This window comes from Arachis hypogaea, chromosome 16 (assembly GCF_003086295.3).
Source record: "Arachis hypogaea cultivar Tifrunner chromosome 16, arahy.Tifrunner.gnm2.J5K5, whole genome shotgun sequence".
NCBI lineage: Eukaryota > Viridiplantae > Streptophyta > Magnoliopsida > Fabales > Fabaceae > Arachis > Arachis hypogaea.
Window position 1 is genome coordinate 76,446,916 of NC_092051.1, and position 72,089 is coordinate 76,519,004.

At 37.0% G+C, this 72,089-nt stretch overlaps 1 protein-coding gene and 2 non-coding genes across 3 annotated transcripts; 2 read left to right on the plus strand and 1 right to left on the minus strand.

Annotated features, from left to right (window-relative positions):
• Positions 1 to 22,217: 22,217 nt before the first annotated feature.
• Positions 22,218 to 22,325, minus strand: LOC112761370 (small nucleolar RNA R71). The gene has a single exon (XR_003181768.1). It is a non-coding gene; the product is annotated as a small nucleolar RNA R71 (small nucleolar RNA).
• Positions 22,326 to 46,168: 23,843 nt separating this feature from the next.
• LOC112754366 (cytochrome P450 76A2) lies at positions 46,169 to 59,025 on the plus strand. The gene is made up of 2 exons (XM_025801990.3): positions 46,169 to 47,154; positions 58,100 to 59,025. Exons 1-2 carry the CDS (start codon positions 46,192 to 46,194, stop codon positions 58,724 to 58,726), a joined length of 1,590 nt encoding a protein of 529 aa, XP_025657775.1. The 5' UTR covers positions 46,169 to 46,191; the 3' UTR covers positions 58,727 to 59,025.
• A 10,578-nt stretch (positions 59,026 to 69,603) lies between these two features.
• Positions 69,604 to 69,707, plus strand: LOC112760096 (small nucleolar RNA R71). The gene has a single exon (XR_003180550.1). It is a non-coding gene; the product is annotated as a small nucleolar RNA R71 (small nucleolar RNA).
• The last annotated feature ends 2,382 nt before the right edge of the window (positions 69,708 to 72,089 follow it).

The window sequence follows — 72,089 nt, forward strand, 5'->3', positions numbered from 1 at the left end:
GATGTTTTGTGAGAGATTCGTTTCTCATCAAAATATCTCATCAAGTTTTTGGCGCCGTTGCCGGGGATTGAATAGATTGACAATGATTAAGTGAGGTGGTGATCTAGATCAAGCACTTTTTCTTTATTTTTCTTTAATTTTTGACTAACCCACTAACTGTTTGAAGTTTTGTCTCAACCGGCTACATCCAATTTTCAAGAAAATCACTGTGTTTTCTATTGATTGATTTATATGTCACAAGGAAGGAGGAGTCTCTGAGAAAGAAGAACATCACAACATGAAGCCACAACTCATTACACTAATAGAGAACAATTGTTCCTATGGTGGAAATCCCTTGGAGGACTCTAAACAGCACCTATCCATTTTTCTGAAAACATGTGGGGCTGTCAATCTCAATGGTGTAGACCATGATACCATTAAGCTCATGTTATTTCCCTTCTCACTGAAGGATGAAGCAGCACAATGGCTTGAAACCTTTCCTCAAGGAAGTATAACTAGTTGGGATGAATTGGTTGCCAAGTTTCTAGCCAAATTTTCCTCACCCCAACAACATATCAAGATGAAAGAAGGAGTACATCCATTCATACAAAGAGAGGAAGAACCACTGTTCAAAGCATGGGAGAGATACAAGAAAACAAATGACAAGGTGGATTTCCGAGCGTTTTATGAAGGATTAACCTCCGAAACAAGAAAAGCAGTAGATTACTTCTCAGATGGCCTACTCAAGGCAACAGCAACCATCCAAGGAACTGCGGAGTTCAGTAACAAAGGAGCCAATAACCAACACTCATTTGAGACGCCACAGAATGCAATTTCAGAAAGGGAAGCAATGAATCTTGAAGGGGTGAGAGCAATCATGGATCAAAACAAGCAGCTACACCAGCAAACTCAACAGCAATTGGAATCAATAGCTAGACAAATTGATTCTCTACATTCTGCCACATTGAATGCACAATTTCCACCATGGAAACCACATTCTTATTTAAGAATGAGGGAATTTCAGCATCAGGAACAAAGGGACTTCAACTATAATAACCCCAACTTCCCAAACCTGCAAAAACATCACCATACCAACAAAAATCACTACACACCACCCCAATATACACACCTCCAACCTTATCCTACCCCACCACCTGCCCAAAATGACTTCCATCAATCACCACAATTTACACAGTCACAACCAATCCTAAACTTTCAAAAACTCTATGTTCTAGAAATGATGATGGAAAGGTTTATGAAAATCCAAGAAATAACATTAATAGAGCAGGAAGACATAAGGAAAAACCAAGAGGCATATCTCAAGAGAATTGAAAGGTACATGGAACAAATGGTTCAAAACCCTGCTAAATTGGGTGAGAGAGAGGGAAATATATCCCTAAGAGCCACTGAAGATGACTCGAAGAACAATGAAAAAGCTGCTGAGTTGAAAGGGAAGACAGTTATGGAAAACAAGGAGAAGCCTACGGTAAGAGGAGGAAACCAAAGGCAACTGAGACTTCAACTTCCATGATCAGAGGATGAAGAATGTCAAGCTAGTGACAATAAAAGAGCACTTGTTGGGAGGCAACCCAACCTGAGGTAGTTTTCTTTCCATAGTTATTTTAATAAAAAGGTTAATTAACTTCATCTATAATGCAAGAAGCTAAGTTTGGTGTTGCACACCAACACAATCTAAGGGAGAATGAAGGATTCTAAGTTTGGTGTTCCACCAAAATCTTACTTAAAAGCACATTCTCACTTTCTGCATAATATAGGCTTCAAGCATACTGGATGAACTAGTTAGCCATTTTACTGCATTTCTTAGTTTCCAGTTCTATCACTTGTGAAAGAGAAAAAGAAATTATCACACATGGTTAACCATGGGCAAGGTACTAAGTTTGGTGTTCCCACACCAAAGTAAGTTCAAAAAGCCCGAAAATAAATCATGAAAATTAACCATTGTTTCCAAGTGCTTGGGGAACAAGCAACTTTCAATATCATTGCAGAGGCCCATACAAGCTGTTAGAAGGATTAAGCATCATCAACCAAAGAGACAAAAGATGAACTTAAAGGCCAGCAATGATGATGATGAGAAGAAGGAAATCAAGCAAACTTCAACAGGTTGTATTGTTAAGTCATTGTTTTGCATCAAATATTGCTGTGATTGAAAGTTGGATTGTATCCTGATCTATCCTGCCTATCTGCATAGCATAGTTTTTTTTATTTACCCCTGCCTGCCTGCATAACATAGTCTTTCTTTATAAGTCAATAAGCAAGGTGTCTGATCATTCACAACATTCTTATCTTCAAAACTTGTTTGCACTCAATTTTCAAGAAATGCATCACATGAAAGTTCTTTGAAAAGAAGGATTAAGGAATTAAACAATTTTGAGGCAAGCAAAAGATTAGGAGAAGTGGTGGTTCTGGTTATATGATTTTGTACTGAGGTTGCATGCTTGTGAAAACTTGCATGGGAGCTCATAGGCAGGACATGAAGTTCAAAGAAGTATTGTGGAGATTCTCAAAAATCTATTGATCCAAGAAGCAGCAAACAAAACAAAAGAAAGAAAAGAAAATACAAAAACAAAAAGAACATGGTCCAAGGCTCTGAGCATCAATTACTAGGCAGAAAAGAAAGAAGAAACAATGACTCAAAGAGTTGTTAGCCTAGTAAAATGCTTGTGGTTGAAGTGTGTCAAGGAAAGAGGCTTGAGCAAGTAAATCCTTAGGGGTGTTTTAACACCTAATACCTTAAAACCAACTGGTTTAGGAGTATTGATTGAAAGCTTATCTAAAGAGCCGCTTTGAGACATGATACTTAGAGTCGAGACCAAGGCACAGAAACTATAAGCTGCTTCAAGGTGATTACACATAAAGAGATCTCCATGGTACCATTTGAATGAAAATCCTAAGACCTACGACTCCCAATATGTAAGGACTAGTGAGCACTGAAGCCCTTGCATGAGCATATGATTTAGAGTTCACCCCACTGATACTTGATCACTTCACTCACTGCACTTTACAAGTGTTCCTCAATCCATCTTAATTGAAAGAACTTTGGAGCATAAATCTATTTCTTGCTTGGGGACAAGCAAGCTTTAAGTTTGGTGTTGTGATGACAAGTCATCTTAGCCCATTTTAGCTAGTCTTTTTCTTTAGTTTACATTAGAATTATGCACTTTCTTGAGCTACAAGCAAGCTAATTGAGTAGATTTTCATATTTCCCTTGATTGAACCAACCATATGTGAATTCATGCCATTTCATGAGGTTTTGAGCTATATTTGTTGCATATTGTGGAAGATTGAATACCTCATGATTTTGAGCAAAGCTTTGATTAGTTTGGTTGATCAATGATAGGTGAAGAAGGCTTGGAGAAAGGTTGAAGCAAAGAGGAATGGCTAGAAGTGAAGAGAGGACAATGGAATAAGTGAGAATTGAACCGGGTTGCATGAAGTTAGCCCCAACGTTAGCCCCCTAACTTGGAGGCTAACGTTGGGCATGTAAATCGCTCCCTGGAAGTGGCCAACGTTAGCTCCAACGTTAGCCCCCTAACTTGGAGGCTAACGTTGGAACTTGAGAATTTCTCCCCTGGGCACCAACGTTTGCGCCAACGTTAGCCCCCTAACTTGGAGGCTAACGTTGGCACATGAACCACAAAGGGGGAGTAGGCCAACGTTTGCGCCAACGTTAGCCCCCTAACTTGGAGGCTAACGTTGGCGCCACTAATATCAAGCATTGCCAACGTTAGGGTCAAAGTTAGACCCCTAACGTTGGCACCAACGTCCAAACCAGGGAATTTAGCTTGCTGATATGAAAAGTTAGGGTCAAAGTTAGACCCCTAACTTTGACCCTAACGTTGAGATCATCTTTGGCCAACTTCAAAAACCGGTTCAATTGGTTCACTTCGGTTCTTCTTCAATCTTCAAAGAGCAATCAACCAAGGCCTCTTTCAACCCAATTCCACCAAGAACAAAGGCCCAACTCAAGGCTTGAAGATCATTTTGGAAAGTGTATAAATAGGATAGAATTCAAGTTATTAGAGAGCTTTCCTTTTAGAATTTTCAATATAGTTTTCGGAGAGCTTTTGAACTTGAGTGAACTTTAATTTCTTGTTTTCATTGCTTTCAATTTTCATTTTACATTTGTCTTGGATCTTGGATTGGAGAATTGAAGAAATTCTGTTTCAATCTCAATCTTGGATCTCTCTGTTTTCTTTACTTTACTGTTAATTGAATTTCATTTACGGTTCATTGTTCTTCATCTCTTTTCCTTGCAATTTACAATTTCCTTGCTATTGTTCTTGTTTGATCTAGGAAGGCATTGAGATCTAGACTTAGTTTTCTAGTCTCTGGGTCCTGAGATCTGAATTTCTCATTTCAATTCCCTGTTTATTGCTTTTTCTGTTCATTTACTTTACTGCTTCAAGATCCGGTTCAATCCCAATTCCCTTTCCCTCTTCTGTTTGATGCAATTTAGTTTTTCCTTGTTTAAATTCTGCAAATCCATTCCCCAATTCCCTTTATATTTCAAGCAATTTATATTTCTTGCACTTTAAGATTCCGCAATTTACATTTCTTGCACTTTAAGTTTCTGCCATTTAATTTCTTGTTCTTTAAGTTTCAGCAATTTACTTTCCCGCTCTCTTTAATTTCATGCAATTTACATTCTGCAATTCATAAATCACCCAACCAACACTTGATTCGCTTGACTAAATCAACCACTAAACTAAAATTGCTCAATCCTTCAATCCCTGTGGGATCGACCTCACTCCCGTGAGTTTTTATTACTTGATACGACCCGGTACACTTGCCGGTTAGTTGTGTGATGTTTTGTGAGAGATTCGTTTCTCATCAAAATATCTCACCAATGGTCAAGGCAGGAGTCAAATGAATCCCCAAAGATGAAGAAGTCATCTATGAACACTTCAAGGAATTTCTCCACCATATCAGAGAAAATGGAGAGCATACACCTCTGAAAGATTGCAGGTGCATTGCACAGGCCAAATGACATCCACCTATAAGCAAACACACTATATGGGCATGTAAATGCTATTTTTTCTTGGTCCTGAGGATTCATTGCAATTTGATTATAGCATGAATAGCCATCCAAAAAGTAGTAGAATGCATGACCCACCAGTCTCTCTAGCATTTGATCTATAAATGGCAAAGGAAAATGATCCTTTCTGGTGGCGTTATTGAGTCTCCTATAGTCAATACACATACGCCACCCTGTAACTGTTCTTGTGGGAATCAGTTCATTCTTTTTATTATGAACCACTGTCATGCCTTTCTTTTTGGGAACAACTTGGACAGGGCTCACCCAGGGCTGTCTGAGATAGGATAAATAATCCCAGCCTCCCATAATTTTGACTTCCTTTTGCACCACTTCCTTCATGGCTGGATTCAGTCGCCTTTGTGGTTGCACCATTGGTTTGGCATCATCTTCCAGCAGGATCTTGTGCATGCATCGGATTGGGCTATTGCCCTTAAGGTCACTGTTAGTCCACCCAAGAGCTGTCTTGTGTGTCTTTAGCACTTGGATTAGTACTTTTTCTTCCTGTGGTTCTAAGGCAGAGTTATGATCACAGGATAAGTATCCCCATCTCCTAGAGATGCATATTTCAAGGATGATGGTAATGGCTTGAGCTCGAGTTTAGGAGGCTTATCTTCTTCCTTAGGAGTTCTCAAAGGCTCCTTCATTTCTTCTGGCTCCTCCAAATCAGGCTGAGCATCACAAAAGATGTTGTTCAGCTCATCTTCGAGTCTCTCAACCATGTTCATTTCTTCCACCAGGGAATCAATGATATCAATACTCATGCACTCCTCTGGGGTGTCTGGATACTGCATAGCTTTGACAGCATTCAGCACGAACTCATCCTCATTGACTCTCAGGGTTACTTCCCCTTTTTAATCGTCAATGAGGGTTTTTCCTGTAGTTAAGAAGGGTCTTCTTAGAATGATGGGTGCACTCTTGTGCTCGTCTATTTCCAGTACCACAAAATCCGTGGGGAAAGCAAAGGGTCCAACCCTAACAATCATGTCCTCAATCACGCCTGATGGAAGCTTAACAGAGCCAACAGCAAGTTGAAGACATATGCGGGTCGGTTTAACTTCTTGAGTCAAACAGAGCCTCTTTATTAATGATGCAGGTATTAGGTTAATACTTGCTCCAAGATCACATAGGGCTGTCCTTGTGCAGACATCCCCTAGGGTGCATGGTATCATAAAACTCCCAGGGTCTTTTAGTTTCTCCAGTAAGCTCTTTTTGATCAATGCACTGCATTCTTCAGTGAGAAAGACTGTTTCTGCCTCTCTCCAATCCTTCTTATAACTTAGGATGTCTTTCATGAACTTAGCATAAGAAGGTATCTACTCAAGAGCCTCTGCAAAAGAGATCTTGATCTCAAGTGTCTTGAGATAATTCGCAAAGTGGGCAAACTGTTTATCTTTTTCCACTTGACAGAGTCTCTGAGGAAATGGCATCTTGGCCCTATACTTATCAACCTTAGTTTATGTAGGTTAGATGCCTATAGAAACGGAAGGGGGGTCTTATCAACACTTACATGTGTCTGACCATCCCTGTTTGGGTGTTCAACGCCCTTGTTGAACCTTTCCTGGCGTTCAATGCCAGGAATACTATCCCTTTTTGGGCGTTCAACGCCAGGACTGCTGCCCCTTCTTGGCGTTGAACGCTAATGACATTCCTCTCTGGGCGTTCAACGCCCTCAGAGGTGTCTTGGACTGTAGTCTGGTCATCCTCTGTCAGCTTTTCTTCTCTTGGTTTCCTGTTGTTCTGAGGTTAGGTGTTTAATGTTTTTGCACTCCTCAGTTGAATAGCCTGACACTATTCTTTTATCTGTTTAGATAATTGCTGCCTAGTTTGACTCATCTGTGCTTCTACATTCCTGTTGGAGGTCTGAGTTTCTCGCAAAGCCTCTTGTAATTCCAACAACTGCTGTGCAAGGGCGTGTAGCTGCTGAATCAATGGGCCATTCTATTCTAGAGGGTTAGACTCATTAGACACTGCTTTAACCTCTCCTTTTATGCAAGTCTCAACAACCGAGTACAGATGCTGGTTCGTGGCAACTGTCTCAATAAGTTCATGAGCCTCTTCAATTGTTTTCCTCATAAGTATAGAACCACCAGCAGAGTTGTCTAGAGACATTCTAGCCATGTCTGTTAGGCCGTAATAGAAAATGTCTAATTGCACCTATTCTAAAAACATTTCTGTGGGGCATTTTCGTAGCATTCTTCCATACCTCCCCCTGGCATCATAAAGAGATTCATTATTCTCTTGCTTGAAGCCTTGGATGTCCAGGCTTAACTAGGTTAACTTCCTTGGGGGAAAGTATTGATTCAAAAACTTGTCTACTAGTTGCTTCCATGTTTTCAAGCTGGATTAGGGTTGGTTATCTAACCCCCTCTTCGCTTGGTCTCTTATAGCAAAGGGAAAGAGTAGCAGTCTGTAGACATCCTGATCCACCCCTTCAGTGTGTACTGTGTCAGCAATTTGTAAGAAATTTTCCGGAAACTCAGTAGGCTCTTCCTGTGAAAGTCTAGAGTATTGGCAGTTTTGCTGTACCAGAGTAATGAGCTGAGGGGGTTTAGCTCAAAATTACTTGCTCTAATGGGGGTATACTGATACTTCTTCCATAGAAGTCAGGAGTGGGGGCCGTATAGGACCCCAGAGTTCTTCTGAACTGTTAATTCCTAATTGGGTCCATGATGAAGGATGGTAGGAGAATTAGAAATAAAATTGGAAATTAGAATTAAAATATTTTTGTTTTTATTTAATTCGAAAAACAAGAAGGAAATTAAAAGGTAAAATTAGAAACTATAGTTGTCTTAGCTTTTAATTAATTAGAAAGAATTGAAAATTAATTTTGATTTTTAAAAATGGTTTTCTAAAATAGAAAAGAGAGGAATTAGTTAGGAAGCTTTCGAAAGGAAAGGAAAGAGAAAGGAAAGTATTAAAGAGATATCCAACTTTTAAAATTAAAATAAGATAAAACAAGTAACTAATTAAGAAAGATTTAAAAATTAGATAAGATAGTAGATTTGAAAAATATTTGATTTTAAAAATTTTGAAATTTAAAATTGGAAAGAAAAAGTCAACAAGATAAAATAAGAATTGAAAAGATTTGAAAAAGATTTGATGTTGAATTTCGAAATTGAAGCAAGATAAGATAAAGTTTTGAAAAAAAGTTTAAAAGATAAGAAATGGTGAAGATCTGAAAAAGATTTGAAAATATAAGATTTAAAATTTAAAATTTAAACTTTACTAACAAGAAAACACTAAATTTAAAATTTTTAAATCAAGATAAGTAAAAAGGAACAAGATTTTTGAAAATTTAACTAAAGATAGAAAAGATAAAATTTTTTTTGAATTAATGAAGAAAGAGAAAAACAACCAAAAGACACCAAACTTAAAACTTTTAGATCAAAACAAGAAAAGAAACAAGAACAACTTGAATACCAAGATGAACACTCAAGAACAAATTCGAAAATTTAAAGAAAATAAAGAACAGACAAAGGACACCAAACTTAGAAATTGGTACTAGACGCAAACAAAAGACAAAGAAAATATTGATTTTGAAAAAGTTTTTGAAAAAGAAAACAAAAGACACAGTTAAAGAGTTACTAAACCTTAAAGTACCTAATCTAACTAACAAGATAGTCGGTAGTTTGTCAAACTCGAACAATCCCCGACAACGATGCCAAAAACATGGTGCACGATCTCACGGAGATTGTTGGTTTGAACAAGAAATGGCTACCTTGTATATCTTAGTCAGGCGGATAGAAAATATAGTTGTTGTGGAAAAACGCATAAAAATAGAATAAATAAAGTGTTACTGGATTGGTGTGAAATTAGTGATGAGAGAACGGTTGAGGCTTCGGAGATGCTTCCTCCTTCTGGATCAACTTTCTCACTGTCTAATTCAACTTTTGATGATTCATTCCATGGTAGGCTGTAAGTGATTAACGCTAGGTCAGTGGTCATTAATCTTCTCTGCTTCAAGTTAAACGCCAGGTCTGTGGTCATCTAATTTGAACGGGGGTGAAGCTCTAGCAGTCCATTCCCTTGGTGATCCTATTCAAAATGCCACAGACAAGGTCGGATCTTCCAGATCAAAGAATGCTGCTTCACGATTCTAGCCTATACCACAAAGGCCCTAATCGCCCTGTACCTCGGCTGAACTGATGTCTCCAAGTCCCCAACGAAGTTATGGATTAGCTGTCTAAGAGATGTATAATCAAGCTTGTGGTTCAGTACTGTCCCGTCAAGGACTCGCATGAACCCATGTAGAATAGGGATGACAGTCAAGTTACACTCCCAATTCATTAGGATGAATAACGAAGATACATCTTACAATGAAATCAAGCATAGATTGAAATAGAATAGTGATATTATTAATCCATAAGAATCAGCAGAGCTCCTAACCTTAACCTAGGAGGTTAGTGACTCATAGCTTACAGAAAAGTAATGAAAGGTTCGAATGAGCAAAAATGAGGTAGAAGATCCTAAACATGGTTGATCTTCTACTATATATACTAAACTAATAACTAAGAAGTACAAAAATATGATAAACTAGGTTGATAGTGCGAAAATCCACTTCTGGGGCCCACTTGGTGAGTGTTTGGGCTGAGCTAGGGGTGACTCAACGAGCTAGTATCCTTCTTGGGCATTGAACGCCAGCTTTGGAATCCTTTTTGGGTGTTGGACGCCAGCTGCTCCCTTTTGGTTGTCCAATGCCAGGAAGAGGGTGAAGTGCTGGCATTGAATGCTAGCTTTGGACATTTATTTCCAGAGCATAGTATGGACTATTATATATTGCTGAAAATCCCTGGATGTTAGCTTTTCGATTCTATTGAGAGCATGCCATTTAGATTTTGGTATCTCCAAAAATGCTCCTTCGAGTACACAGAGGTCAGAATCCGACAGCATTTGCAGTCCTTTCTCTGTCTTTGACTAAGACTCCTCCAAAACTCCTTAATTTCAGCCAGAAATTACCTGAAATCATCATAAAACACACAAACTCAAAGTAGAATCTGAAAATGTGAATTTTGCACTAAAACCTACGAAAACATAATAACACTTAAACAAAACATAATAAAAACTATATGAAAATGATGCCGAGAAATGTATAAAATATCCGCTCATCACTTTCTCTCTCTAAACTTTGTCTCTCTCTCTCTCTCTCTCTCTCTCTTTCTCTCTCTCTCTCTCTCTCTTTCTGCATCTCTCCCCCCCAAAATACCTCCGGCAACCCCCACTGCAACAGCCTCCAAAGACTGCTTGGACTCTATGCTTTGTGTTGGTCGTTCTGTCGCCGATGTTTTCGTCACTCATGCCACTGTTATCGCCGCTGCTGCCATTACTCCCTGTGTCGCTGGAGCTCCCTCATTCTTCCCTCGATGTAGTTTGTCCTCCTCCCTCTCCCTATAATTTTTTTTTTGCAATTTATTTTAAAAAACCCTAATGCAGCCTACTGGTTGGTCACCACCACTACTACTACGTCGTTCACGCTGTCACTACGCCAGAAAAGTCCTCTGTGCCACCACTATCTCCAGGTAACTCATTCACTAGTTAGTTTAGATTAGTTAAACTCCACCCTAATTTATTGTGTATGCCTCTGTTTTTGTTTTATTTTGATTTTGTTCTATTTTTATTGGATTTTAGGGTTTGTTCTAATTTTGTAATTTTTTTATTTATTCTGATTTGGATTTTAGGATTTATTCTGGGTACATTATTTTATTTTAATTTTGAAATTTCTGATTTTTGAATTTATTATTTTTTTATTTCCATTCTAGTTAGTTCTTAATTTTTTCTATTCCTGATATTTGTTCCTGTTTTAATTTGTTCTTGATTCTTAGAGAGTTTTTTAAGTTTTCCATTGTTATTCAATTATTACTTGTTGTTCTTAGTTCTTAATTTTAGTTATACTTTGTCATTGTTAGAGTTCTCTGTTATAATTTTAAAAGATTGTGATGCGTGAGCATCTTAAACCCGTTTTCTAGTTATTTTTATATTGTTTTGAGTTAGATTTTATTTACTTTTACTTAATTTTAGTGTAAAAATCACCTTTGGATGCTACTTTGAGTTTTTATTATATTTTTATAATTTTAGGTGAAATTCGGAGTAGTTTAGAGAAGCCTGGAGCAAGAAAGGAAAATGCTAGCAACACCTTCCCTAGGCGATGAACACCCTCCTAGCTTTTGGCGCCAGCAGGGGGGTACAGGCTAGCAATGTTAGACTTCTCCCCTTGGCGTTCAATGCCCACTCCTAAAGAACGCCAGCAGCAGCCCGTTTAACACCTCCAAGTGGATTCAGCACTTCTTAGTTTTATTTTATTTTCTTTTTATAATTTTTATTTACAAATAATATCTTTTAGGTTTAGCATTTATTATTAGGATAGTATTTAAAGGAAAATATCAATTAAGTTTAGGATCTTCTTCCTTCCGCACTTTTCAGAACCTTATTTTCTCTGTAAGTTTTGAGCAACTAAAGCTTCTGGTTAAGGCTAGGAGCTCTATTTATTTCTATGGATTAAGATTATTATTCTTCTATTTTAATATATGTTTGATTCAATTCTAAAGTGTTGTTTTCATTCTTAATCTTATGAAATTGGGTGGAACGGGAGTATGACCCTTTTTCTACATGAGTTCTTGTGATTTTCGGGAGAGTTATCTCGCTTGAACTACAGCTTGAGAATACACCTCCTAGACGGCTAATCACACAACCTGATGGGGATAAGCAACATCTATTCAGACGGGATTGGGGTAATTAGGGCCTTTGTGGTGTAAACTATCCTTCTAAACTTCACCCTCCAATCCGAATTGAATGACCACGGAAGTGGCATTTGATAAAGATTAGAGGGGATTAAATCACCAAGGGATTAAGGTTTAATCACTTACAGTTTGCCATAGAATAATGAATCATTCATTGTTAAAATAGTAAGTAAGAAGTTTTAATCCGGAAAGATAAATATCTCCAAAACCTTAACTGTTTATACCTAATTCAAGTTGCTTTCTTTATTATCTTTATTTATGTGTTTTCAACAAGAATCCCTTTTACTGTTTGCCTGACTAAGTTCAACAGGATAAGCATTGCTTGCTCAGTCCGACAATCCTTGTGAGATCGACCCTCACTCACCTAAGATATTACTTAAATGACCTAGTGCACTTATCGATTAAGTTATACGAGTTCTAATTTCGCGCACTAGATTGCAAATTGAAATGGTAGTAATGATAGGGGATCAAATAAAAGAAGCTAATGGCACATCTGGTTCCAAAAATATAGCTAAAGAATTGCCCGAAATCAAAATTAGATATGAGAAAGGCAAAACCAACAATGAGAAGATATTTAATTATTAATTATTAATTAATTATCATTCAATAGTTTTTTTCTATATAACACTACTATGTAAAATTTCTAGCTCTTTTATTCGTTGCAAAGTAAGCACATAATACTTATTAAACAAGCTATATTATATTTTTGAAAAGGAATAATAATAATAATAATAATAATAATAATAATAATAATAATAATAATAATAATAATTGAGGTGGTTGCATGTAGGATATGGAAGCAACAATAGTGAATGGTAATGGAACCAAAACTGGTCAAATAATCACTATTGCTGTTACTGATCGCGATGGACAACCAAAACAGGTGATGCCTTCTTAATATTTTAGGTTTTATTTAATTTTCTGAGATTTTTATTGTCTACAATTATTTTTTATTTAATTAGTTAATTGTTGTTAATTTTATGAGTTAATTTTAATTTGTTAATTTTTTTAGTTAATTATTATTTTATTATATTGATTGTTGTTTGTTTTTTGAATTTGTTGTTGTTTGAATTAATTATTGAATTTAAATATTTTTGAGTTAATTATTGTATTTAAAATTATATATTGAATTTTTAAACAAATTTTATAAAAAATTTAAAATATAAGTTTGTTAAATCTGTCGGTAGTTATTACTTTAATTATTAATTAATAATATATTATCATCGGATTTACCGAGAGAATAATCCAACGGTAAAAATAATTGATAGAAATTTTTTTATGGGAATTAGCGGCGGACAAAAAAATTTGCCAAAAAATAATTATCAATGAGATTTATACCGTCGAAATTATTCCAATACTAAATCCGACAATAAACATATTACTGGTGGATTTTTTTGGTATATCTAACGGTATTCGACAAATTTTTTGTAGTGTTAAGATAAGGGAAGCACATAATCAAACATATATGAAACCAATAATATGGTATAAGAAATTATAAGGAAGGAAATAAATATTTGATGAGTATGAGAACTAGCTAATGTGAATTTCTTTCAAAATCACGACTCGGCAAGTACATCAAATATGGGAGTGGGTTATCGTTCCCACGAGGATTAACAGATTGAGAACACAAGAGTTAATAGATTATTCTAACTAGATAATTGCAAAGTAGGGTTTTATTAATATCAATTAGCAAAAACAGAAGATTAAATGAAGGCAATTTATAAACTGTTGAAAAAATAGTATGAATGGAATGCTAAGGTTTCGGAGATGTTTAAAACTTCAAAAAAATGCTTTTCACTATCTACCTTGATCATACAATGATGTATCTTATGGCAAAGCCTAATTAACTAAACTCCAGTCCCTTGGTAATCTGGTTTTGCTTAACTTAACAAATCGTCAATTCCTTGATCAATCAATTATGAAAAGAGATACAGCACACATACGGATTCTTAAGCCATACAATTTTTAAGATTTAAACCTAATTGATTCAATTTCACTTATCAAGCTAAATTCAAAACATTCAGAATTGAGAAAAGAGGTTTTCAAGCTTAATTATATCAAATAGTATTTTTTAAGATGCATATAGAATTCAATTTAAATTTAGTCTATTTTCCAATAAACTTAAACTCTTGTGATGAAGAATGAAAACCAAATTCTTAACAAAACATCAATGTATAAATCAAGAATAGTAAAATAAAAATATTAATCCATGGTAATAAACAGAGCTCCTAATCTTAACAAGAAGAGATTAGTTGCCCAGGATCAAAGAAAACCTAAAATTAAAATTTTAAAATTGCTGGAAGGAGAAGCTCATGTATTTGGCTCCTTTCCTTTTTATATGTTAATCTAAAGCCTAAAATTCAAAATTCAAAACTAAATTAAATTAAAATCAAATCAAATCTAACTAATTAATGTCTTTCTTCTCAAGTTAAGTTTTAGATCCTCTCCTCATAATCTTTAATCAGTGTTAGATAACATGGACTTTGTGCCTAATCCCCTCATTCAAGCTTAGAAGCTTAGTGAAGAAAGTTAAGAGGCCCTGGAAGTTAGCTGGCCCATGTGTTGGAAGCATTCGTTGAATGCATGAAGAGGAGGCTAGCTAGTGCGTTAGACGTGCTGGCAGGCATGTTGGACACAAGCTTGGAGCTGAGCCCCTGGAGGGGATTTAGGTCGCACGTTGAACGTGCCGCTCTTCACGTTGGACATAAGCTTGGATGAAATTTCCTAAGAGCTCCACCATTGGCACATTGGATGTGCCTCTCCTTAGGTTGAATGTGAGGAACTTCTTTAGAGGCATGTTGGACGTGCTTCTCCTTGGATTAGATGTGAGACAGCTTCTTTACCTTGGATTGAACGTGAGGCTTGGAGTTGGCTAATGAAAGGGGACTTGAATGGCATGTTAAATGTGCAAGGGTTCATGTTGAACGTGAGTTTAATGACAAGTCTCTGGGAGTGCTTTAAATTAGTACATTGGATGTACCATGAGGCACGTTGGACATAGCAAGGGATTGTCATCTCTGGGAGCTTCTTTTGCACTACAAAAAAAAGGGTCTATGGTCACGGTAACAAAAAAAACCGTGACCATAGCTAGTGAAAAGGGTGACCATAGATCTATGGTCACGGTTTTGGACCTATGGTCACGGTTTTTTTACCTATGGTCACGGTTTCTATGGTCACGGTTACAATTTTCAAATTCTGACACTTTAGGCCACGGTTTTTAACCATGACCATAGGGCAATCTATGGTCACGCATAAAAACCGTGACCATAGCCATATCTAGGGTCACGATTTTGGCTGTGACCATAGCCTCTATGATCATCCTTCCTTAAAACCGTGACTATAGCCTTATCATTGGTCACAGTTTTGGCCGTGACCATAGAGCCTATGGTCACCCCTCCTTAAAACCGTGACCATAGCCATATCTATGGTCACGGTTTTGGCCGTGACCATAGCCTCTATGGTCACCCTTCCTTAAAACCGTGACCATAGCCTTATCTATGGTCACAGTTTTAGCCGTGACCATAGAGTATGGTCACCCCTCCTCAAAACCGTAACCATCACGGTTTTGGCCGTGTCCATAGAGGCTATGGTCACCCCTCCTTAAAACCGTGACCATAGCCTTATCTATGGTCATAGTTTTTACCGTCACCATAGCTTATCTGTCGTCACCCTATTTTAAAAACTGTGACCATAGCCTACTCTATTTTATGAGATCTATTTTTTTAGAGCATAATCGCATCCCGAATTTATGATAATCACAAAATAAGTTTAAAAATGAGAAATTCAAAAAAATTAGATCTTAAAATTTATATTATAAGCTAGATATGTTTTAATTCATTATATGTAATACCGGGTAAAGTCTATTTATAAAAAATACATAACACATCAAAATATTACATTTAAATAACTAAATTATGTATATATATTGCTATAGAAAATATTTTCTTCATATCATCCCCACTGTGTTCAACACATCTCTCAATTAGCCTCAAAACAAAATTTAGCATCCCCACTGTGTTCAGCATATCCAATGCTTTCCGATGAGCACTCTGCAGTAATTATTTAGTGTTAACATTGCTAGAAACAAAATCTAAAGCAACATTTTAAATTTAGCTTTTCACCAAAGAAGAGATAGAAGCTACACTTGTTCAAAACCAACTTATTAGTCACAAATGAAATCTGCAAGAAAATGAACCATTTCTTCAAGAAGTGCTATGTAAACAAGAATTTTGACAACTATATATAACTATAAAAAAAGTAAATGAGAAGTCTATTTCAAACTTGTTATGTCATTTCATTAAACATCTTTCAAAATACCTTCAAGCATTCCCTTTGCCCTTGTATTGATGAAAGGATGGTTTGCCCAACCGCAGTAGAATTCTCCAGCTCAAGCCTTGAGTTTCGAACCAATTGCATAGCTTGTGCCCCCTTGTCAAAGATCCTCAAAACTTGGCTGGAATCCCTATTCTACCACATCAAATTAACAAAAATCAAATCAATCATACATGCATCAAAATCAAGCAAGAACATAAAAACAGTAATAGAGAGAGTCACCAAAACCAAAGCATGATGAAGGTTTTGTTGGGAAGGAGCAGCAAAACGGTATGTTAGCAGAGAAAGAAACCAAATTCCAATAGATCCAGATGGACTCAAATTGTCTTTTGGTACTATGCTGTAACAAGACTTGTTATCAATTATGATGATCATAGTCCTAAAGTACAAACATTTTTTATGTTACTTCTTAAAATTTTTGACTCCAGCAAAAGAAGATGGAGAAAGCAAAGACACAACAACGATAGTTTCAACCTCTGAAGAAGGCCGAGACCAAAAGAATTGAAAGCTGAGTTGTAAGAGCTATAATTAAGTTCATTATTAATGTTCAACTGATGAAGAGATAGATAAACAAAAGAGGTTATTATTGTAAGAGTAAAATTTTTCATTCACAATGCTAAGTTGGAATTAACTCATATTTGTAAGTATCTCACGATGTATTATTATGCCTTTGGTGAATCAAAGAAACCGCTATTGCACTAATTTGGGAAAAGAAGATGATTTAATTTGACCAATTACAAAATTAATTGAGCAAAAGAAATGTAAGCATAATTGAACAAACTACTTTTATATAAGGTATGTGAAATATATTTTACCAGGCTATGGCTGAGAGCTTCTCCCACTTCAATACCAGTCTCCTCCCATGTTTCTCTTCTCACAGCTTCCTCCAAGCTTTCTCCTACCTAAATGCAACAAGTGGATACATGCAAATTAAACTTCTACATGTGTGTACAACTGATTAAAACTATAAAAATTAGGAAATGATCCATGCAAACTTAGGAAAATTAAACATAGACTTTTTCCCTCTGAATTGCATCCATTTATTGATTGTAATTACCAACTTAATCAAGAAGAAGAAAAGAAGCAAAAAAAGTTTCAGCTAACAACTTAACACAACATGCTAACAATTAAACTCGTATATTACATTAATGCTTACTTTTTAATCTATGAACATTCCTTTTGATGGAGAGTTCTGCACCCCCACTCAATGCCTTTATGAAATCCTCTCTAAACCCTGAACAAATCAAACATGTTACTCATTATTAACATACACACATTCATTGATTTTATTCTTTTTCACCTTGCACAGCATCTGGTTGATCAGATGTGCAATTGCTTATGTCATCCCTGCAGTTTTGCCAGCTGCCATGTGGCTCTGCTATGCCCAGTATCAAAATGTTTTTAATTTAAGTCAACATCACACAGATAATGCTGAGATCATTCAAATAAATCTTCTTACTATGATCAGCAATGTAACAGAATAATATAATACTCAAACACTTAGAGATAAAATGACAAATACCTAAAGACTAGAGTTATCAAAATTTAGGATCTGGTTGTTACAGATTATTCCATTAACCATTATATAAAACTATAGATATCACTTTCATAAAATTGACAGCAATAAGAAATTGAATACTAGGTAAAAACAAATCAGATGGTGACTAAATTTCAGATGTTCATTCAGAAAAGGAAGTAACGGCATGCCTCATAAGATTGTCTAAATGGGAGCAAGACTTATAAAATTGCATGATCTAGTTATCCACAATACAGAAGAATATATCACTAGCACAAAATATAGTGTGTAAGAGATTCTTTTTCATTATTGTTATTTATATATTTTAAAAGGAAAGTGAAAAACGAATACCTGAAAAATCAAGAAACTAAGAAGTAAGAAGTTCCCCACCGAATACAAGAAGGATGGTGATGTTGGGGTGGAATTTGCAGCAGAAACCCCCAAAGGAAAAGAGGCGGAATTTGAGGAGTAGCAGTAGCGCTGGTGGCCCTGGCAGCAAGGACGTGACACCGATTCACCTCCAGGGACGGCGAGCTCCACCGGTGGCGATTGGGTGCGGTGGCGGTGACGAAAATCGGCTCCCCTTCTCTCACGCGCTTCGCTGGCTTCCGTAAATCTCTCTCAGTGTCACTCTCCCTTTCTCCTCAGTTCGCGATTCCAACAACGGTGGCGGTCTCCATAGTTATGACAACAAGGCGTGATAGTGATGGCGTGAGACAGCGCCCTGATGAGCGGATAATTTATACGCTTTTTGCATTATTTTTACATAGTTTTCAGTATGATTTTGTTAGTTTTTTAGTATATTTTTATTAGTTTTTAATTAAAAATCACATTTCTGGACTTTACTATGAGTTTGTGTGTTTTTTTGTGATTTCAGGTATTTTCTGGCTAAAATTGAGGGACCTGAGCAAAAATTAGATTCAGAGGTTGAAGAACGACTGCAGATGCTGTTAGATTCTGACCTCCCTGCACTCAAAGTGGATTTTCTGGAGCTACAGAACTCCAAATGGCGCGCTTCCAATTGCGTTGGAAGGTAGACATCCAGGGCTTTCCAGAAATATATAATAGTCCATACTTTTTCCGAGTTTAGATGACGCAAATTGGCGTTGAACTCCAGTTCCATGTTGCAGTCAGGCGTTCAGCGCCAGAAACAAGTTGCAAAGTGGAGTTCAACGCTAGAAACACGTTACAAACTGGCCTTCAACTCCAAAAATGACCTCTCCACGTGTAAACTTCATGCTCAGTCCAAGCACACACCAAGTGGGCCCGGAAGTGGATTTCTTCAATTACTTATTTCTGTAAACCCTAGTAAATAGTTTAGTATAAATAGGACTTTTTACTATTGTATTTACATCTTCGGATCATCTTTGATTAGTTTTATGCTATCTTAGACTTTCATGGGGGCTGGCCATTCGGCCATGCCTGAACCTTATCACTTATGTATTTTCAACGGTAGAGTTTCTATACTCCATAGATTAAGGTGTGGAGCTCTGCTATTCCTCATGAATTAATACAAAGTACTACTGTTTTTCTATTCAATTCAACTTATTTCGCTTCTCAGATATCCATTTGCACCCAAGAACATGATGAATGTGATGATTATGTGACGCTCATCATCATTCTCACCTATGAACGTGTGCCTGACAAACACTTCCGTTCTACATGCAAACAAGCTAGAATGAATATGTCTTAGATATCTAATACAGAGGACCGAGTCCGAGATATTAGAGTCTTCGTGGTATAAGTTAGAACCAATGGATGGCCATTCCTGAGATCCGGAAAGTCTAAACCTTTTCTGTGGTATTCCGAGTAGGATCCGGGAAGGGATGGCTGTGACGAACTTCAAACTCGCGAGTACTGGGCGTAGTGACAGACGCAAAAGGAGGGTGAATCCTATTCCAGTATGATCGAGAACCTCCAGATGATTAGCCATGCAGTGACAGCGCATCGGACCATTTTCACAGAGAGGATGGGAAGTAGCCATTGACAACGGTGATGCCCTGCATACAACTTACCATGGAAAGGAGTAGGAAGGATTGGATGAAGACAGCAGGAAAGCAGAGGTTCAGAGGGACGAAAGCATCTCTATACCCTTATCTGAAATTCTCACCAATGAATTACATAAGTACCACTATCCTATTTTATATTTTATTTATTTTCATCCACTATAATTTTTTAATACAATTTAATCCGCCTGACTGAGATTTACAAGGTAACCATAGCTTGCTTCAAGCCGACAATCTCCGCGGGATCGACCCTTACTCACGTAAGGTTTATTACTTGGACGACCCAGTGCACTTGCTGGTTAGTTGTACCAAGTTGTGAAATAGATATAAGATCATGAACGTGCGTATTGAGTTTTTAGCGCCGTTACCAAGGAATGGAATGATCACGATTTCGCACACCAAGTTTTTGGCGCCGTTGCCGGGGAACAATCAATTTCAAACAACAATTTCACAATTGTTTCCAGACCACAATGGTGCCAAGTTTTTAATCCGGCAACAACACCAAGTTTTTGGCGCCGTTGCCGGGGATTGTTCGAGTTTGGACAACTGACGGTTCATCTTGTTGCTCAGATTAGGTAACTTTATTTTAATTTTAACCTTTTTGATTTTATTATTCTTATTTTCGAAAAAAATCAAAAAAATATTTTTTTCGTTTTTCCCAATTAATTCTCAAAAAATACAAAAAAATTTACAAAATCATAAAATCAAAAATATTTTTTTTGTTTCTTGTTTGAGTCTTGAGTCAAGTTTTAAGGTTGGTGTCAATTGCATCTTTTTAATTTTCTAAAAATTATTTTCGAAAATTTCATGCATTGCATTCTTCATGATCTTCAAGTTGTTATTGGCCAGTCTTCTTGTTTGATCTTCATATTTTCTTGTTTTGTGTCTTTTCTTGTTTTTCATATGCATTCTTGAATTCTTAGTGTCTAAAAATTAAAAGTTTTTAAGTTTGGTGTCTGGCATGTTTTCTTTTCTTTAAAATTTTTCAAGAATAAGTTTTTGGTGTTCATCTTGATATTCAAAGTGTTCTTGGTGTTCATCTTGACATTCATAGTGTTCTTGCATGCATCACATGTTTTAATCCAAAATTTTCATGCATTGAGTCAATTTTGTGTTTTTCTCTTTCATCATTAAAAATTCAAAAATAAAAAAAATATCTTTCCCTTTTTCACTCATAAATTTTCGAAAATTTGAGTTGACTTTTTCAAAACTATTTAAAATTTAGTTGCTTCTTATGAGTCAAATCAAATTTTCAATTTAAAAATCTTATCTTTTTCAAAAATTTTTTCGTTTTTCTTATTTATTTTCGAAAATTTTAAAAATATTTTCCAAAAATCTTTTTCTTAATTTTCTCTCATAATTTTCGAAAATATTATCAACAATTAATGTTTTGATTCAAAAATTTCAAGCTTGTTACTTTCTTGTTAAGAAAGATTCAAACTTTAAGTTCTAAGAATCATATCTTATGATTACTTGTGAGTCAAGTCATTAATTTTGATTTTAAAATTTAAATCTTTTTCAAAACTAATTTTAATCATATCTTTCTATCATATCTTTTTAAATCATGTTTTTTCAAAAAATTTGATTTTAAAATATCTTCTCTAACTTCTTATCTTCTTATCTTTTCAAAATTGATTTTCAAATCTTTCTCAACTAACTAATTGACTTTTTGTTTATTTCTTATCTTTTTCAAAATCACCTAACTACTCTTCCCTCTCTAATTTTCGAAAATACCTCCCTCTTTTTCAAACATTCTTTTTAATTAATTAATTGTTTTAAATTTTAATTTTAATTTTATTTCTCCTTTAATTTTTGAAAATCATCAACCCCTTTTCAAAAATTATTTTTGAAAACTCCTCCCTCTCATCTTCTTCTATTTATTTAATTACTCACTAACACTTCTTTTCATCTCATATCTCTGCTCCTATCCTTACCCTTGTGTTTGGATTATCCATTCTTCTTCACTCTTATTCCCTTTCTTCTTCTACTAACAATAAGGAACCTCTTTACTGTAACATAGAGGATTCCTCTTCTTTTCTTGTTCTCTTCTCTTTTATATGAGCAGGAACAAGAAAAAGGGCATTCTTGTTGAAGCTGATCCAGAACCTGAAAGGACTCTGAAGAGAAAACTAAGAGAAGCTAAATTACAGCAATTCAGAGACAACCTTACTGAAATTTTCGAACAAGAAAAGGAGATGGTAGACGCACCTAACAACAATAATGCAAGGAGGATGCTTGGTGATTATACTACACCTACTTCCAAGTTTGATGGAAGAAGCATCTCAATCCCTACCATTGGAGCAAAAAATTTTGAGCTGAAACCTCAATTAGTTGCTCTAATGCAACAGAACTGCAATTTCCATGGACTTCCATCAGAAGATCCCTATCAGTTTTTAACTGAGTTCCTGCAGATCTGTGAGACTATTAAGACTAATAGAGTAGATCCTGAAGTCTACAGGCTCATGCTTTTCCCTTTTGCTGTAAGAGACAGAGCTAGAACATGGTTGGACTCACAACCTAAAGATAGCCTGAACTCTTGGGATAAGCTGGTCACGGCCTTCTTGGCTAAGTTTTTTCCTCCTCAAAAGCTGAGCAAGCTTAGAGTGGATGTTCAGACCTTCAAGCAAAAAGATGGTGAATCCCTCTATGAAGCTTGGGAAAGATACAAGTAGATGACCAAAAGGTATCCTCCTGACATGCTTTCAGAATGGACCATTCTGGATATATTCTATTATGGTCTGTCTGAGTTCTCCAAGATGTCACTGGACCATTCTGCAGGTGGATCCATTCACCTAAAGAAAACGCCTGCAGAAGCTCAAGAACTTATTGACATGGTTGCAAATAATCAATTCATGTATACTTCTGAGAGAAATTTCGTGAATAATGGGATGCCTCAGAAGAAGGGAGTTCTTGAAATTGATACTCTGAATGCCATATTAGCTCAGAACAAAATGTTGACTCAGCAAGTCAACATGATTTCCCAGAGTCTGAATGGAATGCAAGCTGCATCCAACAGTACTCAAGAGGCATCTTCTGAAGAAGAAGCTTATGATCCTGATAACCCAGCAATAGCAGAGGTAAATTACATGGGTGAACCTTATGGAAACACCTATAATTCATCATGGAGAAATCATCCAAATTTCTCATGGAAGGATCAACAAAAGCCTCAACAAGGCTTTAATAATGGTGGAAGAAACAGGTTTAGCAATAGCAAGCCTTTTCCATCATCTTCTTAGCAATAGACAGAGAACTCTGAACAAAATACCTCTAATTTAGCAAACTTAGTCTCTGATCTATCCAAGGACACTCTAAGTTTCATGAGTGAAACAAGGTCCTCCATTAGAAATTTGGAGGCACAAGTGGGCCAGCTAAGTAAGAAAATCACTGAAACACCTCCTAGTACTCTCCCAAGCAATACAGAAGAGAATCCAAAGAGAGAGTGCAAGGCCAGTGATATATCAATTATGGCCGAACCCACAAGGGAGGGAGAGGACGTGAATTCTAGTGAGGAAGACCTCCTGGGACGTCCAGTGATCAATAAGGAGTTTCCCTCTGAGGAACCAAAGGAATCTGAGGCTTATCTAGAGACCATAGAGATTCCATTAAACCTCCTTATGCCCTTCATGAGCTATGATGAGTATTCTCCTTCTGAAGAGAATAAGGATGTTACTGAAGAGCAAGTTGCCAAGTACCTTGGTGCAATCATGAAGCTGAATGCCAAATTATTTGGCAATGAGACTTGGGAAGATGAACCTCCCTTGCTCATCAATGAACTGAGTGATCTGGATCAACTGACATTGCCTCAGAAGAAACAGGATCCTGGAAAGTTCTTAATACCTTGTACCATAGGCACCATGACCTTTGAGAAGGCTCTGTGTGACCTTGGGTCAGGGATAAACCTTATGCTACTCTCTGTAATGGAGAAATTGGGAATCTTTGAGGTACAGGCTGCCCAATTCTCATTAGAGATGACAGACAAATCCATGAAATAGGCTTATGGACAAGTAGAGGACGTGTTAGTAAAGGTTGAAGGCCTTTACATCCCTGCTGATTTCGTAATCCTAGACACTGGAAAGGATGAGGATGAATGCATCATCCTTAGAAGACCTTTCCTAGCCACAGCAAGAGCTGTGATTGATGTGGACAGATGAGAGTTGGTCCTTCAACTGAATGAGGACAACTTTGTGTTTAAAACTCAAGGATCTCTTTCTGTAACAATGGAGAGGAAGTATGAAAAGCTTCTCTCAGTACAGAGTCAACTAAAGCCCCCACAGTCAAACTCTAAGTTTGGTGTAGGGAGGCCTCAGCCAAACTCTAAGTTTGGTGTTGAACTCCCATATCCAAACTCTAAGTTTGGAGTTGGGAGTCTATAAAATTGACCTGATCACCTGTGTGGCTCCATGAGAGCCCACTGTCAAGCTATTGACATTAAAGAAGCGCTTGTTGGGAGGCAACCCAATTTTTATTTATCTAATTTTATTTTTATTTTCATTGTTCTTTCATGTTTTATTAGGTTCATGATCATGTGGAGTCATAAAATAAATACAAAAATTAAAAACAGAATCAAAAATAGCAGAAGAAAAATCACACCCTGGAGGAAGGACTTACTGGCGTTTAAACTCCAGTAAGGAGCATCTGGCTGGCGTTCAACGCCAGAACAGAGCATGGATCTGGCGTTGAACGCCAGAAACAAGCAACATTTTGGCGTTCAAACGCCAGGAATGCACCCTGAGAAGAGCTGGCGCTGAACGCCAGAAACATGCTGCATCTGGGTGTTGAACGCCCAGAACAAGCATCAACTCAGCGTTTAAACGCCAGAATTGCATGCAAAGGCATTTTACATGCCTAATTGGTGCAGGGATGCAAATCCTTGACACCTCAGGATCTGTGGGCCCCACAGGATCATCTCAGCATCTGTGGACCCCACAGGATCCCCACCTACCTCCACTCATACTCTTCCCTCTTCTCATTCATCCTCTCTTCCCAATAAACACCCTTCCCCAAAACCCTTCACCAATCACCTCAATCTCTCTTCCCTATTACCACCTACCACCACTCATATCCTTCCACTCTTCCCCATAAACCCCACCTACCTTCAAAATTCAAAATCACTTTCCCACACAAATCCACCCAAAATGGCCGAACCTACCCCCTCTCCCCTCACTATATAAACCCCTCCATCCCTCCTTCACTTCCACACAATACAACCCTCTCTTCTATACCTTGGCCGAATACACCCCCCTCACTCTCCTCCATATTTTCTCTTCTTCTACTTCTTTTCTTTCTTCTCTTGCTCGAGGGTGAGCAATTTTCTAAGTTTGGTGTGGTAAAAGCATAAGCTTTTTGTTTTTCCATTACCATTGATGGCACCTAAGACCATAGAAACCTGATGGGAAGCAGAAGCTGGTGAATTAAAAATTTATTAACATGGTTACGTTGCAAGTATAGTTCTTAACTCACCGAAAATCTGCCTATCAATTTAGAAATATGTCATAGAGAGTTTAACTTAAAATTACTGGGAGTTTTAAGTCCCAGGTCGTCTCCCAACGAGTTGCAGAAAAGTGTGCTGTTTTATTAATCAAATGTTACAAGAAGTTGAGCTAAATAAATTGGAAATTAAATTGAGGAATTTTAAATAATATAAATAAAAGCCTTGACTGGGAATTGATTGGTTAGAATCTCTATCATTGATGGTGTGATTGTAAGATTAATTCATAATTAATGGTTGTTCTGTTTGGTTATCCTTTACTAGGTAAGGGAAAGTCAAACAAGTGAGAATGCTAGATCTGTTCACAAGTTGCAACCCACTTAGTTCAAAGGGATTGGCGTCGGTGACAGGATAGCAGTCCAACTTTTAACCCAATTACAAATTTTCTTTCAATCCTTCCAACTCAAGAGTTCCTTTCAATCAACTCCCCATCAAGTAAGGGAACTACTCATGCATTGTAAATAAAGAATCCATAGCACATGAAAGGGAATTAAAAGAAGACATGATTATTGGAATTGAAATTGAATTAAAAAGAAATAATCCTTGCATTAAATAATCATAAAAGTATCTGAATGACAAAATTGAACATAACAAAGAACATGGAAGATTAGAACTAAGTTAAGAGAACAAACTAGAATGATGAAGTCTTGATGAGGAAATAACTCTTCTCAATGTTCCAATGCTAAGACCAATTGAAAATTAAAATTCTAAAAACTAGAGAGAAAAACCTAAGAGAGTGAAAAACTAGATCTAAAACTACTGAATGAAAAATGTGTGTTGTTTCTGCATATTCTCTGACTTTAGTCTGCTGTTCCGGGCCAAAAACTGGGCCGAAATAAGGTCCAAAATCGCCCCCAACGAATTCTGCAGATTATGCAGATCGCACATGTCACGCGATCGCGTCATCCATGCGGACGCGTCGCTTGCGCTTTTTTCTCTCCATGCGTTCGCCTCGTCCACGCTACCGCGTCGCTTGCGCTTTCCAACCCGCGCGGCCGCAAAAGCCATGCAGCCGCGTCACTACGAATTGCGCTCCTTCGTGTGGTCGCGTGAGCCATGCGACCGCGTCACTTCTCATTGGTTATCTCTTCAAATTCTTGTGTTCCTTCCATTTTTGCTAGCTTTCTTTCCAATCTCCAACTCATTCATGCCCTATAAAGTCTGAAACACTTAACACACAGATCACGGCATCGAATGGAATAAAGAAGAATTAAAAATAAATAATTAAAGTCTCTAGGAAGCAATTTTCAAACATGTACTGAATTTAGGAAGGAAATCTAAATGCATGCTAAATTGATGAATAAGTGGGTAAGGGTCATGACAAAACCACACAATTAAACACAATATAAACTATAAAATAGTGGTTTATCAACCTCCCCACACTTAAACATTAGCATGTCCTCATGCTAAATTGAAGGAGACAAGGAAATAAGTATGAACATGCAAAAACTCATGAAATGCAATGCAATCCTACATATATAAATAAATGCAACTATATGATTATTGTCCACTTGATCAAAAGTAAATAAGCCCTTCAAAACAATTACAAATCAAATTCCACTAATTCTATCATTATATAATAAAACTGATAAAAGTGAAAGAAGATAGCTTATGAAAGCAGGAAAGATGAAAATTTAAGCATTGAACCCTCACTGATAATGTATGTACGCTCTAATCTCTAGTGTATAGGGTAATCACTCTATTCTTCTCTAGTCAAGTTTTCCAACTTTTGTTTTTCTCCTAACCAATCAACAATAGTTAATATACCAATGCAAACATCATGAGGTCTTTTCAAGGTTGTAATGGGGCCAAGGTGCAGGTAAGGGTATACATATGGCTAAGTGAGCTTTATAAATTGAATCTTTAATTAACCTAAGCTCTCACCTAATATACATATATTCTATATACTTTTAAATTCATGCCTAGCTACCCATAATTTCCTTTTTCAACCCATACTCATGTTTCAACTTTGTACTTTGATTCTATCCTATGTGCATTGGTCTTTGAATTTTTAATTTAACATTGGGGTAATTTTGTCCCCTTATTTATTTGTTTATCATTTTTTTTTCAATGCACATAGATTTTTCATTCTTATATTTTCACATGAGTAGGTATCCAAATTCCCTTTAAATTTTCATGACACATCCCCTTAACAACTTTTGTTTCCACAATTTCCCATACTTAACTAGCACACACAATTCTATCTTAAGCTAACCAAAGATTCAATTTGGGATATGCAATTTGTTTTTCATCTTAAGGTTAGTAATGTGGTAAAATATAGAACAGATGGGGTTTTAAAGGCTTAAAGTGGTTAACAAGGGTAATTGAAAAGGGTAGGCTTGATTTGGATAAGTGAGTTTAAACAAATAATGGCCTCAATCATGTGCAAGCATATAAATATAATAAATATTGGACATATAAGATAAAACAAAATATAGATTACAATCATAGAGAAGTAAACACACAAGAATAAAATAATTATGGTTAAATAATGTAACCATACATAAAGGCTCAAATCTTTCACAGGTTGTGTGTTCTCTAGCTCAAACATCATGTTCCAAATACAACTCAAGCAGATTTATCATAAAAATTTTGAAAGATTAGTGAAATTTTATTCCAAAGATAGATTTTTAAAAGAAACTTATTGTCTTTTCAATCAAGTAGAACATGCATGCAACTATTCTAACCTATACAATTTATCCTATTCTATAAAGAGAAGAAAATCTAACTAAAATATCCTGATTATTGGTGTACAGAGAAGAGAAATTATCTCCGGAAGTCAGGTACTGACCGACCTCCCCACACTTAAGGCTTTGCACCGTCCTCGGTGCCATCTGTCAGAAACAGGGGTGGGCTGGTAGCAGTATCTCCACAGTCGGGACCATCATGGCTCCCGGTGCTGGTAAAAGAAGTGGAGTCCGGAGTGTCTGAATCCTTGAATTTGCCCATGATCAGCTCCTTGAGGTATGTGAATCGGCGCTTGTTACGGCGCTCTCTCATCTTAGCTTTCTGTTCATGCCGATCCAACTTTTCAAGTAACTATTGGAGTAATTTCTCAGTGGTAGATGCTTGTGGTGTTAAAGAAGGAATATCTTCAACTGGCTCAGTATGCTGGCTTGTAGTGGCTGCTGAAAGTCTGAGGTATTTCCCGTTAGGGACATATTGATCATCCCGTGGAAGCATGGCTTTGGTGTCCCCAGCTTTGTATGAGACTCTGGCTGCTGAGACAAGATCTGAGACCAGGGCGGGAAAAGGTAGGTTGCCCACGATTTGTACGTGTTCCATAGCATTCCGGATATGTCTTGAGAGATTCAGAGGTTGGTCTGTAAGGATGCACCATAGTAAAACAACCATGTCTGCAGTGAAAGAGGACTCATGAGTGCTCAGAAAGACGTAATGGGACATGATCTGTGCCCATACGCGAGCCTCCAAGGTAAGTGCGGAAGCCAAGATTTCCTTAGGACGGGTACGATGGTATCCGTAGATCCAACGGCTACCAGGTAATGCAATGACTCCGAGAATGGAGTCCCAATCAAATTGGTATCTCTGGCGCTGAAGGGTGGCTTCTTGAAAAGTGTCCATTTCTGCTGGAAAAGGGGTAAGATTCAGAGCTTGTTGGATGGCCTCTTCTGTAATGGGCACTGGCTTCTGCCAGACATAAACAGACCGCAGGGTCGGTATGTAGAAGTTGGAGTAGAACTCAACTACCCAAGAGAGATTGACCTGCCTCGGCTCTCTCCGTAAGAAATCCCATTGTCTTCGTTCAATTTGCAGTTCAACAAAGGAGGCAATATTGGATGGGAGGATAAGAAGGTATTCATTGTTATAGTTCCTTTCTGCTAAGATAGGGAACATCTGCTTACAGTAGCGATTGGAAAATCGCGCAGTGTCCTTTGCTGGAAAGGCTTTCTCCTTGTCGTCAACCTTTATTATCCTCTTGACTCGTTTTGTTGAGGGCTTGACTGTGGTTGAAGAAGGCTCTGCCACTAATGCTCTTTTAATTCCTCTTCTTGCTGGTGGTTTGGAAGTAGCTTTCTCTTTTCCTTTCTTGGTGGCCATCCTGAAAGAAGGGAAGAGAAAGAAAATTAAATTTAAAGAGAGATACAGCAAGGAAGGAAACGAAAAAGATGGTGAATGATGCACAGTAAAATATAGATGACATTAACACATGCTCTTGAGTACATATGAAAAGCCATTAATGGGAAATAGCTAGTGCATAAAAAGATAAGTGAATGCAAGGTGTTTATTGGCATGCTGGCAAAGGGCATGAGTAGCGTAGACCAAGCATTACTTTGTAACAAACCATCACGTTTGTGTTGACAATTGAATTCAATCAATAAAATAATAAGGGAAAGTTGTGAAAAGCAAGCATTGAATAGTATAGTAACATAGGGAAGTGCATAATGCTATATGGGCTTTTTCACAAGCACATGGCATGCATGTTAAACAAGATATAAAAAGTATGAAATTGAACATGCAAGCAATCCCTTAAAAGTAATAATAATTTTCAATTAAATTGTAATAAGTCACAAGCATATAATGAGGGATAATGACTCAAAAAAAATTTTCTAACACCATGTAAAAAGGGAAAAGAAGAATAAAGAAAAGAGGAATAATTAAAAGAAGAAGAAAAGAAGAAGAAAATACATGTAGAACAATAAAAAAATGATAGAAAAAGAAAGAAGAAAGAAGAAGGTAAAACCTTGTTAATGGAGGAGAGAGAGAGAGGGAGTGAAAGGTGAGATAGAAGGGGGAAGGGAGAAGGAAGAGAGAAGGAGGGAAAAGAAAAATTAGGATTTGGAGGAAAGAAAGATAAGATAATTTGGCAACTGAGGTTGAGCTGTGCGGCGCATGCGACAGGGCCGCGGAAGGCACGCGTTCGCGTGGGTGTGCATCAGGTAAGATGACGCGATCGCGTCAGTCACGCGGTCGCGTGACCCGTGTTGCGCTGCTGGCGCGAGTGCAGCCTCGCTCCAGCACAACTCTCTGTTTGATTCATTTTAATTGCCAAAATTAGGTGACGCGATCGCGTGGGTCATGCGATCGCGTGAGTGTGCGTCAGAAAATAATTTGACGCGGCCGCGTCGGCGACGCGGTCGCGTGACAAGGATTGTGCTTCCAGCACCAATCCCGCACCACTCTCGCACAATATAGCATTGTGCACCCTTTTACGTCGAAAATGCAGGGCACGCGGTCGTGTGGGAGGCTATAATTCCCATGCGACACGAACGCGTCAGGGACGCAGTCGCGTGGGTCAATTTGTGCCATTGGCACGACTCCAGCGCTTCTCCTGCGTAACTTTCTCTTCATTTTTATTTTTCTTTACTCCCCCTGCCACGCGGACGCGTCGCTGGTGCGATCGCGTCGCGCGGCGAAAAAAAAAATTTTTTTTTTAAGGAAAGATAAAGACATGTAATTGGAAGAGCACGGAAGCACTAATAAAGAGAAGAGTTATCAAAGAAGAAAAACTAAAAGTGAAGAAAAGAACGATCATACCGCGATGGGTTGTCTCCCACCAAGCACTTTGCTTTTACGTCCGTAAGTTGGACGCTCCAATGGCTCAATCTGCTGCGATGTGGGGATCTTCCAAGCGGAAGATCTCAAGCTCCTTATTTTTCTGCACCTTCTCACCATGGTATAGCTTCAGGCGTTGTCCATTAACCTTAATAAGTTCAGAGCTTGAAGGATGGCTTAGGTGATAAACTCTGTACGGTTCAGCCTTCTCTATTCTGTATGGACCTTCCCATTTTGATCTCAACTTACTGGGCATGAGCCTCAGTCGAGATTTGTAAAGGAGAACAAAATCTCCAGGTTGGAACTCTCTCTTCTTGATGTTTTGATCATGCACAGCTTTCATCTTTTCCTTGTATATTCTGGAGTTCTCATAAGCTTCCAAGCGAAGGTTCTCCAGTTCCTACAGTTGCAACTTTCTTTCAGCTCCAGCATTCTCAATTCCCATGTTGCACTCCTTAACTGCCCAGAAGGCTCTGTGTTCGATTTCAACTGGGAGATGGCAAGCTTTTCCATAAACCAACGGAAGGGACTCATCCCAATGGGTGTCTTGTATGCTGTTCTATATGCCCACAGTGCATCTTGTAGTCTAGTGCTCCAGTCTTTTCTATGAGGCTTTACTATCTTCTGCAAGATACGCTTAATTTCTCTGTTTGACACCTCGGCTTGCCCATTAGTTTGGGGATGGTAAGCTGTTGCAACTTTATGGATTATCCCATGCTTCTTCATCAATCCTGTTAGTCTCCTATTACAAAAATGGGTGCCTTGATCGCTCACGATCGCTCGTGGTGATCCAAAGCGGCATATAATATGGTTTCTCACAAAGGAAACAACAGTGTTAGCATCATCAGTGCGGGTAGGAATTGCTTCCACCCATTTGGAAACATAATCCACAACTAACAATATATAAAAATATCCACTAGAATTTGGAAATGGACCCATGAAGTCAATGCCCCAAACATAAAAAATTTCACAGAAAAGCATATATTGTTGAGGCATCTCATCCCTCTTGGATATGTTACCAAATTTTTGGCATGGGTGACAAGATTTACAAAACTCAGCGGCATCTCTAAAAAGAGTAGGCCACCAGAATCCGCAGTCTAAGATCTTTCTAGCTGTTCTTTGAGGGCCAAAGTGTCCTCCAATCTCAGATGAGTGACAGGCCTCTAAAATGGACTGGAATTTTGATTGAGGTACACAACGTCTAATTATCTGGTCAGCGCCACATCTCCATAAATATGGGTCATCCCATATATAATATTTAGACTCACTTTTCAGCTTGTCTCTTTGATGTTTAGAAAAATGTGGAGGAAATATGCGGCTAACTAAATAATTAGCAACAGGTGCATACCAAGGGACTACCTCAGATACTGCTTGCAGGTTGTCAAAAGGAAAATTACCATCTATAGGAGTAGAATCATCCTTAATATGTTCAAGGCGACTCAAGTGGTCTGCTACTAAATTTTGATTACCACTCCTATCCTTTATTTCTAAATCAAATTCTTGTAACAGTAGTATCCAACGTATAAGTCTTGGTTTGGATTCCTTTTTAGCTAGTAGATACTTTAGAGCTGCATGGTCCGAATACACTACTACTCTAGTACCAAGTAAATAAGCCCGGAATTTATCCAGAGCAAAAACAATAGCAAGTAGCTCTTTCTCGGTAGTAGTATAATTGGACTGGGCAGTGTCTAAAGTTTTAGATGCATAGGCAATAACAAAAGGATCCTTACCTTCACGCTGAGCCAGCGCTGCTCCTACTGCATGGTTGGAAGCATCGCACATGATTTCAAATGGTTGGCTCCAGTCGGGTCCTCTCACAATTGGGGCTTGAGTTAGAGCAGTCTTCATCTTATCAAATGCTTGTTTGCAATCTTCACTGAACTCGAACTCAATGTCTTTCTTCAGTAATCTGGATAAGGGTAATGCCACCTTACTAAAGTCTTTAATAAATCTCCTGTAGAAACCTGCATGGCCAAGGAACGAACGGACTTCCCTCACAGAAGAGGGGTAAGGTAAACTAGAAATAACATTCACCTTTGCTGGGTCTACAGAAATGCCATTATTAGATACCACATGTCCTAATACAATCCCTTGCTTTACCATAAAGTGGCATTTTTCGAAATTTAATACAAGGTTTGTATTAACACATCTATCTAATACTCTAGATAATCCATCTAAGCAGAGGTTAAAAGAATCACCATAAATGCTAAAATCGTCCATAAAAACCTCCATACAGTCCTCAATAAGATCAGAGAAAAGACTCATCATGCACCTTTGGAAGGTGGCTGGTGCATTGCACAAGCCAAAGGGCATTCTCTTATAGGCATAAGTCCCAAAAGGACATGTAAAAGTAGTCTTTTCCTGATCCTCAGGAGCTATATGAATCTGGAAATAACCTATGTAACCATCTAAAAAGCAACAATGTGATTTACCTGACAGGCGATCCAGCATTTGATCAATGAATGGAAGTGGGTAGTGATCCTTACGGGTAGCTTGGTTGAGACGCCTGTAATCAATGCAAACTCTCCAAGCATTCTGAACTCTAGTTATCAGCTCTCCATGCTCATTCTTCACTGTAGTGACTCCAGACTTCTTGGGCACCACTTGTACTGGGCTTACCCATTCACTGTCTGAAATGGGATATATGATACCTGCTTCCAATAGTCTGGTCACTTCCTTTTTGACAACTTCCAAGATGGTGGGATTCAATCTTCTTTGTGGTTGACGGACAGGTCTTGCTCCCTCTTCTAAAAATATTCTGTGTTCGCATACTTGAGGGTCAATTCCCACTATGTCTGCCAAACTCCACCTAATTGCCTTCTTATGCTTCCTCAGTACATCAAGTAACTGCTCTTCTTGTTGAGAAGTCAGTTCCCTTGCAATAATAACCGGAAGCTTCTGCTCATCCTCGAGATAAGCATATTTGAGATGTGGAGAGAGAGGTTTCAATTCTAACTTTTGATCATGGGCAGGCTCTGGATTATCTGGGACTTGTGAAAATGGCGAAGTGTCCTCATTGTCAGTTAAGAGGGTCCCCACACTTGGACCTTGTCCAGTGTGCCTCTCTTCAAACTCTTCTTTTTGAACTCCAGCCACACTTTCGTCTATGACATCACATTGGAAGATAGAACGATCTTCTGGGGGGTTGTCAATGACTCCATTCAGATTGAAGATCACTATGCGGCCATCAATTTCAAAGGAGTATGTTCCTGAAAAAGCATCCAATTTGAATTTTGATGTCTTCAGGAATGGTCTTCCAAGTAGGATTGATGATGGCTTATCTGAATCATTATGGGGCATCTCCAAGATATAAAAATCAGTGGAAAATGTGAGCCCTTTAATGTTCACCAAAACATCTTCAGCAACTCCAGCCACTGTAATAATGCTTTTATCTGCTAACACAAAACGAGCTGCCGACCTTTTTAAGGGAGGGAGCCTCAAAACATCATATATAGACAAAGGCATTATACTGACACATGCTCATAAATCACACATGCAATCATAAATTACTACACCACCAATAGTACAACTAACTATGCAAGGACCTGGATCACTACATTTTTCAGGTAATCCTCCCATTAAAGCAGATATAGAACTACCTAAAGGAATAGTTTCTAATTCATTAATTTTGTCTTTATGGATACATAAGTCTTTTAGAAACTTTGCATATTTAGGTACCTGCTGAATAACATCAAAAAGGGGAACAGTTATCTCAACCTTTTTGAATATTTCTACCATTTTAGGGTCAGGTTCCAGCTGCTTCCTGGGCTTCCTTGCAAGTTGTGGAAATGGAATGGGAGTAGTGTTTTCTGTGGTGCCTGTGCCTTTTTGTGCTTCTTCCTGTGGTTGAGCTATCTCTTCTTCAGCTATGTCCTGTATGTCCTCTTCCTCTTCAACATCTTCGATTTCTACCACCTCTTCACCTGAGACGTATTCTGGTGAGCTTGGTTCCTCCTGATTCCTCTCCTGCAGTGTGGTTCCGGACCTCAGGGTGATGGCATTAATGCCTCCCTTTGGATTGGGTAATGGTTGAGAGGGGATTCCAGTGGTGCTTGAAGGTTGGTTACTGGAATTTTGTGCTGAACTAAGTTGTGTCATAAAAGCTTACAGAGTAGAGGTGAAACCATTCAGACTGGCATTAATACTGTTCACGATGGTATTTTCCATGGCCAGTTGTCTTTTCTCAAAAGCTTGTAATAAATCTTCATTAGAAGATACAGAAGAATGAGTAAATTGAGAGGTTTGCTGCTGATTGTTCGGTGGTCCTTGGTTTTGCCTCAGGTGAGGTGCTCGATACGGTTGATTTTGCTGCCTGTTGTTGTTATTATTCCACCTCTGATTTCTCTGATTATCTCTGCCTCCTCTATTACTGTTGTCCCTCCAATGCTAGTTTGAATTGTCCTGTCATCCATGGTTATTATTTCCACTTTGATTGTACCCTTGGTTGGGGTGGTCATAGAAGTTGTGAGTAGATGCCACCATGTTGTCTTCTTGTTGGAGCTGCGGGCATTCATCAGTGTAGTGGCTGTAATCAGCACAAATTCCGCAAATTTTTTGTGGAACTAGTTGTTGGTTTTGCTGCGGTTGAGTTTGCTGAGCTTGTTGATTCAACTGCATTTGTTTCAGCAGGTTGGTCATCTCACAGATGCTTCGATTTAGAGCAGCAGTCTCTATGCCAGAAGATACTTCTGCAACGGCTTTTGAACGGCCTGGCTTCTGTCTGTGATTCCGAGTAGATTCAGCTAAATCACTGATCAATTGCCAAGCTTCATCAGTGATCTTGTACTTCTTCATAGACCCATTGCTGGCACTTTCCAATGTGGTCTTATCTTGGGGTCTCATACCTTGTGTGATATAACTGAGTAGCACGATCTTGTCCATCATGTGGTAGGGGCATGCTTCCAGAAGATTATTGAAGCGCTCCCAGTATTCAAAGAGAGTCTCATTGTCGTCCTGAACAATTGTAGAGATATCCTTCCTCAGTTTATCAGTAACTTCAGATGGAAAGAATTTCTCCAAAAACTCCTTTCTGAGTGTATCCCAGTTGGATACATTTGCTAGAGGTTGAGTGTAGTACCACTCTCTTGCTTTTCCCTCAAGAGAGAACGGAAAAGCTTTCAGCAGAATCGAAGTTTCATCAGTGCCATCACGCCTGACAGTAGAACAGGCTGCCTGGAAATCTCTCAAGTGCTTGATAGGCTCTTGAGCAGGTAGGCCATGAAACTTGGGCATCAAATTTAGCAGTGCGGTCTTTATTTCAAAATCCGTAGCTACCGCTGGATGATGCGCTAGAAATGGTTGCATTGTAAAATCAGGAGCTCCTTCCTCCTGAATGGTAACTCTTCTAGCTGCCATGTTTTCTGCACGTAAAACAACCGAATCAGTAGAACGGGGGCTGGTTTCTTCCTCAGATTCACTTTCAGATCCGCCCTCAGAGCGGGCTAACCTACGCTGTTCTCGCCTTATTCGTGAAATTGTTCTTTCAATTTCAGGATCGAATATTAGCAAGCGCGGATCAGGAAGTGAACGTGTCATTTGACGGAAGAAACATGCAGCTCATAGTAGCAAAATTTAACAAAATGCAAATAAATAAATTCTAATTAATAAAATTAGCACTCTATTGCAACTCCCTGGCAACGGCGCCAAAAATTGATGGGAAGCAGAAGCTGGTGAATTAAAAATTTATTAAAATGGTTACGTTGCAAGTATAGTTCTTAACTCACCAAAAATCTGCCTATCAATTTAGAAATATGTCACAGAGAGTTTAAATTAAAATTACTGGGAGTTTTAAGTCCCAGGTCGTCTCCCAACGAGTTGCAGAAAAGTGTGTTGTTTTATTAATCAAATATTCCAAGAAGTTGAGCTAAGTAAATTGGAAATTAAATTGAGGAATTTTAAATAATATAAATAAAAGCCTTGACTGGGAATTGATTGGTTAGAATCTCTATCATTGATGGTGTGATTGTAAGATTAATTCATAATTAATAGTTGTTCTGTTTGGTTATCCTTTACTAGGTAAGGGAAAGTCAAACAAGTGGGAATGCCAGATCTGTTCACAAGTTGCAACCCACTTAGTTCAAAGGGATTGGCGTCGGTGACAGGATAGCAATCCAACATTTAACCCAATTACAAATTTTCTTTCAATCCTTCCAACTCAAGAGTTCCTTTCAATCAACTCCCCATCAAGTAAGGAAACTACTCACACATTGTAAATAAAGAATCCATAGCACATGAAAGGGAATTAAAAGAAGACATGATTATTGGTATTGAAATTGAATTAAAAAGAAATAATCCTTACATTAAATAATCATAAAAGTATCTGAATGACAAAATTGAACATAACAAAGAACATGGAAGATTAGAACCAAGTTAAGAGAACAAACTAGAATGATGAAGTCTTGATGAGGAAATAACTCTTCTCAATGTTCCAATGCTAAGACCAATTGAAAATTAAAATTCTAAAAACTAGAGAGAAAAACCTAAGAGAGTGAAAAACTAGATCTAAAACAACTGAATGAAAAATGTGTGTTGTTTCTGCATATTCTCTGACTTTAGTCTGCTGTTCCGGGCCAAAAACTGGGCCGAAATATGGTCCAAAATTGCCCCCAACAAATTCTGCAGATTATGCAGATCGCACATGTCATGCGATCGCGTCATCCATGCAGACGCGTCGCTTGCGCTTTTTCCTCTCCACGCGTTCGCCTCGTCCACGCTACCGCGTCGCTTGCGCTTTCCAACCCGCGCGGCCGCGGAAGCCATGCAGCCGCGTCACTGCGAATTGCGCTCCTTCGCGCGGTCGCGTGAGCCATGCGACCGCGTCACTTCTCGTTGGTTATCTCCTCAAATTCTTGTGTTCCTTCCATTTTTGCTAGCTTTCTTTCCAATCTCCAACTCATTCATGCCCTATAAAGTCTGAAACACTTAACACACAGATCACAGCATCGAATGGAATAAAGGAGAATTAAAAATAAATAATTAAAGTCTCTAGGAAGCAATTTTCAAACATGTACTGAATTTAGGAAGGAAATCTAAATGCATGCTAAATTGATGAATAAGTGGGTAAGGGTCATGACAAAACCACACAATTAAACACAATATAAACTATAAAATAGTAGTTTATCAAAACCTCTAGAAAAGGGAAAGGGAAGACAAAAGCTTCCACCTCCGAGTCATGGGAGATGGAAAGATTCATCTCCAAAGCCCATCAAGACCACTTCTATGATGTTGTGGCCAAGAAGAAGGTGATCCCCGAGGTCCCTTTCAAACTCAAGAAAAATGAGTATCCGGAGATCCGACATGAGATCCAAAGAATAGGTTGGGAAGTTTTAACCAACCCCATCTGACAAGTCGGAGTCCTAATGGTTCAAGAGTTCTATGCCAATGCATGAATCACTAGGAACCATGATCAAAGTAAGAACCCGAACCCAAAGAATTATCTTACTATGGTTCGGGGGAACTACTTAGATTTCAGTCCGGAAAATGTAAGGCTGGCGTTCAACTTGCCAATGATGGAAGAGAATGCATGCCCCTACACAAGGAGAGTCAACTTTGATCAAAGGTTGGACCAAGTCCTCATGGACATATATGGAGAAGGAGCTCGGAAGATTGACTCAAAAGGCAAACTGGTTCAACTGAGAAGACTGGACCTTAAGCCTGTAGCTAGAGGATGGTTGGAGTTCATTCAACACTCAATCATTCCCACTAGCAACCGGTCTGAAGTTACTATAGACCGGGCCATCATGATCCATAGCATCATGATTGGAGAAGAGATGGAAGTTCATGAGATTATACCTCAAGAACTCTACAAGGTGGCTAACAAGTCCTCCACTATGGCAAGGTTAGCCTTTCCTCACCTCATTTGCCATCTATGCAACTCGGCTGGGATTGACATAGAGGGAGGAGCCACAAAGACAAGGAAGAGGCATAAAAGAGCTCAAGGACATCATTGGTTCCTCAAGAAGAAAACACCACCATCACTAAGGTGGACTCATTCCTTATTCTTAAATTTTCTATTTTTCGTCTTTTATGTTAAATATTTATTTATGTTTGTGTCTTATTACATGATCATTAGTATCTAAGTGTCTATGCCTTAAAGTAGTGAATATGAATCCATCACCTCTCTTAAATGAAAAATGTTTTAAAAACAAAAGAACAAGAAGTACATGGTTTCGAATTCACCCTTGAAACTAGTTTAATTATTTTGATGTGGTGACAATACTTTTTGTTTTCTGAATGAATGCTTGAACAGTGCATATGTCTTTTGAATTTGATGTTTAAGAATGTTAAATATATTGGTTCTTGAAAGAATGATGAACAGGAGACATGTTATTTGATAATCTGAAAAATCATAAAAATGATTCTTGAAGCAAGAAAAAGCAGTGAATACAAAACTTGCAGAAAAAAATACCGAAAAAAAAAAGAGAAAAAAAAAAAGAAAGAAAAACAAGCAAGTAGAAAAAGCCAAAAGCTCTTAAAACCAAAAGGCAAGAGCAAAAAGCCAATAACCCTTAAAACCAAAAGGCAAGGGTAATAAAAAGGATCCAAGGCTTTGAGCATCAGTGGATAGGAGGGCCTAAAGGAATAAAATCCTGGCCTAAGCGGCTAAAACAAGCTGTCCCTAACCATGTGCTTGTGGCGTGAAGGTGTCAAGTGAAAACTTGAGACTGAGCGGTTAAAGTCAAGGTCCAAAGCAAAAAGAAGAGTGTGCTTAAGAACCCTGGACACCTCTAATTGGAGACTTTAGCAAAGCTGAGTCACAATCTGAAAAGGTTCACCCAGTTATGTGTCTGTGGCATTTATGTATCCGGTGGTAATACTGGAAAACAAAGTGTTTAGGGCCACGGCCAAGACTCATAAAGTAGCTGTGTTCAAGAATCAACATATTGAACTAGGAGAATCAATAACACTATCTGAACTCTGAGTTCCTATAGATGCCAATCATTCTGAACTTCAATGGATAAAGTGAGATGCCAAAACTATTCAAGAGGCAAAAAGCTACAAGTCCCGCTCATCTGATTGGAGCTATGTTTCATTGATAGTTTGGAATTTATAGTATATTCTCTTCTTTTTATCCTATTTTATTTTCAGTTGCTTAGGGACAAGCAACAATTTAAGTTTGGTGTTATGATGAGCGGATAATTTATACGCTTTTTGGCATTGTTTTTACATAGTTTTCGGTATGATTTAGTTAGTTTTTTAGTATATTTTTATTAGTTTTTAATTAAAAATCAAATTTCTGGACTTTACTATGAGTTTGTGTATTTTTCTGTGATTTCTGGTATTTTCTGGCTGAAATTGAGGGACTTGAGCAAAAATCAGATTCAGAGGTTGAAGAAGGACTGCAGATGCTGTTGGATTCTGACCTCCCTGCACTCAAAGTGGATTTTCTGGAGCTACAGAACTCCAAATGGTGCGCTTCCAATTGCGTTGGAAGGTAGACATCCAGGGCTTTCCAACAATATATAATAGTCCATACTTTGCTCGAGTTTAGACGACGCAAATTGGCGTTGAACGCCAGTTCCATGTTGCAGTCTGGCGTTCAGCGCCAGAAACAAGTTGCAAAGTGGAGTTCAACGCCAGAAACACGTTACAAACTGGCCTTCAACTCCAAAAATGACCTCTCCACATGTAAACTTCATGCTCAGCCCAAGCACACACCAAGTGGGCCCCGGAAGTGTATTTCTTCAATTACTTATTTCTGTAAACCCTAGTAACTATTTTAGTATAAATAGGACTTTTTACTATTGTATTTACATCTTCGGATCATCTTTGATTAGTTTTATGCTATCTTAGACTCTCATGGGGGCTGCCCATTCGGCCATGCCTGAACCTTATCACTTATGTATTTTCAACGGTAGAGTTTCTACACTCCATAGATTAAGGTGTAGAGCTCTGCTATTCCTCATGAATTAATACAAAGTACTACTGTTTTTCTATTCAATTCAACTTATTTCGCTTCTAAGATATCCATTCGCACCCAAGAACATGATGAATGTGATGATTATGTGACGCTCATCATCATTCTCACCTATGAACGCGTGCCTGACAAACACTTCCGTTCTACATGCAAACAAGCTAGAATGAATATCTCTTAGATATCTAATACAGAGGACCGAGTCCGAGATATTAGAGTCTTCGTGGTATAAGTTAGAACCCATGGATGGCCATTCCTGAGATCCGGAAAGTCTAAACCTTGTCTGTGGTATTCCGAGTAGGATCCGGGAAGGGATGGCTGTGACGAACTTCAAACTCGCGAGTACTGGGCGTAGTGACAGACGCAAAAGGAGGGTGAATCCTATTCCAGTATGATTGAGAACCTCCAGATGATTAGCCATGCAGTGACAGCGCATCGGGCCATTTTCACAGAGAGGATGGAAAGTAGCCATTGACAACGGTGATGCCTTACATACAGCTTGCCATGGAAAGGAGTAGGAAAGATTGGATGAAGACAGCAGGAAAGGAGAGGTTCAGAGGGACGAAAGCATCTCTATACCCTTATCTGAAATTCTCACCAATGAATTATATAAGTATCACTATCCTATTTTATATTTTATTTATTTTCATCCACTATAATTTCTTAATGCAATTTAATCCGCCTGACTGAGATTTACAAGGTGACCATAGCTTGCTTCAAGCCGACAATCTCCGTGGGTCGACCCTTACTCACGTAAGGTTTATTACTTGGACGACCCAGTGCACTTGCTGGTTAGTTGTACGAAGTTGTGAAACAGATATAAGATCATGAACGTGCGTATTGAGTTTTTAGCGCCGTTACCAAGGAATGGAATGATCACGATTTCGCACACCACGCCCCTCCTGCTCTTCTCTCGCGCTGGGTTTCTCTCTTTCTCTTCTTGTCTGCAGTAGCGTTGACGAAGAACCCAGCAGCGACAACGAGCGACGGCTTGCGATGCTCGTCGCCGGCACGCTCTTCTCCCTCTCCTTCCCTTCTTCTTCTCCCTCGAGCTCCCTCTGTTTCTCGTTTCCTTCCTTTTCTGAACGTGTGTGTGCGTTGTGTTTTGATTTAGGGATTGGGGAATTAGGGTTTTATTTAGGAATTTTAGAGTTAGAGTTAAATATATATGAATAATATAACAATTTTATAAAATATTTGTGATAGAATAACAATCTAGAATTTAAATATAATATTATAAGGATTATTTTTAGAACAGATAAAATTTCATTTATCAAGATATTATTGAGTTCGAATAGTTATTTCTAATTTAAATTATAAAATAAACATACTAATTACATTTTATAAAATACGGTTAAATTCAAAATATCAATTACCTAAATTAAATTATATGACCCTTCATTATTTTTTCATCATAACTTTAATTTTAATTTATATAAAATAACTAATTAAAATAAAAGTTGTACATAAATATTGACTGACTTAAATCTAAAGTCTTTACAAAAATTCATTTAATCATTCTTAATAAATTAATCTCTAACTCTAAAAACTCAATTTAATAAATAAACCATAATTTATTCATAATAGAAATTTCTTAAATTTAATTATACAACACTTTCATTATTAAGTTATTAAATAATTTTTTATGTTATTAAGTTTTAAAACTTTTTTTAATTTAAAATTAATAGTATTCAACTTAATTTTTTATTTATAAAATTAAATTTAAAATTTTAATATTTAAAATAAATCATATAAAATTATTATTAGTTTTTAATTATTACAATTTTTAAAAGATAAAATTTTTAAAATTATAAAAAATACATAAAAATCTTAATTAATTTAAACTCAAATGATTAAAACTGTGACCATAAATCCCTTTAGGTCATCCCCAAAACCGTGACCATAGACCCTTTTAGGTCACCCTTTTGAAAAACCGTGACGATAGACACTTTTTGGTCACTGTAAAAAATCGTGACCATAGACTCCTTTAGGTCACCCTCAAAACTGTGACCATAAACACTTTTAGGTCACCCTTCTGAAAAACCGTGACCAAAGACCCCTTTAGGTTACCCTCAAAACCGTGACCATAAACACTTTTAGGTCACCCTTCTGAAAAACTGTGACCATAGACCTTTTTTGGTCACTATAAAAAACCGTGACCATAGACCCCTTTAGGTCACCCCTAAAACCATGACCATAGACCTTTTTAGGCCACCCCCAACACCGTGACCATAGACCCCTTTAGGCCACTCCCAAAACCGTGACCATAGACCTTTTTAGGTCACCCTTTTTTGAAAAATGGTGACCATAGCTCCTTTTCTGTCACTATAAAAAACCGTGACCATAGACCCCTTTAGGTCACCCCCAAAACTGTGACCATAGACCTTTTTAGGCCACTCCCCAAAATCGTGACCATAGACCCCTTTAGGCCACCCCCCAAAACCGTGACCATAGGCCCTTTTAGGCCACCCCTAAAACCGTGACCATAGACCCCTTTAGGTCACCCCAAAACTATGACCATAGACCCTTTTAGGTCACCCTTTTTTGAAAAACCGTGACAATAGCTCTTTTTTTGTCACTGTAAAAAACTGTAACCATAGACCTCTTTAAGTCACCCCCAAAACCGTGACTATAGACCCTTTTAGGTCACTCTCCAAAACCGTGACTATAGACCCTTTTATGCCACCCTTTTTTTAAAAACTGTAACCATAGACCCCTTTAGGCCACCCCTCAAAACCGTGATCATAAACTCTTTTATGCTACCCTTTTTTAAAAAACTGTGACCATAAGCACTCTATGGTCACCCTTTTCAAAAAAATCGTGGCCAAAAATATCAAGACCATAAACCCAAAATGTTATAGTATTATTCTAGTAACTTTTCTGTTTAATCCAGTAATTCTTTTGTTTTGCTCGGTTCTTCTCATAATCTCCTGTAATCAAATAATTTAAACAACTCAAAGTAGTAACTATAAAATGCTTGTTTAAAAAAAAAAAAACAAACAATAATTTATTAAATAAAATTCTAATAAAAAAACAACTAAAGATACGAACATTACAATACAAGTAAAATTTTGTTACTGTTATTGTTGTTATAATAATAATAATAATAATAATAATAATAATAGTTGTTTGTTTGCACATTATATTATGGGGATCGTCCAATTATATATGTGTCTTGTACATAATTCATATATTAACGATGAACATTAATATATTTGTACGCGAGTCTTTTTCCAAGTCAATTTGTAATTTTTTTTAAATAAAAAATAAAAATATTTGATAATTAAAAAATATTAACTAAAAATAGTTAAATTTTTTTAAAGTAAATTTTGATTTTTTTTCTAATATTATTGAATAAAGAAATATGCAGATATTATCGTTGTATTAAAAATTTTATTTGGTCGGTTGCCCCGTTTTCCCATAAAAAGAATTAAAAATTTGTAGAATGGCAGTCACATGTCACAATCTATTTCAAATTTTCAATATCTAGAAGCGTTTGGGTATTCTCTTCTATTTTTGTTTGTTGAGGAATTCGATATTCTCTATTTCACCAACTACTATTGGGAGGATGAGTTACTCTTATTTAATGATAATATCTTATCTTATAAATACATGCATCTTCTCAAAAGTTTTCTTTTTGATCATAAAATATAAAGGAAGATACTACCGTAAAAATTTTATAATTATTGTCATCAGTAGACCAGAAAAATTTAGTTGTGAAGGCAAAAAAATAAAAAAATTTAGGTATAAATATATTTTTTATGTTTTTTACAATATCCAATAAATTTAAAACTAATCTATCATAACTTTGAGTTTTATTTAAGAGGGTCAATGAATTATTATACACACGAAATGAAATTCGAACTCCCAACACTTGTTTAAACAGACGATTAAGCTAATCACTCGACCAATCCAAATTTATTTAGACATATTTAAAATTTTAAATTAGAACTATCTATACATATTGATAAGAATTAGAAACATACACACAATCACTTATTATAGTATTTAAAATAAAAAAAAAAGATAATTTCACTTAGTATAATATTTAAAATAATAAAAAATAATTTATAATAAATTTTTTTTATTTTTAACATGACTAAATATTATTTTTCTATATATGTTCTTAAACAATTATTTTACTTTTTATTATCTCATATTTAATTATAAAATCTACTTATTATAGTTTTTATGGTATAAATAAAATTTTTATCCAAAATAATTACTATAATCAAGACCATTTTAATAATAAATATTAATAGAGTACATTAATATATAGATAATATATTTTTTTATGTTAAATATTTTTTAAAAAGTCACTAATAATTTAAGTTGTATTTAATTAGAAAACTAAATTCTAATTTAATTATCAACTAATTAACTAATATAATAAAATTAATTATCACTATTTTTTGAGTTTATTTATTTTTTATTTTTTATTTTTTATTTTTATGCTAAATCAAATTTAACAATATAATTATTATTAAATGTTAAACTTAACAAAAATTTTTTTAACATAAAATACAAAAAAAATATTTATATTTTATTTTGGATAAATATAATATAATAAAAGACATATATATATATATATATAGGTATGTATTAGTTTTTTTTTTTAAAACTCTGGGAAAAAATACCCCCTCCTCCTTTAATGTATGTTCGTGCCTGGTATAAAAATAAGTTTTTTTTATTATTAGATAATAAACAGTAAAATTTAATTTTAATATATTGTAAAAGTATAATTTTTTAAAAAATATAACTAAATAAATAAAGTACATTTTTAATATAAAAATTTTCATAAAAAAATATTTTCAACGTCTTTATTTAAGTAGTTACCAAATATAAATTATATATACATGTTCACTTATATTTGCCTAAAGTGAGTTTTTATATGTAAACATAGCACCACAACAATGATCATATTTTAGATTTATTATGATAAAATTCTAATAACATATAGATTTAATTTGTCAAAGTTCTAAAAAAATATATTGGATAAAAAATAAAAATATAAATAATAATAATGATAATAAAAATTCTTATTTTAATTATGAGCATAAAGTCATTTGCACCAAGCATAAATCTTGATAATTTATACCAATAAGTGTACTTTTCTTTATAAATTTTAACTTCTATTAATTATATTCTGTGTAAAAATATATACAATGGTATGAGAAATATCAAAAAACATTTAAAATTTATGAAAATTTATACATCTAATTTATCATTAATATATTGAAATCTCAATTCATCCATTGAATTGATAGAATTTAACATTAATAAATAAATTATTTGAGCTTAGTTTAAAACAAAAAAATTTCAGTCAATAATAGTTAATTTTTTTATTTATATTTTTATTCTATATTTTAAAATTTAAATTTTAAATTTTAAATTCCAAAATTTTAATAAAAATTAAAAATAATTCTACAATAAAAAAAGTTGGCTAATATAATATTATTTTAATTAGAAATTAATTCTCTTGATTTAACTATTAAAATTTTTTGATATAATAATTTTGAATGAGCGAATTCATTTTATAAACATTAAATCAAATAATATTATTAAAAAAATCTTGATTTTTTGTAAGTTGAAGATGATTTTTGTAAGTTTACAAATCCTATAAACTTACACTCAAATTTACAATGTAATTTGTATGAAGATGAATAAGCCTTTGACAACATTGCCAAAATCTCAAGCAATCATGGACACTCCTTCATATTACCCTCTCTCACTCCTCCTACTCCTCTCCCTTCCGCCTCTTCTCACATTCTTCCTCCTCCGCCGCCGCCACTCCTCCTCCTACCGCCAGCCTCCAGGACCACCAGGATGGCCAATTTTCGGCAACTTATTCCAGCTCGGAGACATGCCACACCGCACCCTCGCAAACCTAAGCCATACCTACGGCCCCGTTGTGCGCCTCCAGCTGGGAGCCATCAACACCGTCGCCATCCTCAGCGCCAAAACCGCCACTGAGTTCTTCAAGTCCCACGACCACAACTTCGCCGACAGGACAATCATTCAAACCATGCGAGTCCACAACTACGACAAGTCCTCTTTAGCCCTTGCCCCTTACGGCCCTTACTGGCGCCTCATGCGCCGCCTCGTCACGGTGGACATGCTCGTCGCGAAACGCATCAACGATACCGCTCCCGTCCGGCGCAGGTGCGTCAACGACATGGTTTCCTGGGTAGCAAAAGAAGCTAAAAAAGTCAAAGCCGGCGAAGGTGTCCACGTGGCAAGATTCGTGTTCTTGATGTCGTTCAATCTGTTCGGGAACCTTATGCTTTCCCAAGACATGTTTGACCCGGAATCGGAAACAGGTTCGGATCTGTTTAAAGCAATCATGGGGCTTTTGGAGTGGACGGGGCACGCGAACGTGGCGGACGTGTTCCCGTGGCTTGTGTGGGTGGACCCGCAGGGGCTGCAGCGGAGGATGAAGAGGGACATGGGAAAGGCCATTGATATTGCTTCCAAGTTCGTGAAGGAGCGGTTGCAGTTGCAGCATAGTGATGATATGGCTAGAAAGGATTTCTTGGATGTGCTGCTTCAATTTCAGGGCGGTGGCGGTGAGGAGGCACGGAATATCTCCGACAAGGACCTCAACGTATTCATTTTGGTAGGTATCATAGTATTATTTTCCCCGTTGACTAACATTTCATGTGAATAATCATCTTATTTTTTTCATTTACACATTTAATCAATTTTGTGAGGAAAAATTTGATCAATAGTTTAAAAGACTAAAAATTGACGAAGAATCAAACTAGAAAAAAAAAAAATACAAATAACTTTTCAGTCAATCTTTAATAAAATTTTATTTTTAATAGATTTTATACTGAATTTATTTGATAATTTATTTGGTGCATTCTGTAGTGTAGTGGCTTGTATATTTGGCGACTAAGGTGACCACAACGTTAAAACTAATAGGAGAGGGACGTGTGTAGTCTTTGACACTAGAAGGAGTTAAGTTGACGAGTTAAGTTGACGAGTTAATAGCACCATAACTCAACTAAGAAGCAAGGTAAATCATTGAGAGATGACAAAGAGTTCGCGTGTAGGATTGCTTTGAATTTGGAAAGAAAATGAAAATTGAATCGATTAAATTTAATTGGTTTGTGTTTTGAGGATTATCTGAATTAAATTGTATTTGGGTTTAGATGTGAGGTTCAGACTTCTTTTGTGACAGCGTTCGATTTATATTGGTGTCGAAGTACCATCGTCCAAGTTTTTCGTGAGGGAGGCGGGGGGTAGTATCTGCAAGGAATTCTGATGTCTAAGTTAGCAAAGGTTTAAAGTAGGTTTTTTAATAGATTGGATTTCGATTATACTTGAGTATGTCAGTATATTTATAGTAGAAAAGATAACCACCTGTTAGAGAAGTTCCACCTTGAATGGTGGTGCCGTTCCCTTTTTTAGGAAAGTTGTTTAGATCTTCATTCTAAATGGGTAGGAGATATCTTAGGAGTTAGTTACTTATTCAAATAAGTAAGGTTGAATTGTTGAATTGTTATCATCGCGCGCGACCTCTATAAGGTTGGGTAGGAGTAAATGAGGCCACCTTCGTTGGGTGGGTTTTTATTACTTTTGGACCTGGCTTTATTTTGGGCAAGGGTATGAACAGAGCTCCTGTTTGAACCTATACTTTTATAAGGTCGGACTCGAGCATTTGTAAATTTAACCTCCCACGTCGGGTATACTGCCTTTGGTAGGTCAGATACTCAATGTATTTTCGAAAATTTTTTGAAATATTGTGTCCCTTTATGGTACGGCATATGTTACTTTTGCAATTGTCTTGGGAACAGCGCATGTCATTAATGAGGGCGTGTAAATTTACTCTTTTGCCCTTTGTCTTATAAATACCCAAAATTTATTTCTTTCTCCTTTTTCAATTCTTCTTCTGAAACGTTTGTCCATTTTTTTTTCAAAAATTTCTTCAACTTCATTTCCGCATCCCTTCTTGAATTCAAGGTTTTTTTTCATCTTGAAAAAAATGATTTTTTCTGCGCCTTTGGAGTGAAATGTTTGTGTCTTTGTTGTTCAAGCTCTTTTTTTTATTCGCATTCCTTCAAGGTTAGAGTTTCTTATCTTTTTGAATTTCCGTCTCTTTTTTCTTATTCTCTGAGTGGTGTTGTTGCTTTATTTTTTGGAGATGTTTTAAAAAAATTTTTCTTTTTTTTTTATTGAATCAGGACTTTTCATTGTTACCATGAGTCTTGAATATGGGGTTTTTGTTGTATTGCCCCTGAATGGTGTCAACTTAGCTGTTGAAGGTGGCATCATTTCTGTTTTTGGTAATGTGATTGTAGTTGTTAACTATGTGAGATGTTATACGTGTTTGTTGGGTGTGTGGGATGCTATACGTGTTTGTTGGTAAAACAAACAGCTCTTCCTTCACCCCTCCAATCCTAAGCGGAAGTCTAAAAAATAGAAGACCACCGACTCAGGGAGTGTCTATGAGCAGGGCTTTGATGCGGTGGCTTGGGCCCAAAATCACATCCTTCCAAATAGTTCTATTAGTATGGACGATGTTTTCGTGAAGAGCCACCTTCAAATACTTGCCCGAGGTGAAATTTGTGCAGCTGGGGTGTGTGCTTCATTATTGAAGGAGTTAGAGAAGAATCCCCTTGGCGCCACCCAGCAGGCTTTGGCTGACCTTCAAGCTGAGGTGGCATCCTTAAGGGAAACAAAATAGGAATTGGAGGGAGAGAAGGAGTCATTTTTGTCCGACCTTGAAAAATCTTGGGAAAGAGTAAAACAGGTGGAGGCTACCTTAGCCATAGCGGAACACTTAAAAAAGAAGGTTGAGGAGAGTTATACCAGAGTCATCAGGGAGAAGCTTGACTTAGTAGATGAGGTCTCTAACTCCAGGGAGAAATATGCGGAGCTTGAGAAAACTATAGTCGAAGGTATGGACGAGATGGTGAAAAATCTAAAGGCTCAGTTCCGGGTTGTTGCTCCCAAGGCGGACCTCTCCCTCATTAGTCTTGATAACATTGTGTTTGATGAGAAGATTGTTCCTGCACTTCAAGACGATGAAGACACTCTCATACCCGACCCGAAGACCTCAAAAGTCTGAGTCGAGGGAGCCTCTCAGAGCTTTCCCACCCGGATGGAACATGAGCTAATCTCTTCTCAGCCTAAAATTCTTTTGACTTCTTCCGTGTAACCTGAAGATATTTCCAACATGACTTCGAACAAGAAGATTCCTCCTCCTTAGTCTTTACTTTCTAAGTATTTGGATGACCCGGCCTATGGATCTTTTAATGAACAATTATTTTGTAATAGTTGTAGCTTAAACAATAAGACTTGTGGGAGAGTTGTCCAATATGCCCATAAGACTTGTGGGAGCTCGTCTACCCATGCTCCATTAGGTTGGGTGTGTTCTACCGATGTGAACTAGTGCTTGATTTTAAGGTTTGCCACTGAGCTTCTAAAGATTGAGTCGGTAAACTGAGTTCCATTATCCATGATAATGGAGTGTGAGACTCCAAATCGGGTAATAATATTCTTGTAAAGAAACTTTTAACTTCTTTAGGGTGTGATGGTTGTCAAGAGTTCTACTTCAATCCACTTGGTCAAACAATCAATCCCAACTATGAGGTACTTTACCTATTCGAGAATTGAGCTAAATATTCCCGTGCTTCTTCCAAGTATTTCTTCATGTTGAGATCTTTAACCTTCAACCCGAGTTCCTTCTTCAATATCTAAAATCACTCTTGCTCCACTTCTAGCTTTATTGGATGATCCATCTACATATAGATTCCAGGTAGTAGGACTTCCTTGGGCTTCCATGTATTTGGCCACAAAGTCGGCCAAATACTGGGATTTGATTACTGTCCGAGTTTTATACCTTAAGTCGAGCTTGGACAGTTCTATGGCCCATTATAGCATCCTTCCTACAATGTCCGTCTTCTATAGGATATGCTTCATGGATTGGTTTGTTTGGACTTTTATAGTATAAGCTTGAAAATAAGGTCGGAGCCTTCTGGAAGTGATGATAAGGGCATATGCGAACTTCTCTATGGTTTGATAGTTTAGTTCTGCCCCCTACAAAACTTTGCTAACAAAGTAGATAAGTTGTTCGTGTTTGTCTTCTCAAACTAATGCTGAGGCTATAGCTCGGCTTGCAACTGCTAGGTAGAGAATGAGCAAATCCCCTAGAACAGGTCGGATAAGGATTGGAGGTTGGCTCAAACAATATTTATTTACATTAAAATGACAATATTTTTGTGGTTTATTCAAAACGATATGAATATTATTTAAAAATTAGTTAAATTTCTTTTGCAAATATTTGTTATTAGAAAAATATAAGAATAAATCTTAGCACTCTTACTAACAAAGAATTATAATAAAATGTACAATCTACTTGATTGAAGAGTATATAAATTTAAAATTATAAGATTTCTAAATATATGTTTTGAGTAATAATTTTATTTGAAAATAATTAAAGTCTATTTTATAAGTTATTTAAGAAATAACTTTTATTATAAAATTTTAAAATACTAAACATTTGAAATCATGTGTTTATATTATTCATTATTTCATAGTTAGATTTTACATCTTCAGTTATGTTCTACATAATTTGATGTCAATCCTTGTGTTATCAAAATAATCATCATGTAGGGTGTTTTCTCCTATCTTATGTAATTTTTTCCCACCTTTTGTTAAAGATATCATTAAAAATGTAACCCTTTTTTTGACATTAAAAATAGAGGTGGTGTGGTATTACGACCTCTAAAATAAAATACATACATAATAGTAGTTGAAAGAATTTAATAATTGAGGAGCCTTGAAGGAAAGTTTAAGAAAAAATCATTAAAGGAAAAGCGCAATGCTCACATAATAGAAACTTGCGCATGAAGAAAAGTAAAGGCACATATATATAACAAGAGCGGTGTGTCAAGAGATATAGAATGTCAAGCTTCGGGCTCAACATGTGAAGCCAAGGCTAGCCGGAGAATATCATATATAAATATACATCCCAAAAGTACTCAAAATACATAATATAAACTCCTAGACCTCCATCAAGCCTCTAAGAGGTACATAAGTGAAACATACACAAAAGAGAGTCTAAACATATATATATATATATATATATATATATACATATAGCCCAAATATCAAAATATATCAGCCCGACTTTGCCTAAAAAAGAAACTCCAGACGCCTAGTGAGGTGCCTCTCGACCTGCGTCTGAAAACAATAACATATGTATGGAATGAGAACGAAGGGTTCTTAGCATAGTAATGGTGCCAACATACATAATATGAGGCCTCGGGAAAGTCAGAGGCGATTATAGAACTCCGACACTCAGAATTAAAACTTAGAGTTATAATTTAAAACCATGAACAAGGTAAGTTATCTAAGGCCCTTAAGTTCTAACAAAATTCTAAATTAACCCCTCATTCTTCACTTTCTTCCAACCCTCCAAACTCCAATGGAATAACTCTTGTCATTCCTCTGCCAGACAGGGGATCTCTCGGTTGCACAGACATATATTACATACAAGAAAAATACAAATAGATTACAGTTACAGCAAACAGAACATATAACAGTTAAGCATAGATTATCAAGTAGGCAAACCTAAGTAATGCAAACTCAAAAAAAATAAATAAATAAACTTGATGTATGCCTATCCTATGGCTGATGAGTCTCATCTGTCAGTTATATAGTCAAACCCGACAAGTCCGGTAGTTAAACCTTGGATAGTCCGTTCGTGTGTGCATCTCTAAGAGTCTATGCATAACTTTTACAATCAATTATCAAATTTAGCTCATTGGGGAAATTTCTGGGGAGTTAAAGTGCCAGACCACATCATGCGACGTAGAGTCAATAGAGTATCGAGTCTCAACCTGGATCAAGTGGTTGTAACCCAATCCATCTACCCAGAGAAACTCATATCTCAGATAAAAAGAAGTGCACCAGCCAAATCATCATTCAAGTTCAATTATTCTTTTTCATCTTAGCCATTGTTTATCACATATTCAGTGTTTCAGTACTTCTCAATCATAATTCACCACTTCACAAATTTTCTTCACTTTCAAGTTTCCATCTTCTCAAGGTTTACCCCTTTCAGTATGATTAAAAAAAGTTTTGGGATATTAAAGAGTAAAAATAGAGGTTTAGAGGTTAGAAAATAGGTTAATATTCACAAAAATGCATTTTCCCAAAAATAAAGGGTCTCGTATACGTGAGCTCTGTCCGCGTACGCATGCGATGTCTAGCGTATGCAGGGGTGTAATTCGCTAGGTCACGTACGTGACCCTTGTCCACGTACGCGAGTTCCCCAAGACAGTGGCCAATTCCCACGTACGCAGCCATATGTCCGCATATGCGGGCCTTGTATTTTCTCAAAAACCTGTTACAAATATGTAGAAACACTTTTACACACCAAACTTCCGACACACATAACCTTTTCGTAAGAAAATATTTTTAGTCTATTCTTCAAACGGTGTAAACTTCACAGACCAAATTTTTATATGAAACAAGTTTGGTGAAGTTCGAAGGTCCAGAAGTCGGGTTATGGCCTGCCAAAGTTTGATAAAAAATTGGATTTTTCATCAAAATCACAAACCTCCATTTTTATAAATTTCCATTTCAAAACCAAACATTCAAGTTCCAACTCAAACCAACCATATCCAAAACATACCTAAACACTTTTCATTTATTCCACAACATGTCAATACTTAAAATTCATACTCTTCTCCTAACAATTCAAAATCAAGCAACATAATTCATCAATATATCAACAATCATTGCTCATATTCATCATCCTCACCACAAGCATCAATCATTAATTCATTCTCAAACTAACTCAACATTGTTAATCAAGATTACTAAACATCAACATAATTGTACATTCTAACCTATCCTAAACACCACAAACACCACAAACACCAATGTTCCACCACAAACACCAATGTTCCACCAATGTCCCAAACACTAAAATGCATACCAACAGCAATTCTACCTCCAAGGTCTACAATCAAGCTTCCATAACCACTAATTTGGTCCCAACACATATAATCTAAACCAATACAAATTCATACCACACAAAATAAACTTAGGGTTCATAGTTATTCATTCACAAGAGTTAGAGGTTTCTCACCTTAACGACGGAAACTAGGACAAGGCCCGGCAAGCCCACTAAGTTAGCTTGATCCTAAACACCAAAACATCACAATTTCAATACCAAATGTCCAAATTTTTTAAATTTGGGGGAAGGAGAGGCTGCAAAAGAATTTGAGTTTTCTTTACCACAATGTTTGGTGGTTTTGTAGAGTTCGACGCAGTGATCATGTGGCCATAAGCGGTGCGGCGATCGGAGCTCCGGATTGAAAGTTATATGAGATTGAACGGAAGGTAGAGTTTGGTTTCACAAGTTTTTCTCCCTCTTGCGTATTTCAGCAGGCATGCATTTGAAGATGGGGAAGGGAGGCTGAGATCACTAAGTGTGGCTTGAATTGGGTTGGGCCTTGGGTCCAACGTGGTCCTAGTTTGACCGGTTTGGCCCGTTGGCTCAGTTTTAGGCCAAAACCCTTAAAATTGGTGTTAAAATTCGTATTTTTAATATTTCTACCCCGTTGGATTAATAAAATTTGGTTTTATAATTTCTTTGATTAATAATTAATTTATTAACTAATTATTCACTAATTATATGGAGTTTACAAAACAGATCTAAATTAGATCCGATTTTCATTGGACAACCTGAATCCACACCCAAACACAGATAGAAGCGTCATCTTCTTTCTTGTTCAGTGAAGATTCATGGTATCCATTGCTGCCTTCTATGTCTGCTGCAAAGACCGCCTTCGATGACCACCACAAAGACAGATAAAATACCCTGGCATCTGAATTATAAATGAAACCATCCTCAGCTATTCTGTCTCAGCAATTCTATATCATTATCTCATATCCTCACCTAGAGCAACTGAAATCACTTCACTGCATCTACCCAAAGAGGTCAAATTACCTCATTCAATAATCATCATCATTATTCAATTTCATCATCAACTCATCTCATTAATAACAGCCCTCAGTGTCAACCGGCACCAGCATGAGGGATCTCTCAGTTGTACAAACACAAGCAATACAGGCAAGTAATACACAATAAGGTACAAGTAGAACAAGTAGCACATAACCAGGTAACATAGCATATATGATATAGCAATCCAAAACAACTAGGCGAACCCAAATAATTCAAACATATGCAAATGATGTATGCCTACCCTATGGCTGATGATATTATCTGTCGGTTATATAGCCAACCCGACATGTCCTGGTAGCTAACCATGGACTGAAACACCCATGCGGAGCAAGTGGGTTTGAGCTACAACCCCCTTACTACTACCCGCTTAACCCAGAGCCAGTGGAATAACCACTACTACAGCTACTACCCAGGCGGGTGTTTAAAAGCTCAACCTGGAGCAAGTGGAATCACCGCTACTGCCGCTACTACTCAGGCATCACAATCTCTGACCTGGAGCAAGTGGGACGAACCACCATTCTTTCTTCTACCCAGGTATCTCAAGCATTGACCCGGAGCAAGCAGGACGAACCACAATCCTTGCTACTATCCAGGTACAGTCTCTTTGTTGCGACTTATTACCATTAGAGGGAATCCGTGCCGTGTCATCATTAGAGGGTATCTGTGCCCTGTCACCATTAGAGGGTATTGGTGCCCTGTCACCCTTACAACCAGAGAGACAACACCAGCATATTCACATTTAACATTTCCCATCATTATTCATTTACCACATTCATTCATTAATCATATATGCATTCCCGACATACTCATGTTCAAGCTTCTTTTCATTACTAGGCATACTATAAAGATTTAGGACTTAGAGGATGAAAATGGAGGCTTAGAAGTCTGAAATTCGGCTTTAAAAATTCAAAATTCAATTTTTGCTGAAAACAGGGTCATGCGTGCGCGTCGTCCACGCGCACACGTGGGAAGCAGAGAAAAGCGAGGACGCGTAAGTGTCACCCATGCGCACACGTGGGAAGTTGAGAGGTAGGGGGGACATGTGCACGTCAGCCACGCGTACGCATGGATGTGTTTTGTGCTCCTTGCACAAAACCAGCACGCTACCATCACAACTATCTTGAATTTATACCATGCACCTGCATCAATACAGCGATGCGTATGTGTCGGCCAGGCGTACACGTGAGAGAGTAAAAACTGTGAGTGACGCGTGCGCATCGGCCATGCGTGCGCGTCGGAGTATGTTTTACCAAAAATTTTACTAAGTCTGAAAAAGCTGCAGAATTTAATTTTCAAATCTCAAACTTCTGCCTCACATAACTTCTTCCACAAAATTCTTTTTTCAACCATTTCTGAACCGTTGGAAAGATCGTGAATAAACTTTTATAAAAATCTGGTTTTGAAGAATTTCTAACTCCGAGGACCGAGTTACGGGCCGCCGAAGTTGTTCAAAAATCAGTTTTTATGCAAAAACAGAATCACCAATTATTCCAATGTTCACAAGCCAAATTCATTTCCACTCATCCAAATGACCACAACCCAACCACATTCAGATAATTACACTCAACCAAAATCAAACCTACCTCATCTACACAATTCAATTCAATTTCGTCACCTTCCACTCCTAAATTCCTAATTTCTTATTATTCCACTTTCCTCCCATTTATTCACACACTCAATATTCAATATCCATTCAATCTCATATGACACCATACAATACACACATCACTTACCTTCCTTACCTCTTTCCTACCTCCGGCCCAAGATTCACGGCCTCCGGCCCAAATTCACAATTTAAATGCATATTCCACAAACCAATATTAATTATCCAATTCATCAAATTCTCAACACACCAAACATACAATTTCACACAACTCTCAACCCAATCATTAATTTATATTATATATCAACTATACATATTAGTACCAACCATTTATACAATCCAAACTTAATCCTAGGGGCATTTAGCCTAGGAATTCTCATCACACCACACGGTACTTAAATAAAACTTAAACCGTACCTCTTGGAGCCGAATCAATTGAGCCTCTTCTTTGGAAGTCTCCACCAACCTTAGCTCCAAGCCTCACCAAAGCCCCACAAGCAATATCAATCTTTGAATTGTGCACCAAAATCACCCAATACTCTAACATAATCAATTTTCACACTTATAATCAACCTAGGATTCATAAAAATGATAAATCACAAGGGTTGGAGGGTTTCTTATCTTAACCCATGAAATTGGTTGAAGGAACTCATCAATGGCTCATACTAGAGCACTCCTAAATAAACCAAAATCATAAAATTACTCACCACCCATAACCAAACTCGAATTTAAGTGGGAAAAAGAAAACTGGGCAAAGGACAATGGAATACTCACCATAAGACTTAGATAAAAATTGTAGAAGATGAGAAGAGCAACGCGTGACCACAAACGGCTCGTCAATCGGAGTTTCGGAGAGAAAGTTATGGTGGTTTGAAGTTGATGGTAGCTAGGGTTTCTCTCTTCCTCCTCTCTTCACCATTTTAGCGTGTTTCTCTCTTCAAAAAGGGGGAAATGGGTTGTTCTGTGCTGAAATGAGTTCTTATATAGTGTTCCACTTGGGCTCGGTTCACTTATTTTAGCCCGTTGACCCAATTTTAGGTTAAAACCTTTAAGATTAGAGTTTTAAATCGTATTTTAAATATTTCTAGCTTCCCAAATTATAATTTCTCCTTTCTTAACCTTATTCACTTATAATTAATTTATTTAGCTGTAGTACCGGTTATATTTCAGCCGGTATTGCCATTCAAATTTTCAATGCCCATTTTTACGCAGGAAACTATATTTTCTGACTCAGAAAAATTCACTAAGTCCAAATATCATATTTAAATTATCAAATTCTGATTGCTAAATTTTCTAACCATATTCGCTCCTATTTAATTTATATTTTAATTAATTACAGTTTGACCAGATTTTTCAGTAACAATGAAATAGTTAAGCACCAATCACCAATGTGATTCTCTCCACTAAGTAAACAAACTTTCTTTTAAAATTTATTTTCCATGTGTCACACATCTACTGGTAGGTCAATTTTTTACCATCCTTAGCCGCTATTCTTTATGCTGCCATTAAACTGATCAATTTGTTATAATGTTGGTTAAAATTAACCCCTAGAGCATCTCCAATGCATAGTTTTAATTTCATTTTATGGTCCAACAAGGTGCCACATAAGTATTTGTGGGACCATATATCATAAAATTTGATTTGAAACTCAATGTAAAATTTGCCATTCCAATGCATAGTCTCATTTTACTAACAACAATACAATAACGTTACAATGTTCATTTAATAAAAATTTAATAAAGTATACAAGTGGCATTATTTTGCTGATCTTTCTTTAAAATGATAAGGTATCTCTGTTTTTATACCAATATCATTTCAGAATTGGTATCTAAAATAAATTTTAAATAATTTCAATTACAGTAAAAGTAAAAAGTGATACCCGAAATTGATTCCATTGGAGTTGCTTTTATAATGTTATTATAGCTTAGTTGTCCAGCATTATTCATAAAATTATTATTTCAAATTAAAATGTAGGAAATATTCATGGCTGGATCAGAAACTACAAGCAGCACGATAGAGTGGGCACTCACAGAGCTTCTGTGCAACCGTAATTGCTTAATAAAGGTAAAATCCGAGCTCAATAGAGTGGTTGGAACCGCAAGGGAACTCGAAGAGAGTGACATAGAAAAGCTCCCATACCTTCAAGCTGTGGTGAAAGAAACACTTCGCTTGCACCCTCCCATTCCGTTGCTTGTTCCTCGAAGGGCCATTCAGGACACAAAGTTCATGGGATACTACATACCAAAAGACACGCAGGTCTTCGTGAATGCGTGGGCCATTGGAAGGGACCCAGATGTGTGGAAAGACCCTTTGACCTTCAAGCCTGAAAGGTTTATTTTTTGTGATGGTGGGTCAAAGGTAGATTATAAAGGTCAACACTATGAGTTCATTCCATTTGGTGCTGGGAGGAGGATGTGTGCGGGGGTCCCACTAGCCCACAGGGTCCTCCACTTGGTGTTGGGGTCATTGCTACATCGCTTTGATTGGGAGCTTGATAGCCATGTCACGCCATCAACCATGGATATGAGGGACAAATTGGGAATTACAATGAGGAAGCTTGAGCCCTTGCTTGCAGTGCCGAAGCTTGTTGCTCCATCATGAGTCTAAAGGTTAATTCATCAAGACCTCAGCTGCATTTCATATCGGTTAATCTATTATATGTATGTCTTGTCACTTTTTTTAGTGTTTTTGGGTAGTGAAATATTTACATCTTCACCCTTTTAATGTATTATATACGTGGTTTGATATGTTGGTATCTATATTAAAAAAGACACGTTATGTGTTCATCATTTCAATTCATGCAAAAACACATCAAAATGGAGAATTTAGATGGAATGAAAACTACTTGTATGAATTTTATTGAAAGTAACTACATAAATTCTGTCTATCTTTCATTTAAATATTGGGAGTTTATGAATTATGATTTATGAGGTATTGTGCGAAAGTAGTTAAATATTTATGTCATCTTCACCCTTTTAATGTATTATATATGTGGTTTAATCTGTTGGTATCTATGTTAAAAAAGACATTGTATGTGTTCATCATTTCAATTCAAGCATGAGTGATATCGATTTTACAACCACAATCTACCGGTAAGTGCACCGGTTCAAGTAATAAACTCACGATGAGTGAGTGTCAATCCTATGAGGATTAACGGATTAAGCAAACAATAGTCAATCAATTATTCTAGTCAAACAATCAAAATTTAGTGTGTTTAGAAAGCTTTGACATAAACAATTGATGCAGAGTGAAATCGTCGGTTTGGAATTTTTACGAAATAATCACGTTGCAAGTATAATTCCAAACCAACAGATAACTCACAATCAAAGTTTAATTTTTTTGTCACTTAAGTCAAACCAATAAAAATACTGAGAGTATTAGATATCAGATCATCTCTCGAAAAAATTGCAGGGAAGTGTGCATATTATTGGTTATGGGATTTTTTTGCAGTTTTGATAACAATGAAACAAGAAATGAAAGGTGCAAGAAAGTAAAGATCAAATAAAGAAATCAAATACTAAAAGACACTTTTGGCAATGGTTAAGATTCAAGGTTTTCAATCTAGATCATTGACCACAACATGGCAATTACAAAGAGTTAATTTTACTTAGCTATCCTTAACATCGGAGGGAGAAATCAAATGGACATAGTTGATCCGAAAACCAACTAACAACCCTAAATCGCCAATCACATTGGATATCAATGACATCAAGGCACCTAAGTCCTCAATACCAAACCAAGAGAACTAAAAATCTACCATAAAACTAAGAGAGACATATCATCAAATACTTGGTGTGCATAAAAATAAGAGCATGGTAAATTGCAAGAATAATAAATTCTAAGACTACCAATCGCAAGAAATCAACAAAAACAACTAGATTAAACCACAAAAAAACATAAAATATTAAATTGCATTAAGGAAAAGGGAATTAACAATATTGTTCATAAAACTAAAATTGACAAAATAAAGAAATTAAGAAGTAAAACTGAGAGAATTAAGACAATAGAGCAAGGAAATATAAAGAGAGTTGAACTAAAACAAGAATTAAAACTTAGATCTAAGAAATTTAACCTAAACTATCCTAAATTCTAGAGAGAAGTTAGAGCTTCTCTCTCTACAAATCTAACCTAAAACATGGCTAAAACTCAATTATAACTACTTGGTTCATCCTCCCCTCAATTCCTAGTTCAATAGCATCAGAAATGGGTTGGATTGGGCCCAGAATACTCCAGAAATCACTGGGCACGTGCTCATTAAGTGAGTCACGTTTTTGATGTGCCGCGTACGCAGTCTTTGGATGCGTACGCGGGCCCCTTAACACAACGTCCACTATAGATAATTACATATCATTTTGAAGCCCATAATGTTAGCTTTCTAATACCATCAGAATGCCTCATTCGAAGCTCTAACACTCAAGTTATGATCACTTTAGTACAAAGAGGTTAGGGCTGACAACTCTACACATCCTTCACTTTTTCATGAATTCTCCACTTTTGCATGCTTTTTCCTTACTTCTTCAATCTATACATGCCTTGTAAAAATGAAATCACTTCAACAAACACATAAAGAATCGAATGGGATTAAAGTGAATTAAATCTAGCAATTTACATGCCTAAAAAGCATGATTTTACTATAAAGCACAATTTAGGAAGAATTCACAAAACTATGCTATTTTAATAAATAAATATAGGAAAATTTGAAAAAATTCACTCAATTTAACACGAGATAAACCATAAAATTGTGGCTTATCAACCTTCCGACACTTAAACATAGCATGTACTCATGCTAAACCAAGAAAGATATCAATACAGACTATCTATATGCACTCTATCTATATGCATGCAACTATTCTACCTAATACCATCTAACTATCTATATATATTTACTTAGTCAAAATAAATTAATTTTCAAGAATACATATATAAACAACCAATGGCTAAAACAATCATAACCAAATCCAATTCACAATTGAAATGAGTCATAGATAAGAATTTACAACTTGCAAGATGAGAAATGATCATAGGTGGAAGCATGGAATTGAGCAATCAAACCCATCACTAGATGTGTATACACTCTAGTCACTCAAGTGCTTAGGATCGATCCACTCAATTCTCTTCTAATCATGCTTTTTAAGATTTGTGTTTCATCTAACAATCAACAATTATTCAATTTTATAGATACAATTATCATGAGGACTTTTCATAAGGTTGTAATGAGGTTAGGATCAAGGTAAGGATATATATGGCTAAGTGAGCTAGAATTTGAACCTTTGATCAACTTAAGCTCTCACCAAACACATATACAACTGGTGCACGAAATTGTGATCATCAATGGTGCCAACAACTTGGTACACACAATTGTAATCTCAACTCTTTATCACAACTTCGCACAACTAACCAGCAAGTGCACTGGGTCGTCCAAGTAATAAACCTTACGTGAGTAAGGGTCAATCCCACGGAGATTGTCGGCCTGAAACAAGCTATGGTCACCTTGTAAATCTCAGTCAGGCGGATTCAAATGGTTATGGTGAATTGATAATAAAAACATAAATAAAATATAAACTGGGATAGAGATACTTATGTAATTCATTAGTGAGAATTTCAAATAAGCGTATAGAGATGCTTTCGTTCCTCCTGAACCTCTGCTTTTCTATTGTCTTCATCCAATCATTCCTACTCCTTTCCATGGCAAGCTTTATGTTGGGCATCACCGTTGTCAATGGCTACATCCCGTCCTCTCTGTGAAAATGGTCCAATGCGCTGTCACTGCATGGCTAATCATCTGTCAGTTCTCGATCATACTGGAATAGGATTTACTATCCTTTTGCGTCTGTCACTACGCCCAGCACTCGCGAGTTTGAAGCTCGTCACAGCCATCCCTTCCCAGATCCTACTCGGAATACCACAGACAAGGTTTAGACTTTTCAGATCTCAGGAATGGCCATCCATGGGTTCTAACTTATACCACGAAGACTCTAATATCTCGGACTTGGTCCCCTGTATTAGATATCTAAGAGATACTCATTCTAGCTTGTTTGCATGTAGAACGGAAGTGTTTGTCAGGCACGCATTCATAAGTGAGAATGATGATGAGCGTCACATAATCATCACATTCATCATGTTCTTGTGTGCGAATGGATATCTTAGAATAGGAATAAGCTTGAATTGAATAGAAAAATAATAGTACTTTGCATTAATCTGTGAGGAACAGCAGAGCTCCACACCTTAATCTATGGTGTGTAGAAACTCTACCGTTGAAAATACATAAGTGATAAGGTCCAGGCATGGCTGAATGGCCAGCCCCCATAAAGGTCTAAAATAGCATAAAACTGATCAAAGATGTAAATACAATAGTAAAAAGTCCTATTTATGCTAAACTAGTTACTAGGGTTTACAGAATTGAGTAAATGATGTAGAAATCCACTTCTGGGGCCCACTTGGTGTGTGCTTGGGCTGAGCATTGAGCCTTAAACGTGTAGAGGCTTCTCTTGGAGTTGAACGCCAGTTTGTAACATGTTTCTGGCGTTTAATTCAAGAATACAGCATGAAATTGGTGTTGAATGCCAGTTTTCGTCATCTAAATTTGGGCAAAGTATGAACTATTATATATTGCTGGAAAGCCCTGGATGTCTACTTTCCAACGCAATTAAGAGCGTGCCATTTAGAGTTCTGTTGCTCCAGAAAATCCACTTTGAGTGCAGGGAGGTCAGAATCCAGCAGCATCTGCAGTCCTTATTCAACCTCTGAATCTGATTTTTGCTCAAGTCCCTCAATTTCAGCCAGAAAATATCTGAAATCACAGAAAAATATACAAACTCATATTAAAGTCTAGAAATGTGAATTTTAATTAAAAACTAATAAAAATATACTAAAAACTAACTAAAGTATACTGAAAACTATGTAAAAACAATGCCAAAAAGCGTATAAATTATCCGCTCATCACAACACCAAACTTAAATTGTTGCTTGTCCCCAAGCAACTGAAAATAAATTAGGATAAAAAGAAGAGAATATACTATAAATTTCAAAATATCAATGAAACTTAGCTCCAATCAGATGAGCGGGACTTGTAGCTTTTTGCCTCTTGAATAGTTTTGGCATCTCACTTTATCCATTGAAGTTCAGAATGATTGGCATCTATAGAAACTTAGAATTCAGATAGTATTATTGATTCTCCTAGTTCAGTATGTTGATTCTTGAACACAGTTACTTTATGAGTCTTGGCCATGGCCCTAAGCACTTTGTTTTCCGGTATTACCACCGGATACATAAATGCCACAGACACATAACTGGGTGAACCTTTTCAGATTGTGACTCAGCTTTGCTAAAGTCCCCAATTAGAGGTGTCCAGGGTTCTTAAGCACACTCTGTTTTTGCTTTAGACCTTGACTTTAACCACTCAGTCTCAAGTTTTCACTTGACACCTTCACGCCACAAGCACATGGTTAGGGACAGCTTGGTTTAGCCGCTTAGGCCAGAATTTTATTCCTTTAGGCCCTCCTATCCACTGATGCTCAAAGCCTTGGATCCTTTTTATTACCCTTACCTTTTGGTTTTAAGGGCTATTGGCTTTTTGCTCTTGCCTTTTGGTTTTAAGAGCTTTTGGCTTTTTCTGCTTGCTTTTTCTTTTTCTTTCCCCCCTTTTTTTTTTGCTATTTTTTTTCGCAAGCTTTTGTATTCACTGCTTTTTCTTGCTTCAAGAATCATTTTATGATTTTTCAGATTATCAAATAACATGTCTCCTTTTTCCTTATTCTTCAAGAGCCAACATATTTAACATTCATAAACATCAACTTCAAAAAGACATATGCACTGTTCAAGCATTCATTCAGAAAACAAAAAGTATTGTCACCACATCAAAATAATTAAACTAGTGTTAAGGATGAATTTGAAACCATGTACTTCTTGTTCTTTTGTAATTAAAATATTTTTCATTCAAGAGAGGTGATGGATTCATATTCATAACTTTAAGGCATAAACACTTAGACACTAGTGATCATATAATAAAGACACAAACATAAATAACACATAAGGCTCAAAAATCGAAAAACAGTAAAATAAATAGACAAGGAGATTAAGGAATGAGTCCACCTTAGTGAGGGTGGCATCTTCCTCTCCTTGAAGAACCAATGGTGCTTTTGAGCTCCTCTATGTCTCTTCCTTGTCTTTGTTGCTCCTCCCTCATAGCTCTTTGATCTTCTCTAATCTCATGAAGGATGATGGAGTGCTCTTGGTGCTCCACCCTTAGTTGTCCCATGTTGGAACTTAATTCTCCTAGGGAAGTGTTGATTTGCTCCCAATAATTCTGTGGAGGAAAGTGCATCCCCTGAGGCATCTCAAGGATTTCATGGTGAGGAATTTCCTCATGCTCATGTTGAGGTCCATGATCTCTTATTTGCTCCATCCTTTTCTTAGTGATGGGCTTGTCCTTTTCAATGAGGATGTCTTCCTCTATGTCAATTCCAGCCGAATTGCAGAGGTGGCAAATAAGGTGAGGAAAGGCTAACCTTGCCTAAGTGGAGGACTTGTCAGCCACCTTCTAGCGTTCTTGAGGTATAATCTCATGAACTTCCACCTCTTCTCCAATTATGATACTATGGATCATGATGGCCCGGTCTATAGTAACTTCAGACCGATTACTAGTAGGAATGATTGAGCGTTGAATGAACTCTAGCCATCCCCTAGCCACTGGTTTGAGGTCATGCCTTATTAATTGAACCGGCTTGCCTCTTGAGTCAATTTTCCATTGAGCTCCTTCCTCACATATGTCTATGAGGACCTGGTCCAACCTTTGATCAAAGTTGACCCTTCTTGTGTAGGGACGTGCATTCTCTTCCATCATTGGCAAGTTGAACGCCAGCCGTACAATTTCTGGACTGAAATCTAAGTATTTCCCTCGAACCATGGTAAGCCAATGCTTTGGATTCGGGTTCACACTTTGATCATGGTTCCTAGTGATCCATGCGTTTGCATAGAACTCTTGAACCATTAGGATCCTGACTTGTTGAATGGGGTTGGTGAGAACTTCCCAACCTCTCCTTTGGATCTCAAGTCGGATCTCCGGATACTCATTCTTTTTGAGCTTGAAAGGAACCTCAGGGATCACTTTCTTCTTGGCCACAACTTCATAGAAGTGGTTTTGATGGACCTTTGAGATAAATCTCTCCATCTTCCATGACTCAGAGGTGGAAGCAATTGCCTTCCCTTTCCTCTTTCTAGAGGTTTCTCTGGCCTTAGGTGCCATAAATGAGTATGGAAAAACAAAAAGCTATGCTTTTACCACACCAAACTTAAAATGTTTGCTCATCCCCGAGCAAAAAAAGAAAGAAAGAAGGAGAAGAAGAAGAGAAATGGAGGAGAGGGGGGTGTAGGGTTCGGCCATTAGGGTTGGGTTTGGGAGGGAAAATATTTTGAATTTTGAAGGTAGGTGGGTTTTATAGGGAAGAGAGGATGGATGTGAGTGGTGAAGAGGTGATGGGAAAGAGTGATTGAGGTGATTGGTGAAGGGTATTTGGGGAAGAGAGTTATGAAAAGGTGTGAAGTGGAGAGAAGAAGATGTAGGGATCCTGTGGGGTCAGAGATCAAGTGGGGTCAAGGACTTAACATCCCTACTCCAATTAGGCGTGTAAAATGCCCTTGCTGTGCAATCCTGGCATTTAACGCCAGACTGCTGCTTGTTTCTGGCGTTAAACGCCCAAATGTAGCTTGTTTCTAGCGTTTAACACCAGGTAGATGCTTGTTTCTGGCATTAAACGCCAGCTTGGTGCCTGTTTCTGGCGTTAAACGCCAGATAGATGCTTGGTGGATGAAATTGTGATTACACTTTGAATATGTAAAATTCATTGCTATTTCTTTCCCTGGCAATGGCACCAAAAACACGATGCCAATACCATGGTTCACAACTTCGCACAACTAACCAGCAAGTGCACTGGGTCGTCCAAGTAATACCTTACGTGAGTAAGGGTCGAATCCCACGGATATTGTTGGTATGAAGCAAGCTATGGTCACCTTGTAAATCTCAGTCAGGCGGATATAAAATAGTGATGGGGTTTTCAAAATTAATTAATAAAATAAGGATAGAAATACTTATGTAACTCATTAGTGAGAATTTCAGATAAGCGTATGGAGATGCATTCGTTCCTCTGAACCTCTACTTTCCTGCTGTCTTCATCCAATCAATCTTACTCCTTTCTATGGCTGGCTTTATGTAAGGATGTCACCGGTGCCAATGGCTACTTTCGATCTCTCTCGGGAAAATGGTCCAAATGCTCTGTCACAGCACGGCTAATCGTCTGGAGGCATCACCCTTGTCGTTGGTTGCATCCTATTCCTCTCTGTGAAAATGGTCCAATGCGCTGTCACTGCATGGCTAATCATCTTGGAGGTTCTCGATCATACTGGAATAGGATTTACTATCCTTTTGCGTCTGTCACTACGCCCAGCACTCGCGAGTTTGGAGTTCGTCACAGTCATTCAATCCTAGAGTCCTACTCGGAATACCACGGACAAGGTTTAGACTTTCCGGACCCTCATGAATGCCGCCATCAATCTAGCTTATGCCACAAAGATTCTGATTAAGAGATCTAAGAGATACTCATTCAATCTAATGTAGAACGGAAGTGGTTGTCAGGCACGCGTTCATAGGGAATGATGATGATTGTCACGTTCATCACATTCAGGTTGAAGTGCGAATGAATATCTTAGAAGCGGAACAAGTGAATTGAATAGAAAACAGTAGTACTTTGCATTAATCTTTGAGGAACAGCAGAGCTCCACACCTTAATCTATGGAGTGTAGAAACTCTACCCTTTGAAAATACATAAGTGAAAGGTCCAGGCATGGCCGAATGGCCAGCCCCCATGATCTAAGAACCAGGCGTCCAAAGATGATCCAAAGATGGTTCAAAAGATGATCTAATACAATAGTAAAAGGTCCTATTTATAATAAATTAGCTACTAGGGTTTATAGAAGTAAGTAATTGATGCATAAATCCACTTCCGGGGCCCACTTGGTGTGTGCTTGGGCTGAGCTTGAAGTCTACACGTGGAGAGGTCCTTCTTGGAGTTGAACACCAGCTTTTGTGCCATTTTGGGCGTTGAACTCCTCTTTGCAACTTGTTTCTGGCGCTGGACGCCAGAATTGGGCAGAGACCTGGCGTTGAACGCCAGTTTGCGTCGTATAAACTTGGGCAAAGTATGGACTATTATACATCGATGGAAAGCCCTGGATCGCTACTTTCCAACGCAATTGGAAGCTCGCCATTTTAAGTTCTTTAGCTCCAGAAAATCCATTTTGAGTGCAGGGAGGTCAGAATCCAACAGCATCAGCAGTCCTTCTTCAACCTCTGAATCTGATTTTTGCTCAATTCCCTCAATTTCAGCCAGAAAATACCTGAAATCACAGAAAAATACACAAACTCATAGTAAAGTCCAGAAATGTGAATTTAACATAAAAACTAATGAAAACATCCCTAAAAGTAACTAGATCCTACTAAAAACATACTAAAAACAATGTCAAAAAGCGTATAAATTATCCGCTCATCAATGCTTGTTTCTGGCGTTTAAACGCCAGACTGCTCTCCTCTAGGGTGTGCTATTTTTAATGCTATTTTTTATTTTGTTTTTGATTTTTCAGTAGTTTTTGTGACTCCACATGATCATCAACCTAATAAAACACGAAATAACAAAGAGAAAATAAAATAGATATGATTAAATAACATTGGGTTGCCTCCCAACAAGCGCTTCTTTAATGTCAATAGCTTGACAGTGAGCTCCCATGGAGCCTCACAGATAATCAGAGCAAGGTTGGAACCTCCCAACACCAAACTTAGAGTTTGAATGTGGGGGTTCAACACCAAACTTAGAGTTTGGTTGTAGCCTCCCAACACCAAACTTAGAGTTTGATTGTGGGGGCTTTGATTGACTCTGCAGTGAGAGAAGCTTTTCATGCTTCCTCTCCATGGTTACAAAAGGAGATCCTTGAGTTTTAAACACAAGGTTGTCCTCATTCAGTTGAAGGATCAATTCTCCTCTGTCCACATCAATCACAGCTCTTGCTGTGGCTAGGAAGGGTCTTCCAAGGATGATGGATTCATCCTCATCCTTCCCAGTGTCCAGGATTATGAAATCAACAGGGATGTAAAGGCCTTCAACCTTTACTAACACGTCCTCTACTAGTCCATAAGCCTGTTTTCTTGAGTTGTCTTCCATCTCTAATGAGATTCTAGCAGCTTGCATCTCATAGATCCCAAGTTTCTCCATTACAGAGAGTGGCATTAAGTTTATTCCTGACCCCAGGTCACACAGAGCTTTCTCAAAGGTCATGGTGCCTATGTTATAGGGAATTAGAAATTTACCAGGATCCTGTTTCTTTTGAGGTAATTTCTGCCTATCCAATGCATTCAGTTCATTGGTGAGCTAGGGTGGTTCATCTTCCCAAGTCTCATTACCAAATAATTTGGCATTCAGCTTCATGATTGCACCAATGTACTTGGGAACTTGCTCTTCAGTAATGTCTTCATCCTCTTCAGAAGAAGAGTACTCATCAGAGCTCATGAAGGGCAGAAGAAGGTTTAATGGAATCTCTATGGTCTCTAGGTGAGCCTCAGATTCCTTTAGGTCCTCATTGAGGAACTCCTTTTTGATCACTGAACGTCCCAGGAGGTCTTCCTCACTGGGATTCACATCCTCTCCCTCCCTTGTAGGTTTGGCCATGATGGTTAAATCTATGGCCTTGCACTCTCTCTTTGGATTCTCTTCTGTATTGCTTGGGAGAGTACTAGGAGGGATTTCAGTGACTCTTTTACTCAGCTGGCCCACTTTTGCCTCCAAATTTCTAATGGAGGACCTTGTTTCATTCATGAAACTCAAAGTGGCCTTAGATAGATCAGAGACTATATTTGCCAAGCTAGATGGATTCTGCTCAAAATTCTCTGTCTGTTGCTGAATGGATGATGGAAAAGGTTTACTATTGTTAAACCTGTTTTTTCCACCATTATTAAAGCCTTGTTGAGGCTTTTGTTGATCCTTCCATGAGAAATTTGGATGATTTCTCCATGAGGGATTATAGGTGTTTCCATAGGGTTCACCCATGTAATTCACCTCTGCTATTGCAGGGTTCTCAGGATCATAAGCTTCTTCTACAGAAGATGCCTCTATAGTACTGTTGGATGATTCCTTCAATCCATTCAGACTCTGAGAAATCATATTGACTTGTTGGGTCAATATTTTGTTCTGAGCCAATATGGCATTCAGAGTATTAATTTCAAGAACTCCCTTCCTCATAGGCGTCCCATTACTCACAGGATTCCTTTCAGAAGTGTACATGAACTGGTTATTTGCAACCATCTCAATGAGTTCTTGAGCTTCTGCAGGTGTTTTCTTTAGGTGAATAGATCCACCTGCAGAATGGTCCAGTGACATCTTTGATAGCTCTGACAGACCATCATAGAATATATCCAGGATGATCCATTCTGAAAGCATGTCAGAAGGACACTTTTTGGTCAGTTCCTTGTATCTCTCCCAAGCTTCATAGAGGGATTCACCTTCCTTTTGTTTGAAGGTTTGAACATCCACTCTAAACTTACTAAGCTTTTGAGGAGGAAAGAACTTGGCTAAGAAAGCCGTGACCAGCTTATCCTAAGAGTTCATGCTATCTTTAGGTTGAGAGTCCAACCATACTCTAGCTCTGTCTCTTACAGCAAACGGGAAAAGCATGAGCCTGTAGACCTCGGGATCAATCCCATTGGTCTTAACAGTATCACATATCTGCAAGAATTCAGTTAAGAACTGAAAAGGATCTTCAGATGGAAGTCCATGAAACTTGCAGTTTTGTTGCATCAAAGAAACTAGTTGAGGTTTAAGCTCAAAATTGTTTGCTCCAATGGTAGGGATGGAGATGCTTCTTCCATGTAAATTGGAATTCGGTGCAGTAAAGTCACCAAGCATCTTCCTTGCATTGTTATTATTTTCGGCCATGTCTCCTTCCTTTTCGAAAGTTTCTGTCAGATTTTCTCTAGAGAGTTGAGCTTTAGCTTCCCTTAGCTTCCTCTTCAGAGTCCTTTCAGGTTCAGGATCAGCTTCAACAAGAATGTTTTTATCCTTGTTCCTGCTCATATGAAAAAGAAGAGAACACAAAAGAAAATATAGAATCCTCTATGTCACAGTATAGAGATTCCTTATGCAAGTATAAGAAGAGAAGAATATAAGAAGGAGAAGAGGAAAATTCGAACATTAAATAAATTAAAATAAAAGTATTTTTGTTTTTAAATTGAATTTAAAATAAAAAATAAAAATTAAAGTTCGAAAATTAAGAAAGGAAAATTGAATCAAATTAAATTAAATTTAAAATAATTAGTTAATTTAAAAAGGAATTTTGAAAAAGAGAGAAGGGATTTTCGAAAATTAGAGATAGAATTAGTTAGGTAGTTTTGAAAAAGATATGATTGAAATAGTAAACTTTTAAAATCAAACAAAAAGTCAAGTAGTTAATTGAAAAAGATTTGAAAATCAATTTTTGAAAAAGATAAGAAGTTAGAAAAGAAGTTGGAAAAGAATTTGAAATTTATTTTGAAAAAGATATGATTGACATTTATTTTGAAAAAGATTTGAAAAAGAAATTTAAAAAGATTTGATTTTTGAAATCAAAGTTGATTACTTGACTAACAAGAAACTAAAAAGGTATTATTCTAGAGTTCAAAGATTGCACCTTTCTTACTAGGCAAGTAACAAACTTAAAAATTTTGAATCAATCACATTAATTGTTAGCATTAATTTCGAAAATATGAAATAAAAATAAGAAGAAGATTTTGAAAATCAATTTGAAATTTTCAAAAATCATAAAAGAAAAATGTAAAAGAGATTTGATTTTTTTTTTTTTGAAAAAGATTTGAAAAAGATAGAATTTTTAAATTGAAAATTTTATTTGACTCATAAGAAACAACTAGATTTTAAAAGTTTTTGAAAAAGTCAACTCAAATTTTCGAATTTTATGAGATGAAAAAGGGAAAGATATTTTTTTTTTATTTTTGAATTTTTAATGATGAAAGAGAAAAACACCAAAAAGACTAAATGCATGAAAATTTTGGATCAAAACAAAGGAAACATGCAAGAACACTTTGAATGCAAAGATGAACACCAAGAACACTTTGAGGATCATGATGAACATCAAGTATGTATTTTTGAAAAATTTTTAATAAAAGAAAACATGCATGACACCAAACTTAGAAATTTTTAATATTTAGACACTAAGAATTCAAGAATGCATATGAAAAACAAGAAAAGACACAAAACAAGAAGTTTTAAAGATCAAACAAGAAGACTTATCAAGAACAACTTGAAGATCATGAAGAACAAGAAAGAAACTCAATGCATGTGTTTTCGAAAAATTTTTAAGAAAAATAAAAGAATGCAATTGACACCAAACTTAAAAATTGACACAAGACTCAAACAAGAAACACAAAATTATTTTTGATTTTATGATTTTATTAATTTTTTTTGGATTTTTCGAAAATTATTTTGGAAAAACAAAAAAGAAGAATTTTTTTTGAATTATTTTCGAAAATAAGAAATAAAAAACTTAAAAATAAAATAAAATTACCTAATTTGAGCAACAAGATGAACCGTCAGTTGTCCAAATTCGAACAATCCTCGGCAACGGCGCTAAAAACTTGGTGCACAAAATTGTGATCATCAATGGCGCCAACAACTTGGTACGCACAATTGTAATCTCAACTCTTTATCACAACTTCACAAAACTAACCAGCAAGTACACTGGGTCATCCAAGTAATAAACCTTACGTGAGTAAGGGTCGATCCCATGAAGATTGTTGGCCTGAAGCAAGCTTTGGTCACCTTGTAAATCTAAGTCAGGCGGATTCAAATGGGTATGGTGAATTGATAATAAAAACATAAATAAAATATAAACTGGGATAGAGATACTTATGTAATTCATTGGTGAGAATTTCA

Excerpts from the sequence above, each read along its gene's own strand:
- LOC112754366 (XM_025801990.3), top strand. The coding sequence starts at position 46,192 with ATGAAGATGAATAAGCCTTTGACAACATTGCCAAAATCTCAAGCAATC. Across the intron at positions 47,155-58,099 it reads ACCTCAACGTATTCATTTTG|GAAATATTCATGGCTGGATC; the intron begins GTAGGTATCATA and ends ATTAAAATGTAG.